Source organism: Protopterus annectens, chromosome 8.part0, assembly GCF_019279795.1.
Source record: "Protopterus annectens isolate FY-2018-M chromosome 8.part0, PAN1.0, whole genome shotgun sequence".
Taxonomy (NCBI): Eukaryota; Metazoa; Chordata; order Ceratodontiformes; family Protopteridae; genus Protopterus; species Protopterus annectens.
The window spans coordinates 505,248,427-505,320,515 of record NC_056741.1 but is presented as its reverse complement, the minus strand read 5'-3'; positions in this window follow the sequence as shown (position 1 = coordinate 505,320,515).

Below are 72,089 nucleotides of genomic sequence, written 5' to 3'. Positions count from 1 at the left end.
AAATAGCTGGGTAACTACAGCAGAGCTAGTAAGGGAGACGGCTAGAAAGGTGCTTGGTATGACATCTGGACAGAGGAAGGACGACAAGGAGACATGGTGGTAGAATGAGGAAGTACAGGAGAGTATACAGAGAAAGGTTTGCAAAGAAGAAGTGGGATTGTCAGAGAGATGAAGAAAGTAGATAGGAGTATAAGGAGATGAGGTGCATGGCAAAGAGAGAGGTGGCGAAGGCTAAGGATAAGGCATACGAAGAGTTGCATGAAAGGTTAGATACTAAGGAGGGAGAAAAGGACCTGTACAGATTGTCTAGACAGAGGGACTGAGCTGGGAAAGATGTGCAGCAGGTAAAGGTGATAATGGATAATGAGGGAAATATACTCACAAGTGAGGAGAGTATGTTGAGCAGATGGAAAGAGTACTTTGAAGGACTGATGAATGAAGAGAATGAGAGGGAGAGAAGGCTGGATGATGTGGGGTTAGTGAATAATGAAGTACAATGGATTAGCAAGGAGGAAGTAAGGATAGCTATGAAGAGGATGAAGAATGGAAAGGCTGTTGGTCCAGATGACATACCTGTGGAAGCATGCAGGTGTTTAGGTGAAATGGCAGTGGAGTTTTTAACCAGATTGTTTAATGAAATCTTGGAAAATGAGAGAATGCCTGAGGAATGGAGAAAAAGTGTTTTGGTACAGATTTTTAAGAATAAGGGTGATGTGCAGAGCTGTAGTAACTGCAGAGGAATTAAATTGATCAGTCATAGCATGAAGTTATGGGAAAGAGTAGTGGAAGCTAGGTTAAGAAGGGACGTGATGATTAGTGATCAGCAGTATGGTTTCATGCCAGGAAAGAGCACTACAGATGCGATGTTTGCTCTGAGAGTGTTGATGGAGAAGTACAGAGAAGGTCAGAAGGAGTTGCATTGTGTTTTTGTAGATTTAGAGAAAGCATATGACAGAGTGCCTAGAGAGGAGTTGTGGTATTGTATGAGGAAGTCGGGAGTATCAGAGAAGTATGTAAGACTGGTACAGGATATGTATGAGGGTAGTGTTACAGCGGTGTGGTTTGTGGTGGGAGTGATGGATGCATTTAAGGTGGAGGTGGGATTACATCAAGGATCAGCTCTGAGCCCTTTCCTATTTGCAGTGGTGATGGACAGGTTGACAGACGAGATCAGACAGGAGTCCCCGTGGACTATGATGTTTGCAGATGGCATTGTGATCTGTAGTGAGAGTAGAGAACAGGTGGAGACGACCCTGGAGAGATGGAGATATGCCCTAGAGAGAAGAGGAATGAAGGTCAGCAGGACTAAGACAGAATATATGTGTATGAATGAGAGGGAGGATAGAGGAATGGTGAAGATGCAAGGAGTAGAGGTGGCGAAGGTGGATGAGTTTAAATACTTGGGATCAATAGTTCAGAGTAATGGTGAGTGTTGAAGAGAGATGAAGAAGCGAGTACAGGCAGGATGGAGTGGGTGGAGAAGAGTGTCTGGAGTGATTTGTCACAGACGAGTACCAGTAAGAGTGAAAGGGAAGGTCTACAAGAGGGTAGTGAGACCAGCTATGTTATATGGGTTGGAGGCAGTGGCATTGACAAAAAGGCAGGAGTCTGAGCTGCATGTAGCAGAGTTAAAGATGTTAAGATTTGCACTGGGTGTGACAAGGGTGGACAAGATTATGAATAAGTATATTAGAGGGTCAGCCCAGGTTGGAAGGTTTGGAGACAAAGCCAGAGAAGCAAGATTACGTTGGTTTGGACATGTGCTGAGGAGGGATGCTGAGTATATTGGGAAAAAGATGCTAAGGGTGAAGCTATCAGGTAACAGGAAAAGAGGAAGGCCTAAGATAAGGTTTATGGATGTGGTGGGAGAGGATATGCAGGTGGTTGGTGTGACAGAGCAAGATGCAGAGGACAGGAAGAAATGGAAACAGATGATCTGCTGTGGTGACCCCTAACGGGAACAGCCGAAAGAAGATGATGACTTGGGCCTATGGCAGTACCATGTACATAGATAGCTGGTGTTTGGGGTGCCATTATGTGCACAACTATAACTCCCCCGAGCATTTGGCAAGGTTTATGGCAGTTTGACACAAGGCTGAAGACATATAACTGTCAGATGCTAAAAGATGGACACCTCAGTGACATTTAGTTAGTGACAGAACTGTATCAAAGGAAAGCATCTTTTGTTTTCAAAAAAGATGATTTATGAGACTTAAGTTGATTTAATACTAATATATAAATGCAGAAAAAATATTTTCTTGCTGCTATGCTAGGTGTTGAGTCTAGGTTCAACTCCTTAGGAACAATGGACTACAGTTTATTCATGCAAACTTTTGCTTTTATCACTTTTTAGGAAGTACATCATTACATGACTGATCATGTAAAATATAGAATACACTTTGTCTAGATATTAGGTGGGCTTCAGATGTAGAAATATTTAAAGGGGTTGTGACTGAATGGTTTTGAAAATGGGTAAGTGATTATTCTTTGTTATTGGGTAAATGCTCTTGGAGTCTTGGAGTTTAAAATTTACTAACATTAAAATGCTAAAACATTGAAATGCACATATTGCTTCTTGGTCAAGGAAAGTTGAACACATTTTCTAACATATAAAAAGACAAGGATTAAAACTAATAATGAGCTCATATACCATTTACTGAAGAGAATTCAGCCAGGCAAGGAAGCAGAAGATGTGTTTATACTTAATAAGAGTGATTGCTATATCCTCAACCCAGAAGGATAATGCAGAGAATCCATTGTTTCTTACACTTAAACAGAAAAGATGAGGTGCTATGTCAAATATTTACTCAGAAATAAAAGGCTGAATCATAAGGAGCATTAGAGGTCTTAACAGATAATCCATGAAGCTTAATCAGACTTTTATTCTATGCCTTTTGAGGCATTCGGAGATTGGGCAAACTCAGTCAAGGGAGTTTTAGAGAGCCTTCCTGATTTTTTCTAAGCATGGATGAATGTGCAGACATTAGGATTTAGTAGAGATGGGTGTCTAGGGATAGAATAGGTACACCGAAGGGGAAAGCTTCTTGTCTCGGTGAGGTGAATGTAGAGCTGTGCCATTTCATTATGCAGCAAATGACGTTCATTCCATTCTTTTTTAAGATGATTCAGTTAGAAAGAATGATCAAGCCAATCTTCCTTGCACCTACTATTGCAGTTATTCCTAGACCACATACGAACCAGTCCAAAGCAGCCAACTGAAATCCCACCTCACTTTTAATATAAATCTAATGATCCGTGCAAGGTTATTACAGATACAATCCAGGAATTAATTCCCAGTTAGATACTCCCCACAGAGATAAAGTTTGTTAAGGGCACAGCCAGGGTGAACCATCTTTGATCTTTGTGAAATAACATTAATGCTTGTTAAGGTACTGGAATCTATAATTCAGCATTTCTGGACATTACTAAATAATTTAATACAATTAGGAGGAATCATATATGGGAAGTTTTTGCATTCAGAAGGTTTCTTCTCTCATAGATAAAGTACTCTAGTAATCCTGTGGCCCATTTTCTTATAAATGGTTTAATGTTCCACAATTCTAACACTACAGAAGTTCCACAGAGAGCTGACCTTGTCCTCTACCATTTTTCTTATGAAAAGGCAGTGTTAGTCCTTCACTGGGTATCTGCATATAATAGTTTTGATGATAATTTTGTATGTGCAGGGTGTGGAAGTCATAATATTGAACTTGGTCATAAGGTCTGGACATGAAAAACAATCATGGATAATTGTGAATATTTGATCAAACTCTGTGATCTGATGCCTGTGGTCTTTTACATTTTTTCTGCCTCCTAACAAATGGAGTGGTGAAAAACAAAAAGAGTATGGGTGCTGCAAGTGATGGAAGTGACAAGGTCCTGTTTGGCCTCAAAGTTGAACACTCCAGAGCAACTTCCTGCAGAAGGATCTTCCCTCTGAGCTACACAGTGCAGTAGATTACTGTCTTAGTTAAGACTAAAACTGACCTTTATGAAGAGGACATGAAGCAGCTGGCTGCAAAACATCTCTCCAGCACAGGTATGCCTATGTTCAAACACCTTCCTTATGCAGTGGGATTCACATAGTCATATATTATGTTATGCATGCTAAATTAATGATGTGCTAGCTTTCTATTTAGGAATGATGGGGTGGGGGCTGAGTAAAAATAATAACAGAATCATTATAACAATAGCACTTAAATAACTCAGTTGTAAAGATGTGTGTGTTTATTAGGTTTGTTTTGCTGTTCATTATATCTGCCCATGATGTATTCACGAATGGACAGATAGCTGCTTTATTGCATATTAAGACTGGACATAAATATTACAATTAGTAAATAATTTCATGCAATGGTTATTAGTGTGTCAACATGAATTGACGATACAAAGTTCCAGCTTGAAAGATACACACCGTGGAATAATTTGGAAATACTCAGCAGTGTTAATTGTATTAATAGAATAGCATCCCATTCATAAGCTTGATCATGTAAGATCAATGCAGCCATCCCCCTATTTAAAGCTGCGGTTACAGTTAAAGACTGCTGTGGCACATCAGAAGTATTCAGCCAAAGGAAGTTAGTGACATGTGACAGTCTGGCAGCCAGAATAATGCATATTAAAAATGTGATCTTCCACAGGGTTTCACTCTGGAATCAAAATAGCACTGTAGAATGATTGAAAGATAAGATGTACTTTGCTATGTCATAGAGAAACAATGGGAATGAACACAGACCTTTTTAGTAATTTGCTGGAGCTGAGCTGTTATTGTAGCTGCAACTAAGTATTGTTAGGTCATATGCGTGTGTGTGTGTGTGTGTGTGTGTGTGTGTGTGTGTGTGTGTGTGTGTGTGTGTGTGTGTGTGTGTGTGCACCTGCACATGTGTGCGCCTGTGTGTGTGTGTATAGGTGCCTGTTCAGCAGTGTTTCATGAGTTGCTAGGAAGAACACTTGTGTTTTTGTTCTAACTGAACTACATGTTCATTTCAGAGTTATATTCAGCTGAAGGGATCATCTCCATTTGGTGCCATGCCATCCAGGCCTCTGTGGATGGACTGGACCTACAGTGTCACAGTGTGGTCATGTTTGTAAGGACAGGTGAAATGCAGGGGTTGAGCAGTAACATGCTATTTTGGTGTATTGCAGGGGCTTATTCTTATCTAATCATCCTGGGATACACCGCCAGATTACTTAGATGTTAGTTGGGCAAAGCTTGGCATAAATCACTAAGACATATTTTAGCTGCATTAAAAAGGATTGTTACTGGACTAGTTATAGACTGGATAGACACTTTTCCTACCAGCCTGAGTACAGTAATTAAATCATAAGCGGTTATTCTCAGTGCCAGGCTTGGCGGGATGTCCACTTGTCTATATTTTTTGTACAGTGTTCTGAATGATTTTTTTTTTGCAAGAAGCTCTAACAGGCAGGATTTGAAGGGATATATGTTTTGTGGCTATTAGTATTCTTCAGTAATGACAGAATATCACAACTGCATACTACTGTAATTATTTTATATATACTTATCAAATTAACATAAGCAGTCTGCAGAGAAAAGGACTGTGATCTTTAGATTCAGTAGTGACTACATCCCTTACACCTGTGTACATGAGTTTTAAAAATCCAAGCCAGTATTTCTTATCTATTTATGCTTCTAAGCATAAATGTACATGGTGACCATGGTATTCTTTTGTACTCTTGATGAAAGTTCTGGTTAAAAACTTCATAAACCATACCATTAAGCAGCTGTTGAAACAAGCAGTAAAGTATTCTACAAGAAACAGCCAGTCCAGAAATTTAGATGACTCTCCTGGTGGACTAAAACCCTGAATCAATGTTGGAATGCAGAATGGGCCATAACAAACTTCAAAAGAACAAAGAGCTGTTGAGGTGTGGGTGACAAACTTTGCTTTCAAACATTTATGGTCCTTAAAGGCTTTAGACAAGCAGTAAAGTATCCTACGACAATCATCCAGTCTGGAAATTTAGGTGACTTTCCTGGTGGACTAAAACCATGAATCAATGCTGGAATTCTGAATGGGCCCCAACAAACTGAAAAAAGAATAAATAGCTGTTGTGGTGTGGGTGATAATATTAGTTTTCAAACATTTATGGCCCTTAAAGAATTCTGCAATTTGCAAAAGTGTGGTTGCACTTCTCAATACTTTCTACACAAAATGAAAAGAGGAGATATATAACAATTCTTTCCATTAAAATATTTATACACTTTTGTCAGGCACTAAAGGTTTCTGAACATCCCCAGTACCATGACAGGTGAGGTGATTTAATTTTGTTTAATTTCCATTCTTTTCAAATGTATGCTGTGGTTGTGCCATTTGTCAAATGTTTTATTTTGCTAATGTTGTGCTTGTCAAAATGTGAATTTGTTGAAGGGAGTAGCGTTGTGTCCAAGTAAGGAGAGTTTTTTTTTTAATGCCAAAACTTAAGTATATATGCACAATTGGCTCCTACTGAAATGCAGCAATCGAAATGCAGAGTGCCGACATGCTGAAAAAAGACCAAAAGTGCAAGAGAACATCAAATCTTGAACATCACTCTTCTCCTGTAAACTTCTTTTTACAGTGGAGAACACCCCTCTACATCCCCATATATGAGGTACAAGCCCCACAAACATATCTACAGATAGATAGAAAGATATTCTAATTCTGAGATCATCATACCTTGGAGAAAAGGGAATATTCTCAGACATGGTCATCTCAGACTTGGTCCATTTTTTTTGGCCATTCAGTCTCCATTTTTCAGGACTCACCCCGGGATTCATGAAACTCAGCGCAAGGATGGCGTTAGCCTTGCACCGACCGAGCAGCATAGAGATGGTGCAGCAGCACCACATACATATTAATGAAGGTACACTGCCGTAATGGCCACGTGCATAGTAAACGTGTACGAGTGCAGGGGGCGTGTTCAAGTGCTGTATGGAGGCGTGAACATGTCAGCTGCATACTCGCAACCTAAAATGCTGACTAGTACAGCCTGCCTCTAAGAGTAATCACTCCTGTCAGTGTCCGTGGATACTGAAATGTATGCAAAGCATATAAGACATCATTGCGAACACCACAATAAGAAGTAAACACAAAGGCACGTAGCTGAATATTGAGTCCCCATCCCTCGAACAAAGATATTTAAAACCCCGTGCCCATATTCCATTGTAGTGTCACTAGTTATACCAAGTGGAAGTGAAACGCATCATGTTAGCGTACCACCAATTGCCAAGCCTAGCCCAATGGTTTGGGTTACCACCTGTCCTACATTGTGAGGGACAGTCCCCCTCTAGGCAGGTGTGTCCATAGCAAAACCATAATAAATGTGAAATGTCCTGCGATAGTAGGACATAATTATGTCCCATATGTTATGTGATAGTCCCATACAGTACGTATGTCCGTATATAAAATACCTATATGTTACAAGAAACAGAATAAGCAAGTAAATGAAACAGAATAAGCAATTACACCGCTACAACAATAAAAGCTTATATGTAGGTATAAAACTAAAGTACTATCCTTTGTAATGACCGTGGGTATGTGTTGGCCTGTAAACTCAGATGTATGCCACGAAAATGTCCCATCCAGTTCATATGAAAAGGTGGCAACCCTATCAATGGTCAGAGCATTCACCCAATATCTGCCCATTCGCAGTCCAAGTCGTCCTTGTCAGGACGGCCCATAGATGAACGGGTATTACCCGGGTCTACCTACCATGTCATGAAAGATAAGTATTTGCATGTACCTATGTGCGTGAAGCACAGCATGTGGATGATCTGAAATGTTAGTGTAGACCTCACAACCATATTGGTTCCAGAGATATGTAGTGTATGCAATGTGTTCTGTTGACTGTGCCATGGGTCATCAACTACAGAAGGGATGAATGGTGTCTGTGGAATATGGGGGTGGGGAGTAACGGGTAATGTAATAATTCACCAAGGGGAGACTGGGTTAGATGCACAATAGGTGAACTGGAGGTCTACAAGGGAGCGGTGGGTGAATCAGGAAGATAACCAAAGAACAAATATACACATCCGCAATACAATCCAACAAACATGTGAACATTAAAATGTGCAATACACATGCATAGAAACGTTACCGGCACATGCCCACATAATGGTCTGGCCTGAACTGAGCCATCTAACCCCAACACACCTGGATACATAATTGAATACCCATCATCCCCTTCACAGCACACCACCCCCCCTTCCTGAATGTCCACCAAAACCAGCCATACTCGGGCTGCTAGATAGGTGTGGCCATATCTGCACATAGTGACCCCTATCCATATCTAGTAGGCAGTCTCACCCTAGGCAGTCTCAGGATTGCAAACTATGTATCCCTTGCATGTATAACCCTACCTTTCAGCCGTAAAGCAAAGAAGGTCATCAGTCCCCACAATTTTTGGATATCCCTCATGGGATATGTATCTATTCTAAACATTAGACTTGGTGTCACGACACAAAGTCCAGTTCTATATAAATCTGGACACAAGTTATATGAGCAGTAGTTGTCCACAAGACTGCTCAGCCTCCAGCTGGTCCTGCAGAACCTATGACCCGGGATTAAACACCTGATCATGATGCATGTCTCCCCACGTGCATTATCAGGAATATATACCTTACACATTTGCATAGTGGCAGTCGGATATAGGGTGCTTAAGGCACTTTAAAGCAGACATAAGTAGGGTTACCACCTGCCCCACCTTGCGAAGGATTAAACACCTGACCATGATGCATGTCTCCCCATGTGCATTATCGGGAATATATACCTTACACATTCGCATAGTGGCAGTCAGATATAGGGTGCTTAAGGTGCTTTAAAGCAGATGTAAGTGGGGTTACCACCTGCCCCACCTTGCGAGGGACAGTCCCTTTTTGGGCAGTTGTGTCCAAACCAAATATAATACAATGGCAAATGTCCTGTGATTGTAGGAAATATATCCCATATTTCATGTAGCAGTTGCATAAAACAGTTATTTATGTAAAATACTTAAAGTTACAAGAAACAGATTAAGCAATTAAACCGCTACAAGAATAAGCTTTCATTTAGGCAAATATGTAAAGTTCTAACCTTTGTACTGACCGTGGGTAAGTGTCGGCCTGTAAAATCTGATGTGTGTCCCGAAAATGCCCCGCTTTGGCCATATAAAAAGGTGACAACCCAAGACGTAAGTGGGTATGCAAATGTGTATGCGTGATGGTAAGTGGAGGTGATTCAATGATATGGGAAATGTAAATGAGCATGTAGGTATATATGCATTTGTATGTACAGACCGATATATGCACACAAATACATATATATGAACATGGTCACAATATAGAAAATGCCTGCAATAGTTAGTGCTGTTATTTATCAGGATAGCCATAGGTGAGCACTCCTCTGCATCCTCAACCACAGGTAGGATGCTAAAAGTGGAACAACCGATCTCCCCTTGATAAGTCTGACTTTCAACTAGGTACAGGGAAATCCCAGTCCCCAGTCGGACAAGCCTAAACCCAAAAGACCATATGAACACCCTGACAATCAAATACATGTATGTGCCAGGAATATAGGCTTTGGAGGTCTGAATATCCTCGGAGTGAGTCAACATGCAGCACGAGTCCAGAGCAGTAGGGAAAAGGGAATGGCGCATTTGTAGTAGTGCATTTTTCACAAAAGGTAAATGGATGCCTGCTGTGTAAGTGAAGTGATGAGGCGTGTGTTCGGGTAACTATGCACCATGGGTATACATATAAATGAGGCAGAACATCGATAGTGTAGTGGTTAGAGCATCCGCTTAAAGAAAAGGCATTCACGGTTCAAGGTCGACAATAGCACATATAATTTTCCTTGTGGAATGAATGTTGCTTTGCTGTAAAGCCGACATTTAAACATGTAAAGGTGAACATGTGTATCGCATGGGAATATTAACCAGATTCTTTCAATCAAAGTGGTATTGTCATAATGTATAAGGCACAAATAAGCGGCAGTAAACATATGTAATGCACAGTAAGCATAGGTGAGTGCGCCTGCATGGGTGTAAGCAGCTCCCAGCATAGGAAATGTATGTACAGATGTAATAGATATATATACACACACATATATATGTATATATGTATGTATATATATTTATATATATATATATCTACACACACACACACACACACACACATCCACACATATATGTGTATAGATATATATCTACATAAATGAGAAATATATATATATATATATATATATATATATATATATATATATATATATATATATATTTAAAGAATGGACATTGTAACAGTAAAGCATACACAAGGGATGTGAACAGAATCAAAAGCAATGTTGGTATTATAAAGTGCTTTCAGCGTATGTCATAAAAAGCTGCCCAGGAGCGAGCAGACTACTGCTACTCACACCACAGGCAGGGTTTTACCAGTGGGAGTAACATTGTTGAAATGCTAGGTCTACTTTACACACAAACAGAATGTAGTCCCATGCTGGGACCTCCAAAAATTGGAAAGCGCAAATGGCCTTATTCCATAACCCCAGGAAAGGCACATATGTGCAAATATACATGGCGTGAGACCCTGTGAATACACGAGGTGGGACAGAATGTGTGTAGGGCCCCAAAAGCTCTGGAGAGGGAAATGTGTAAAGGTGTGTCATGGCTGCGATAAGAAGTGGATAATGGATGTTAATTTAACACAGGTGGGGTGGAGGAACTATGCGTATGCAATTATGGATCCAGGCGTGTCAGGGTTGGATGGGCCATTTCTAATGGACTGCCTTGTGGAGGTCAGCTAGGTCGTAGTAGGTATATATGCATACTCACATGCAGACAACAATATATGTTGAAGTACAAATTCTGTAACACATGCATTCCATTTGTTGACATAAATAATAGGAATGTGTCCCTACAAACATCGACAGTAGATGGAATAATAGGCTGTGCAGAAGAGGGACGGGTCGAATCACACTATCACATTCCAATTACCATCGGTAATCAGTACATGAACATATAGCAACATCTGCCTGTTGTATAACGTGCTACATACCGATTACAAGATAACTGGAGTGTGTCGGTGTTATAATGAATAAGGCACTAGTATGCTGGTGAAGCTTATAAACACCATTACGCATATGTAAGTGCATATGTGCAGGGAATGTATTGACATACTGATGTACATAACTATATATATATATATATATATATATATATATATATATATATATATATATATATATATATGGGTCTACTTCTAAACACCGACACGATTCCCGACACAAAACTCACCGACGCCAAATAACCGAAAACACACAAACCCGACACAAACCTGACAACCCAAAACACCGAACACCAAATCACCGACACACGGAACGTAAACAACACGCGACACTACATACCATACACACTAGCCCTGACCCAAACCCTAACCCTAAGGTCCGACACTATCGCACACTTCACCTACCTGCACCCTAACCCTAACTCACTTACCCACCCCTAGCCCAAGCTCCGACACTATCGCACACTTCACCTACCTGCACCCTAACCCTAACTCACTTACCCACCCCTAGCCCAAGCTCCGACACTATCGCACACTTCACCTACCTGCACCCTAACCCTAACTCACTTACCCACCCCTAGCCCAAGCTCCGACACTATCGCACACTTCACCTACCTGCACCCTAACCCTAACTCACTTACCCACCCCTAGCCCAAGCTCCGACACTATCGCACACTTCACCTACCTGCACCCTAACCCTAACTCACTTACCCACCCCTAGCCCAAGCTCCGACACTATCGCACACTTCACCTACCTGCACCCTAACCCTAACTCACTTACCCACCCCTAGCCCAAGCTCCGACACTATCGCACACTTCACCTACCTGCACCCTAACCCTAACTCACTTACCTGACCACTCCTACCTCCGTCACTATCGCACACTTACCGGTCGCGATCGCAGGTTACCCTTGTCGGTCTTTCCACTGTCGGCGAATCACCCTGTCGGTATAACGCACCTGTCGGTCATCTGGTGTCGGTGATTTCAGCGTCGGGCAATCGGCGTTTCGGTCTTCTGAATGGGACCCATATATATATATATATATATATATATATATATATATATATATATATATATACATACACACACAAATAAATATATATATATATATATATATATATATATATATATATATATATATATATATATATATATATGACAACAAGATATGAATATACATGTATGAATACATATGCAGATATGTCTGTATATATTAATGTAAATATATATATATATATATATATATATATATATATATATATATATATATATATATATATATATATATATATATATATATATATATATATATATATGTTACAGTAAATATACACATGCATATACCTAGATTATGTTACAGCAGTTACGCGTAACATGTTTAGACCGGGCATATGCTGGTGGGAGGTCCACTCAACAAACGTCTACCTACCACCCCCCACAGCTAGGCCGGTGAGACATACAGACATGCAATAAAGGTAAATACAACACTGCTTCCCAGACCACCGGCAGAAAACTACCAGTGGGAGAGATATACAAGGTCTACACTTTAAACATGGACAACGACGTCCCTTGCGGGACACCAAAAATTTGGTACTTCCAATCAATGGGGGAACACAATAAGGACCAGGATGTAGCTGTACATGGAACAGTAGATTGTGCAAGCCTGATAACACATGGGTTGACACAACGTACGACATGTGTCCCAACACAGGGAGAGTGGGCAGTGTGTAGGGGTGTGTTCATATCCCAGCTGTGTCCACCTGCTCCCACAGTAAGGATGAGTGCTGTAGAGTAGTGGCAGGTGGAGGAACTATTGGTATGCGATTATGGGGCTAGGCGTGCAGGTGTTGGCTGGCAGACATGTATTAGGACCACCTCGTGAGTGTATGTAATATTCCGATGTGGGTAAAGCAGATGACCATACCTCCCAAACTGTAAGAGCACATCTACTGGACAGTCTGTAAACCATTGTGGGAACACATAGGGACCATATCATTAAACTGTCCCCAATTACCAGGGACGTCTGTGATTATGAATCAGAATCTTAACACAGTCCCAACTAAACCATCCTAGAACTAGTGATATTAAGAGGAAAGGAGGCGGAATACTCGTAATGAATAATGACAACATGTAAGAGTCATAAACAGCATGCACCTCAGACATTGTGTATGAATACATATGTGCTCTGTGTCCATCAATGTGTCAGGTTAATAGCACCACCCTTCTAAATGTGTCCCTGAGGTCGTTATGCAGTGTCCCTGATTCAGTATTTATTCTTCCCCCATTTGTATGAGAGGTCCGATAGTGAGAAAAAGTGCATGTTCCGCCGACTACCTTAGAAAGTTGATAGAATAATAGGTTTGGGGTTACAACCTGTCCACCTTTGCGAGGGACACTCCCCTTTGGGCAGTTGTGTCCTGCATAATATCTGTAATTAAGGCAAATGTCCTGTGATTTAGGGCAAAGACTACCTATATTGTCTGTAGTAGTAGTATAAAACAATTATGTTCCTCTGAAACACCTAAATGTTATAGGTAACAGTATAAGCTACTATAATGCTACAAGAGAAACCTTTTATTTAGGCAAAACAGTGAAGTACTCTCCTTTCTATTGGCTGTGGGTGTGTTGCCCTGCAAAGTCTGACGTCTCTACATACAGGTCCTATAGTATTGCCAACTTTCCAAATGGCCAGAGTGGGACATGTTCTGTAGAAATGTCAGACATTCCAGCACTAAACACACCTACAGCCATGCATAGTACAGGATTACACTTATTTGCACAAATAAAAGCTTAATCTAGTTGCATTTGAATTGCTTACACTACTTCACATAACATATAGAAGTGTCATATATAATATAACTGTTGTATGCAATTATTAATGCAACGTAGAATATAATAATGTCCTGTAATCTGGACATGTGCTATGTCTTGATTATTTTCGCAGTGTCCCTCACAAAGTGGGACAGGTGGTAACCCAAAAGTCCTACCTTGGCCAATTGAGAAGGTGGCAAACCTATAATAGGTATGCGGTAGCATGACCCATCCGACGGATGTGGCTACCACAACCCAACTACTTGTTTGTAATGCAGGGTCTCGGTTCCCATGTATCAGCCAGATGGGAGCAGAGTGTATGCGGAACACACAAATATGATTAATTCACTGGACAGGCCACTGATTCCGTACAGTCGAATTCCATGCCACCGCCTAATGGGCAGCCATTCCCGATACTGTAGTCATGTAGTCCAATGTGATAGGCATTACAAGGTGGGAGCAGATTGTAAGAGGAACACACAATTATGAATGATTCACCGGACAGGCCACTGATTCCGTACAGTCGAACGCCATGCAGTCACCTGTAGATGGCTGACATCATCGGCCTTGCTAACGGTGGGTATAAGAAATGTATGGAGTGTGAGCAGTATAAAAGCATTACTCAGTCCTCAGGCAAATGGGGACACACATACACACACACGGCAAGTGTGGGACTAGAAGACTGACCTAACTACTTTATTACACTACAGCATTACGCAGTTACAGAACGTGCTACAGAGGTTACAGAATGCGCTACCGAGAACGTGGGTATAAGAAATGTATGGAGTGTGAGCAGTATAAAAGCATTACTCAGTCCTCAGGCAAACGGGGATACACACACACACGCACACACATGGCAAGTGTGGGACTAGAACACCGACCTAACTACTTTATTACACTACAGCATTACGCAGTTACAGAACGTGCTACCTTGATTACTGGGACACAGCCCTGCCAGAGGTGTTTTTGTAGATGGGTGACATCGGCCTTGCTAACAGTGGGTATAAGAAATGTATGGAATGTGGGCAGTCAAAAAGCAATTTAGAGCCCACTGGCAAACAGGGACAGACATACACACACACACCAGTGGCAGGTACGGAACACCTGCCTATTTGCAGATTACTATTACAATACTATATACTTATGAATCTCGCCACACAGACTACACATGTCAAGCCTGTCATTATGACTATCTGGGAATGTGGACAGCAACAGGGATGATGGCAGTTAAGACATACATACCTATGAACATGTGTGTTTAAAGTAGGAATCCATCCTGACCTGGATTATGCCCATCTGTGGAATGGACGACTACTACCCCTATACAGGATTACAATGGCCATGCCCATACACAGAGGCACATAACTGACACAAGGTGTCACTGGGCATGTTCACACAATTAGTAGCACAGGGCTGTTCAGAATGCATTATGTGTCCATCTACACAAGGATATACTGGACATGCTCATACACTTAGCAGCACAGGGGGCATGCTCACACATTTAGTAGCATAGGACTGGTCGGAATGCACTACTATGTGTCCATCTACACAAGGATATACTGGGCATGCTCATACTCCTAGTAGCACAGGGCCGACTGGAATGCACTCTGATGCTAAACACGGAGGGCCACAGTGGCCATGCTATTACAGGTAGATGTAAAGAACACATTGTAATAGGCTCTGGTGATAGTAGTTGTCATTGTTAGTGGGAACGCTGCTCTACATATATTTGACACCGGTCTTTTACACAACATCAGCTGTCATTCTGGGATGACATGGCTGACAGTAGGCAGGCCTTTGTCACATATCACATGCATCCATGATACAAGGGAGTGTGGATATTACCCAAGTCGCATCTGCCCACACAGTGCCATTCCAAGGCAAATGTCCTAAACAAAGGTTAACTCCCATACACTTACAGGACAACTGCATTGTTTTCTTATGCTAACCAGTGCTAGATGTGTAGCGTCCATATTCACAGCTTGTCACTGTAGATCCAACAATGGGGAGTACTGACATCTGTGCAGTGAGGAACACCTGGCTGATGTCTCTGTAGTGCACAATAGCACTACCACCATATACCTCAGAACCTAGAACTACCACCATATACCTCAGAACCAGACATGTGGGCCATAACACAGGTACGTACCGCTCCAGGTGGTGTACCCACATACATAAAGGCCACTCACATGTATTGACCGGTCCCCCCATGAAAGGCATCACAGATGAGCCATGTGCAGGACACAGTGTCACATGCTGCATTCTAGGATATAAACGGCAGACACCACCATGCCCTCGGACCACCAACACGCAACCATACATGTTGTATGACATAGAAGAGTGCACCACCATGTGACCCTTGACCTGTGTACTGTACTATGCTCTACATCAACTGTAGAGAGTACACATGTACTGACACAGTTGCATCATGTGTTATGCAATGCAATGATACCACTGTCTGTGACCAGGTCAGCTGTATACTTACCAGGGGCCCTCAGTACTTTCCACCATTAGCAGATGACTGTTGCTGTACACCAGTACATACCCTCATGTATGGATATGACATACATGTACCTGCCCTGGGTATGTACATGCCACACACACAACATACCTGTAAATAGCATAGCTGTTGTAGTCCTTTGTGCAAACAGGTGGCTACAGCCATTACACACATGCACATGGAATGTAGGTCCATGGCTGCTGAATGCTAACAGTACATGAGGTGTGATTTCAATGTTGACAGAGGTAACACCCCTCTGTACTGGTCACCCATCATATCATACAACAGTCCATGTGTCATGTATGTCATTATACATATCCACCAAATGCAATGCCTACAAACATGACCAAATGTCAGGATTGTAGGACCTACACACCTGTACATGTAGTGTTGTGCATTCAGATAACATGTGTGTGCAGTTGCTGATGTATGCAGGTGGCATGTATCCTAGTACATCATGCAGCTGCAATGCAGCCTCAACATTGCCAACTGTATATGGTGATATGCTGAATGTACAGAAAGATGTACCACAGGTATGGACAGATGTGTTGAAATATTGGTGATACCAATATAAATTGGTCTTCCGTTCACTCCTCTCCACATCACATAAACATTAACCTTTATCAATACTCTCAGCTCATCAACCAGACTACCAGACCCTCTGAATACCTCACTAGTGGCAGTATCCTAGATTGGATTCTAGTATCTCATCCCCATAATTACACCATCAGTGGAACTCTACCTGACTCCCTCAGTGACCATCTTCCCATCTACACTAAACGTCTTCCATGTCCACTACAAACAACACATAACTACATCTGCACTCACAACCTAAAAAACTTTAACCCTGTAACCTTCTCAGACTCCCTAAAATCAATAAATTGGAACCCACTAAAAACTCTACCCCTGGATAATGCTGTTGCATATTTCAACACAACTTTCCTAAATCTCCTGGATAGTTTGGCCCCCATAAAAACCAAAAGAACACGAAACAAAACCACCCCCTGGCTAACAAAAGATACACTAACTGCCATGCGACTGAGAGATAAAACCTGGGCACGATACCAAAGAAACAAAACACTCTCTACCCTTAATGAATTCAAAACTCTTCGCAACAAAGTTAAAAAGTTTATCACAATAGATCGACAAAACTACTACTCCATACTTCAAAACAACAATAAAACCAATCTTCAGAAATTCTGGAAAGGCATCAATAAACTCATAAAACCTGGCACAGCAGAAAACCCAGAAAGAAAGCCCAGACCCAAATGCTCCTGATATCAATCTCGCCACCCAATTTAACTCCTTCTTCTTAGACTCTATCTCTAAACTTACCACAACCTTTTCCAATAACATCTCACCCTCTACACCTACATCCCACCTACTATCTCCCCCCTCACCTCCTTCCTCTCAACTCCCACCTTTTTACCTAAAACCCATCCCTACCTCTACCATAAAAAAACTCCTGCAAAAGTTAAAACCTTGTTCTAATGCACCTGATAACATACCCTCATCCTTCCTTAACATTGCTGCCAAATCCATTGCCTTCCCCATCAACATCCTAATAAATCGCTCTATACAAGAAGGCCTTGTTCTCACACCCTGGAAAAGATCCTTCATCATACCCTTGCATAAAGGAGGCAAAAATAATGATATCACTAACTTCCATCCCATCGCCATCCTTTCTCCTATATCAAAACTGTTAGAAAAATGTATCTATCTCTAACTCCTTCCCTATCTTCTAGATAATAACTTATTAACCTCCACACAACATGGCTTCAGACCCAGCCACAGCACCATGACTGCCCTCCTTTTCTTCCTGGAAACAGTAAATACAGCTCGAGATTCTGGCTCTACTGTATCCACCCTCCTGCTCGACCTCTCTAAAGCCTTTGATACCATATCTCACAGTCTTCTCCTTACCAAGCTTTCTAACCTAAACCTATTACCTGCCTCTATCAATTGGTTCACCAGCTATCTCTCCCATAGACAACAAGCTGTCAAATGGAAAACAGCCACCTCCTCCTTCCAGAACACACCAACTTATGATATTTACCCCCTCAAAAAACACAACCATAGACAAAAATTTACTCTCTATTATCAGCCAAAACAACACACCTCTTGAACTAGTATCTGAAAGCAAGCTACTAGGGGTCCACATAAATGACCAGCTCAAATTCAATAGCCATCTACTACTAAACATAAAAAAAACCCACTACAAACTTGGCATGCTTTATCGACAAAATCAATTCCTCTCTACATCTACTAAGCTCACTCTTGCCACAACATTCCTTATTCCTTCCCTTCTATACGGCGCCCCTCTTCTAACAAACTGCCAATCATCCCTTAAAAGAAAACTGTCCTCATGTTATAATAAAATTGCCAAATTTGCAACTAACCACAAAGCATCAACCCACCACTGTGTATCTCTCCACAAGCTAAACTGGCTCAAGCTTCCTAACTATCTCACCTTCACTCAGCTCACCTTTGTCCACAAACTCATTTTCCATCCATCCCTCTGTCCCTCACTCAGCTCCACCTTCAAAATGCATATGCCACAAAGACTCCTAAGATCCAATAACCAAAATCTGATAGAACTTTACAAACCTCTTCAGTCTTCTGGAAAAAGCCTGCTATCCTTTGCCCTGGCAAGGCAATGGAATTCCCTCCCCCCCCCCCTCCATCTGCACCACTACTAACCTCCCAGCTTTTAAAAAATCCCTGCACACATACTTAACATCCTCCCGGGAATGCTCCTGCTCTCATCCCTCCTAGTCTAGCCAGCCCACTATAGACAGCCATCAGATACAACCAAATACCATAAATAAACAAATGTAACAACACCTAGTAATTCTTAGATTCTTCTATTCCTTTCAAGATACTACATATTTTACTACAGCGATGCTATGCTTGTCACACATACTGTAACTAAAGTATTCTTCATGCAGCTGCTTAAACCTTAGATTCTTTGCCTTGTAACCACCTGCTCCTTTGTTTTTGTCATGAGCCCACAATCTACTACCTTTGTCAGCCACTGTTTTAGTATTTGTTACTACTGCTTCTGACAACCTGTTTAAACATGATTGTAAATGATTAAAGTGTAAACCTTGTTATAGTTTTGCTTACTGTTACTTTTGATAATATGTTTTATCATGATTGTAAGTGTTAAATGTGAACTTTTGTAATCTTTGTATCTTTATTATTGGAGCTTTTCTCCCCAAGACTCCATCGAAAACGGGTACTTCGGACCCAATGGACAATCCTGGTAAATCAACTATAAATAAATAAATAAAATAAAAATAAAATAACTAAGTGGTGGGGCATCTTTGCAGATGGATGTTTGCTGTGGACAGCTCACAGGTGTGTCACAAGTGGTCCTACAATACCCTGTGTAACCAGTAAGCAATGGTTTCATTAACTGAAGGACATAACACACAACATAGACAGCAATCAGGGTGACAGCGAAGGTAAATTACTTGACACCTGTTAATAGATATGACGTCGCTACTTCATATATCAGCACTGTTGCCACAGGAAGCATCAGTACAGTTTGTAACATGTGCAATACTGCTGTACATTTGACATACATAACATGAGCTAGGCAAGTCTGAGATTCACAGTATTGGCATGTGTGGTTGCGTGTGTGTCCATATATATCACGTATTGTGAGGAATACATCTCAATTGTTACTCACCCTCCTGTACACTAGTGTACACATCTGTAAAGACTGCAATGTAGAAATCAGGACATAGGCAGGGGCATGTATCTCACACATGTGAGGTATCTGTATGTGCATGACATAGGTGTATTAATTACTGAAGGCCACAGCGTGTGTATGTAGGGCTGACTGGTCCCTGGGGTGAGGATGTATGCTAACATACTGAACTGATAAGACCCCTCCCACCATCCAGGCGATGCATTCTACTATCCATGTTGATGTCCCCGATCTTAGGCTGTACTGACTACCTGTACATGTGTATTCTCTGTGGTGTGTCATGTAGACGTAATGATGATTTGCACATAGCCAGGGGTCCTCATCCCACCAGTAGCAACTGGGTGTGAGTGTGTGTTACTGTGTCAGTGAAGCCGTGAGTATGTGTGTGTGTTACTGAGTCACTGAATATATGTGTGTCAATACCTGAGTGTGTGGGTGCAGTTGTGTGTTGGCATCCTGTCCCACTGGCCTCTACCATTGTAATCAGGTAGACCACTGGCCTCTACCATTGTAATCAGGTAGACCACTCCCTTACCTCACCATTCCATATAACTGTACCTGTGATGTCACCCTTTATAGATGTCACGTCTGTGGCCACAGTAGCTTAATACACAGCTATCATGCTCTTGGAATGGTAGACATGTTTGTAACGTGGGACATTCTCTCTGGTATGTGGCAGCTACACGGTGCATGCTGGTATATTCATACATACCTGTGAGTAGTCCATATTGACATATGGGACACTAATTGCAAACACTGACATTCACCGGCACGTGCAATTAGACCTGAAGAAGGACAGCAGAACATCACGACCAACATGCAGTTACTGTTGTTACACAAGACACATACTTTTAACAGTATTGTACACCTGTACTACATGGTATATCTGCTGCCTGTCAACAGTCCTCAACATTTGTAAACTACACATATCATCCTAGTCTGTTCAGCCTGTGCATCAGACCATATGAGCATGTCCCTGCACTGATGGTGTGGATGTGAGGGATGCAGCACAGGCATCATCATATGCACAGGGTGTTAATGTTTGCCAGAGGCCTAGGCTGCACCATTGGATGACATCATGTGTGTGGGTTTGGGCATTTGATCTAATTTGGCGTGTGTGGATGTTATGCATGTGTGTGTTGCGGTGCCCTACATATGTGTCCAGTGTGTGCATGTATGCATGCACACAGTTCTCCCATGTGTCTGGCCTACACAGGAGTATTATTGACAGCTGCAGACTTTACAGGTGAGGTTTTACAGTTCACGGTGTCTGGCCACAGACATGTGACCTGTACCTGCCAGGGGTTGCACAGGCACTACCAGACAGAGGTGCAGATTGGGTACTGTCTGAGGTTACTTTTCCACTGGAACTTTGTCCCTGTTGGGATCGTCCTGGGCCACGTGCATGTGTCCTGCTGTGTCATGGTGTGGACAGCACAGCATCGGATGCACTGCTGCTGCTACTGCCACTATAAGGACGGGCATGTGAGGTAGCTTGTACATGTAGACCTGACACAGGTGATGTAGCAGGCCTATGTCCAAGTGCCTGATGCCTCACTCCTACCAGATGTTCCAACACAGACAGCTCACGCTCGTGGATTGTCATGCCACGGTCAAGGACTCCAACCATGTCACCCAGCCATCTATCCAAAGCATCAGCAATCTGCTGTTGAGCATTTACCATTGCCTGGATGTTGTTTAAAGAATGGACAGCAGCCCTCTGATCTTTTCTGTTGCATCATTCAGCATGTGCCTGTGCCTCCATTACAGCCTGAAACATGTGTCTGGTGACACCAGCTGCTGCGGTCTGTCATGCAGGAGCATGTTGGCCAGAGGTCCTCAAACAAGCAGTACTGGCCACATGCCTGTGTGGGGCACCACCAGTAGTTTGGCTGACACCATGGTGTGCAGGCATACCTTCCTTAGCCACCACACTTTCCTGTTCCAAGCTACCATGCACCAACTGTCCTTCCTCTATGGCCACTGGTGATGGGGTATGTGCAGGTATGGGATCTGTGTGCGGGGATGAGGTGGATATAGACAGAATGGCAACCAATGGCACCGTTTCAGCCCCTGACAACTCTGCCTGTGTCCCAATCATGCATTCATCATCACTACTAGAGTCTGTGGGGACACTAACATCAGATGTACCGCAGGAGGGCAATGCACCTACATCACCTGTGAGGGCAGACAAGAACTGTACATTACAATCTATACACTGGACACACACACAGACACACATGCATGTGATATGACAGAAGGTATGCAACATGCATGTGATACAGCAGACGGCATGCAGCTCAGACAATAATAGTGGTAGTTATCATACATCCCTGGGTTGCACACAATAGCATGCATGTGTCATAGCAGACAGCATTCAAATTACACAATCATAGTAGTAGTTAGCATACATCCCTGTGCTACACCATATGGACCAGCACAGGTTAACAGTACACCTGCCTGATGTGTGGCATATGACCTTGATAATCACATGTAGCATGACATGTGATCTGTTGATGTGTGCAATGACATGCATACATGTTTAACACAATGGTGTCCTGTCAAATATACAGTGGGGCAATGGTGTACCAATTCAGTGTTGTCTGTCCACCCTACAGATATACTGCACATTTAGCTGATGTGCATGGCCATTGCAGGGAATCATGAGGCATCTCTAGTGCTATACAGTGTGAGTTACAGACAGGGTTCATAGCCATGACTGTGTTCAGATACAATACATATATACTGTGGAATATGACCCACGTCACTGAGGTGTGTACACACTAAACCATGATGTGGAAGTTGTGACACAGGTCACTGATGGGTATACGGATGACACCCCAGCACATCTGCAACCATATTGCTGCAGCCTGGCAACTATGGCCAGACATGGTGAACACGTCGGTACACCATGTCCCACATGACATCTGTGTACCACACACACACACACACACACACACACACACACACACACACACACACACACACACATGAGGAGCTAGTATGACATTTATGTCCAGCACCAGCAATGGGAATGTACTGTATCTGTGACCTGATGTGGATACTGTGCAGGTGACTGCTGTCATGTCGTAACACCCTCAAGATGTTCAACACATCTTATGTGGTGGATTGATTTTACACCTACACAAGATGTGCACAGGCCTGTAGGATGTCTAGTGTTTCACATCTACAATATGACCATTATACAAAGGCCATGGTTGAACCATGTGTAGCCATTGTATGACAGGGTGTACATACAAGCACAACATGTCTACTGTGTGTGTTGCTCCATGTCTCTGGCCATCCTCCATGGCCATGTGTGTACATGTGTTGTCCAAATTATTGTGATGGGCATCTATTTAACATGTCTGTGTTGTCCCATATGACATATATGCTCCCCTGACAACAGGGTTATGCAGATAAAGGGTGGTATGTGGGGTATGTTTTCAGGTTAGATAGGCAGTATAGCAGCCAGGCCAATAGATGTCATGGACATGTCAAGATAGCACATCACATTGTGTGACATTCATAGCAGGGCTATGATCCACACCGGTGAAATCTGTGCGCTGGCCATATTCCAGCCCACTGTGTAGTACTGTTTGTATTCACCACATGTGTAGATCAGATCTGTAGTACATCCCTAAAGTGAACAGCACCTCCACCGTTGTATGCACAGCTGTCAACACATCCGGCAATAAAGTTTGTGAGGATTCATGTCTGTGAGATGATTCACATAGTTTGTAAGTGCTGCACATGGGTAGTCATTGTGATGCATTGCAGGTCCAACCTGTATATTGTGACAGGACTATACATTATGTGTACATGTTGTAAATGGCCACATGGCAGATAGATTTGTGCATTACGGTTCCTGATAAATAATAACACTCTCACCTGCAATGGGCTGCTCTCACAGCCGAACACCAGAGGTACCTAAATAGGAGTAAGACAGCAATATCAGCATAGTCCACCCCTGTATAAAGGCTACAGGGTGCAATGTGCATAACACATACACCAGTACATCAGACTATACTATATTGTATGCACATGTGTGTATACACAGAGTAGCATACTATAGTATGCGGCATGTGTGTATACATGCCTTGCATATGATGTTACATTACATATCATACAGTGACACATGCAACTATATGGAATATAGTTGTTATAGGTGCAGTACTGACTTACCAGGCAACTCCAGGCTCAGTGGTTGAGAGACACCCACCTCCACAATATCGGCTAAGGCTTGTGGATGTGGTTCTGCAGGTGTCCCCTGGTTGGCCAGTGGCTCCTCGGTAGGTGTGAGTGGGGGCTGGGTTGGTGGTCCACCACCTGTTGCACCTTGTTCCCTGGTGATTGCATTCACACGCTGTTTCACCCATCTAATGAGGTATGTACAGTGTCTGCGCACCTGCTGGTATGTGCGGTTGTGGTCACCCACATCATTAACCCTCCTGCAAAGTTCTATCCACATGGCATCCCACTGCTGTGCATCCTGTGGCACATGGCTGAACAGGATATTGTGATTGTCGAGTAGGTATGGGATGAGGGCCTCATCCTCCAAGCATGTAAAAGGGGGAAGCCTTGCACGCGGCATACCTGGAAGACATAATGATGGAGACAGGTCACAATAACTTACAGAGACATACAGAGCTACAGCTGAACATACATGTGTATCACATTAATTAAGTTTAAATAGTTGTATTTGCAAACCTACATGACACTGACGTGCTTGTGTCACACACATGTGACACTCAATGTCGAGTGGATATTATCACCATATATGTGTGTGTGTGTGTCACTTGATTACATTACTCATACTCCATGTGGTTGCTGTCTTGATGTGGGCATGTCTGTTTGCCTGTACTGGTGTTCCTACCTATCAGCACATGGCTGGATGAGTCCACATTAATGCAGTTGACCTCGATGCAGTGTATATGTCACATATAAGGACTTACACTGCCTTAACAGACATGACCTGTGACCTTGCAGACATGCTCACATAAGGTTTTACATGTATGTGTTCTGCCATATACATTTATATGGCACTGTACAGCGATTCAACATCCTGCCATGTATCACTTGTGTTGCACATGTGATACACATGAGACACTGGCTAGCCAGATGGCATTTGCACGGATGGATATCAACTATAGCATGTACAGTCAAAGTCAACTAGTGGGCTATATGCCATGGGCCATGTATGAATCTAGGATGAAAGGTTACCTGGCAGTAGCCGACAGGCGGGTCTGTGGGGCCAGGTGGAGCAGTGCCACATTACTGATCCACAGGGTTAATGATACATATACCGGGCATTACCATGCGGTCATCACACCATGTCTAAGAGGGAGCGATGTGCAGCTTTGATGGACAGGAATGCATAGTATGGCAGCACTATGTCAAGTGTATGGGACAATGATCTGTCCAGCATGTGGTATGTGGATGTCCATGAAGTATGTGTTTGAGATCAGGATGAGTACGTGTAGCATGTCCAACATCACTGGGTTGAACATGGATTTATTCAGGGTATGCATCATGCTACATAGTGGAGATGGGGAATGGGAAGGCTGGTGTAGGCCATCTGCACATGGCCAATACCCCTTAAAGGAAATATGTGATCTGATATGGGTCACTTGAGTGTTCTGTATGGCTGGACAATGATCTCTATAATCATGAATGGCACCCTATCATTATTAGGGTTGCCACATATGACTACCTGACAGGTGTGGTGGCGTAACAATCACAGGAAAGACAACTGCCCAGCTGCATCCCACACACACAAGTGTCCATTATGTTGACCGCTGCCTAGGTGGTAGTTCATGGGTACAGGGTTATTAACATAGGGGTGACAATGCGAGTCAGCTGTTGCTCCTAGGTCATAGTCATTTGCATACTTCAATAGGCAGATGCCTTCTGTTTGTCTGTGAGGTATGGACTACAATGAGGGGGGATAAAATTAATTAACCCTGACATAGTGTAGCTGCCACTGGTGTGATGATCATGTATTATTCAGACACCTTCTGTAGTGTTGGTTCTGCCAGCAGTCCTGTTGCAAAACACTCCTGTGACATAGGAATGTACATCTAGTATACCGAGTGTAGGTGGTACACAGTATGGGTGATGATGTCCTATGACCTGGCAAGTTTATGATATGCAGCATGACATCAACCATGCTGTCATCTACATCTGTACTGCTGACATCACTTAATTGATCAAGGTTCATGGCCTTCCAGATCAGACTCAGCAGGGTAGTAGTAAAGTACTTTCCATTATCAGTGGTGTCTCCCCCCTTTGTAGGTTGTGATACCTGTTGGTGTGCACCATTCAATGTGTACACAACCTGACATGGAGCTATGTTTTACATGATGTGTACATGGAGAGCATCTTGTTTATCCATATGTGTATGATACAACCTGTGATGTTGGCAGGTCCCATGCAGACTGAGTGCAGCTTGTACCTGCATATATGTGGGTACAGGGGCCCTGTGGTGTACATGGATATATGCTTGTGTGCCTGTTGGGGGGAGGGGGACATGTGTTTATGTTATCCAAGACCCTATCTGGATTGCTTATTCATGCTAAGCACTTGTTCAGGACTTGTAAGCACTATGTAAGCTAATAATTACTATAGCACTCAGTCTTCCTCATTACCTACAGGTAAGGGTGAACAGGTTTTGTACATACTTTTTGCACCTGCGTAGAGTAATGTAGCTCTTGTACTCACTTTCCTCACTTATCTAGGTGAATGTAGTTCTATATTCAGGCATGTCCAAGAGTCAACTGCCAGTGTTCTCACCTGTCTATCTGATGAATCTGGACATCTTGAGGCAATGTACACATTGCCTCATGTACACAGACAAGCATCTCCGCCTACCACCCAACACTACAATGTGTGAGAGATGCACTCATCTAGCCAAACTGGAGGTAAAGGTCTCTCCAACCAAGCCTTACCCTGACTGTTATGTGGAGAAGGTACACATTCACCCAACACCACACTCATCACATAAGTCTCACTGAATCTACCCCACCATTAACTGGGAAAACTAGTCGTGTACCAACACATTAGCTCAACTGTTTCTGGAATTCATAAACACTAATGCTCTGCCTCAACATATCCACACATCCACCAGGGGCAACAATATCCTAGACCTAGTCATTACCAACATGAGTGACTGGTGCTCTACACGTGAAGCCAACTCCTCGTTGGTCCGATCAGACCATGTGCTGAACACCGTTGATATCCACATCCCGCACCTACCCCCCATTATGGGGACCACATTATAATATGTCTACAAGGCCAACTACATGCTTCTTAAGACAGACGTGGTGGACGTCATGACACCAATGCAGATGGACAGTACTGTTACAACTGCTGAATCACTCTATAAGCACTTACAGGAGTGCATGGCTTGTGCTATCCCAAACAGAAACAGGATGCTATACTCCTAATTAACTAAACCAATCTGGTGGTCCCCTGCCATAAACATATTGTACTACAGGAGGAAGACACTGTTGCAAACGTGAGTACAATACCATGCATGGAGGAGCTCCCTGGCCAGCCTCAGTAAGAAGGTGAAATCCCTTATAAGATCCTCCAAAGCTAGCTATGAAAACTATAACACAACTAATACCAACAACAACCACAAAGCATTCTATAGCTATGTCACATATCTCAATGTCAACAACCAGATCTGCTCTGAGTTACAGCACAAAGGCATGAACATTACAGAAAAAAATGATATTGGCAACATCCTGGCAGATCCCTCTCAAAGCTGCACACTCTAAAGGCAATATCACAGCATCCATGGCACCGGACAACACCCCATGCTGCGTTTTACATGAACTGCAGACTGTACTGTCTCCCCACCTACACAACATGTTCAATAATAGCCTCACATTGGGCATAGTGCCCCCTGAATGGTGCAGAGCAACAGTTATCCCACTCCACAAAGGTGGCACCACAATGGACCACGGGACCTATTTCCCTATAGGCCTGACTAGCCTGGTCTGAAAGGCTATGGTGCACATCATGGATCACTGTCACAGAGATATTGGGTACCTCCAAACTTTTGACCCCTCCCTGTTTGGCATTGTTAAGGAGGGACCATGCCTCCTAAACCTGGTGGACTTCTTAGAGACAGTTACCAAGGCATTAGATGAGGGTAAGGAGGTCCACACAGCCTACCTAGATCTATCATAGGCTTTCAACACCATTCCTCCTTCTGGTATTATCAACATACTCATCTGCCTGAACATTAACCCCTATGTCATGTGATGGTTTGCAAAGTGGCTCACGGACAGAACCCACACAGTGGGAGTTGCATACCCTAGGTCCGACTGTATATCAGTTACAACTGGCGTCAACCAGGGCTCAGTCCTAGGACCCCTCATGTTTGGTATATACTTCTCTGACATACAGACAAGAACAGGAGGGCTTTGGCTGAAAAGGCTTGTAGACAACTGCAAACCTAGGGGACATAATTGTTTCCACAGCTGTTACAGACACCCTCTGGAAGGGTTGCACTGAGACAGATACCTGGTGTTAATATCATGGCATCAAGCTGAATGCCTAAAAGTGAATAGTCATCCCCTTTGGATATAACTAATTACCCATGGAGTACCACATAGGTGCTAGTCCCCTACATACAGAAAAGGTAATACAGGATCTGGGAACCCCAGTAGATAGCAATCTCTCCTTTTATACCCATAATGACAAGATGGTTAGATTATCCTTCTCCATGGCCCCCCTAATCTCTAATGGGTTAACATCCAGATCAGAGGGGCCATTGTGACTCTACACATGTCATATTAGACCCATTAAAGGATACAACACCCCATTTGGGATATACCTTACAAGACAACTGCAACAGCTTGGAAGACCACACCAGTACCACACCGAGTGGATTACTGACCTCAAACAGATGACGTATGCAGCCCAACCTACGAAACTCCAGCTGTACTCAGTTGCATACCGCATACTCACAGGTGATCTCTGCTTGACATACAAGGCCCATGTCCAACCCTGTATTGCTGGATATGCTCCACCTAAGCAGAAGCCCCTGAGAGCCACATGCTCTAGGGATATACACCTAACCACAACAATGAGTAGGATGTGCTGGATGGATAGATTCCTGACCCAGGCACTCCCCATGCTTTGGAACATGATTCAAATGTACACCAGGCAGGACCCCTCATGAGCACTCTTCAAGGGAAACCTTGACTTGTGGACGGGAGACAGACATGTACCCCGGGGATCACTGCAGTGGCTCTGCTGGACAGAGGCACAGGGAACTATTGGCTCTGCCATTCAGAGGCACAGGGAACCAACCTATGGGGGTGGTGAAAGCCAACACATGCTAGCTTTATCTTACAGATACCCTAGGTAAGACAGCCTAGTGCCTACCTTTGCACATATTACATGTCTTATGTGCATGGATAGTTAAATAGCTTTTCCATTTTACTTTGCTATCATGCTGATAAACTGTCGGCTCACTAAAAGACATATGTATCCTGTTATTGTGTATTGTAAATGACAATTAACATAACTAATGTTTGCCTAACATTACAGTAATGCTATTTAGCTTGTAATACATATCTGCCTACAATACAGTACATTACACAGTTACTGGCACTCTGTAATACACCCATACATATGGCTACAGTTACAATATATCAACATATACTATCCCCTGTTATAGCACATACTTGTTGGACCAGCCCTGCCACTGACATCGGCTGGTGAGGAGTAGTTCTGTTCATAGCCCTTATATAGCATCCCTTATGGTGTATGCAGTGTTTGCCTTGTGACCTACAGCAGTACACACAATTACTACAAGCGTTACTATGCTCAACAATACATCACTACAAGATAACTGTTTCCACTATATGGATTGCGTGCACTTTAAATACTACAGAAAAGTACTACATACACAGACATACTGACTGTTCTACATACCTTATTAGTAACCTGAGGTGTCGTTAACTGTTGATTCAATCCTTTTCATTTTGTGTTTCAATGTTCTTTGTAATGTTCTGTTGGTATATACGGATGGTTTGAATGTGTGATAACACATCCTTTTCTAGTTACATATCGGTAACGTGGTATCCTGTCCACCAATTGCTGTTCCAAAGTAGTTAATTAGATGCACATCAGCTGTGCAGCTACTCCATTAGCCGATACCATGGCAACAGTGGTGTATAACTGAGTACTCCTTTTGGGCATTGTCTGTTTGCCTTACTTTCGAGGGAGATGGCTTAGATGTGTTTTTGTGATATATTTCAACAGCTATATGGAGACACACAGAGATATATTAGCTTCATGACTCCCGTGGACTGTGTGTAATGGCTAGATGATTTAGTTCTACATGTGAGTACAGCTGTTATATTTTGGAACAGTGCTACTTATGCAGGGTTTGTTTGTACCTGATACTTCTGCAGATGTTTAAGTCTGGCAAGGATGTTTGGCCAGCTCAAGGCCGTATGGCTATGCATGAACTGTTATGTGGTGTACAGTGTGCTCACCAGACATCCTTGATTTGGTGTACAAGTGTAGCATACTGTGCTGCTATTCACTAATTGCTAACACATCCCGGTGTATGCACAATCCTCTGAAATGGGATTAGTGCAAACAATCCCAGTTACATCAGCAGCTGTTCCATTGTATAACAGCAGCTATTTCACATAGGGCCATGTTAGTGTGTCTCTGACAAGGTATGTTAAGACTTCTGCAGATGTCGTACAGTGTGTGAATGATTTGTGATGTTATTACAGTTTATATTGTAATATGTTTGGGTGTGGGGTGATGTTGGTGGGTGTGCTTATCAGATGCAGGTGTGTAGGAACTGCTTTTATACATAATCGCTATGTGCGTGAGGGTTCCTTCCCTATTTGAACACCTATCCTTTTGTGGACTTATACAATGGTAATTGATTGCAGGCTGATTCATTAAGGCACTGTTATGTGGTTCCTGTATAGCATGCAGGTGATGTTAGTCCTTGGATCCCTACAGTAATACATCTGAATGTAATAACATGTTGCTACATGATAGCTGTGTATTTCTGTCATCGGTATTTGCAGTCATCGCAGTTGTGTTGGTGACTGACCCTCTTTGGCTAGGGTTGCCACCTTTTCATATGGCCATAGTGGTACCTTTTCAGGACACACATCTGATTTTACAGGCCGACACAAACCCACGGTCAGTACAAGGGATAGAACTTTCCTTTCTTGCCTAAATATAAGCTTATTCTTGTAGCAGTTTAGTTGCTTATCCTGTTTCCTGTAACATGTAGGTATTTTAAATACAGAAATAACTATTGTATGCAACTATTACAGTACATATGGGACATAATTATGTCCTGCAATCCCAGGACATTTGCCACGTTTAGTATATCTGGTCAGGACATAACCATCCAAAGAGGGAGTGTCCCTCGCAAAGTGGGACAGGTGGTAACACTATCATTGGCTCATGTCCATAGCACATATTTGTAATAGTGTATAGGCATATACTCGCTTTATCCTTTGTTAATAAAGGTTGGTAGTGGCGGAATGTGTGATTGCTATGGTCCATGTTATACACATATATGAACACTTCAACCGCTATATACGGAAGACCTATGGAATCCCGAAACCACAGTGTTCCGACGCACACAGTACCGAGACCAGACTCCCATACCCCACATTACCGACATTGACAGTAACTCGCGAAGGTAGCACAAACATGGAACACACACATGCACACACAGACACACTGCTACCCAACACATCCAAACAAACCATTCTACACTACATATGAGCAGGTGGCCAAGCCCCCCTACACCCCTCATGTAGGTGTCTGCACCCCCCACACCACCCCCTACTTTAATATGCTACATCCTAGGTCGCCAAACAGATGCACAAAGCTTACTCACAACCACACATTACAGTCCCCCAAGAACACACACCACACACAGAACACACACTTACACACACTACAGCCTTAAGAAATACACTTACAGACAGTAACCTACCCAGACCGCAACACCAGAAGCATTGACTAAATGTCCATTAACATCGTGAGATTACACCTTGGGATTACGTGAATCGGTATGTAAAGCAGTCGGTATGTGGTAGGTATCCCATTTATATGTACCTCCATGGTTATGTAGATGTTGTTAACCTATCTATATAACAACATATATATGAATATCCCCATATATTGACATATCTCTCTCTCTCTCTATATATATATATATGATGATGTATATGTATCTATATATATATATATATATATATATATATATATATATATATATATATATATACATATATATATATATATATATATATATATATATATATATATATATATATATATATATATATATAAATTATACACCGTTCATTGGGTACATGACATTTTGTCCTATTTCAACACATTCCTACCTTTTGCATTTCATCCTGTCAGCATACACGACTGCCATTGCTACATCTCAGGCAGCTTAGTGGTATGTTATTGTGATGAATATGTACATGGTTGCATGTTCTAATCCTGGCAGTGATATCTTACCTCTCAGAGCAGGTACTGGTAGTGCAAGGGTGATTAACGCACATTTCAGCTGTTGTGTGTTCCACATGTTTATTATTCTGTGGAGAACTACTTATATATGCAAGCTGTGTTTAAGGTATATTATGTAACATGTACACATCTGTGAAGATTCCTGTCAGGGACACTCCCCATTATTTGGAACTACATCCCAGATTACATTATACAAAACCACTCTCTGACACTCCGGGGAATCCTTGCAGAGTGGGTGGTGAACAGTAGCTACACCCCAGGGATCCTGCAAGTGGCACTGCTCCACAGAGGGACAGTTAGTTAATCGATGGGGTGGTGACAGCAGACATGTTTTTCCTATGCTTATGAGTGGTCTCGGCGGTTGGGCATGCACCTACCTATGTATCTATGAACCTCTACATACAGTATGGACACATGCTGATAGCTTAATTTACTGTTCAGGTATTGACTTACCTTGTGCCAATGGCGGTTTTGTGTTCAATAGTTGAGGGCTACCTATGTAGAATGCACACAGTAGACCACCCATACATGACAATTTACAGGTGGTCGTGTGTGTGTGCCATCTGTGTTTGCTCTGTGTGCAGGTGGAGAAGGGTGTCAGTCCATGAGTGCCTACACTGTCAGTGTGTGTGCTATACGTTCCTTCTTTGCCAAGGCATGGGCATACTGGGCACGCCTCCGTCTGCCTACTGGGGCTAGCACAGGGTGTTCGTGGTCTGAGTCCTCCTGTGCCTGTGGGCCCCTTGACAATGGTGGTCGACTGCAAGGGCCTTCACCATTCTGTCCCTGCTGCAGCTGTTTCCGCAGGATCATATTGTGTAACATGGCACATACTATGAAGATGTGGGAGCACTTTCCTGGAGAGTACTGCAAGGCTCCACCAGATATGTCCAAGCGATGGAACCGTGATTTCAGCATCTCAAACAATCACTCTATGATGATTCTGGTTTCTGTGTGTGCCTTATTATGGCATTCTTGCGTGGCTGTGTGTGCATTTCTGATGGGAGTCATCATCCACGGTTCCAGTGCATAGCCAGCATCCCCCACCAGGTGGCCATATGGGATGTCCCCCCTGGCAAATACCTGATACAGCTGTGTGGCATGCCAGATGTGGGAGTCATGATAGCTTCCAGGGCTGCCAGCACACACATCCATGATAATGCCCTGGGCATTGCACACAACCTGGCAGTTGATGATGGGGAATCCCCTGTGGTTTATGTAGCGCCTACCCTGCTCACCGGGTGGTGACTTGATGTGTATGTGCGTGCAGTCTATTGCACCCAGTACCTCCGGGTAGTCTGCCACATGGTGGAAGAGACACATATTGCTGGCCAGCTCCTTCTGCATTCGGGGGAAGTATATGTGCTCATTGGCATGTGATAACATGGCATCCAGGAACTGGTGGAGTAACCTGGATGCTGATGCCTGTGAGATCCCCATGATATCCCCAGTTGGCCTTTGGAAGGTACCTGTGGCTAGTATTCTCAAGCTTACACATATCTTCGTGTCCACTGGGATGGGTTCCCCTCTGTTACTTCTGGCTCTGAGGCATGGCCCACACAGCTCAACAAGTTGCTGTATGATGTCCCTGTCCACCCTGTAATGCTCTACTATCTCCAGATCATGTAGCCCCTGGTAGGTTACCCTGGGTCTGAACACTCTTCTCCTCCTCCGGTGCCTGAGATGGTTGTCAGCATCATCCTCCACACCACCGTCAGTCTCCAACACATGCTGGTGAATCAAAGCTATGGCGGCCCCTAACATATACATATTAAAAGTTCCCCGTCTGTATACACCAATGGTGCAGATTGTCTGGGAATACACAAGTGTGTGTGTGGGGCTTTCACACCTTATACTTTTGTGCAATGGATGATGCTGGTGTAATTGGGTGTGTTTGTGCTATTCCAGCTGCAGGGTATCTTAATTATTGGTTTTTCAGCAGGTACTGCTATTGTGGGGCCTTTGGTGTTGACTTACGCTTGTCTGCCATGATTCATCTATTGCCCTTTACTTCTATTTTCAACCCGATTCCCCTCCCATTGTCAGGCATGCATCCAGCTGCCGCCTTTCTTGTTTTGTGCTTCCACAACCCAGGATTGTGTTGGGAAATGTGTTGTGTAGCTGATCTACTGCAAGTTTGCTATGTTCTGCTGTCACAGTTCTCTTTTCTTTGCTGTACGGCACCTCCCCTTTCCTGTTCTGCAGGTAGCTGCTAGCAGCCTTGTTAGCTGTTGTCTATGGCCCACTGTGAGTTTCTAGGTGTTAATTACTCATTTGTACTCCAATTACCATGCTGCAGCATTTCTTTATTGTCTTCCCCTATCCTTCCTGTTTCAGCTATGGTGCGTGCCATGCCCAGCCATTTACCGGGTTTTTGTGCGCATTTTCATCCATGTTCACATGAACTTTCATTTACCTTGTGTGCTCTCAGCTAAGCAAAGCTATGGCTACTTCCACACCTCCATCCTGCGGCTTTGCTTAGCAACACACAACATGGATTAGCAATGATCCAATATGCTTACAGCTATGGTGGCGCGCCCCTCTCTTGATGTCATGTTTACCTCCAGGCCACTCCTCGGTGTTGTAATGCTACGCCATGTGGTACATCCTAACGCCAGTGGGGCATTTGCAATTCAGTATTACTTGACTCATTTGCATGGCATTGACTGCTAATTCCTAGTTACCGCATGGAACATTGTCACAGACCCTTAGCAACCCTTGCGCCATGGTTGTGGTGTAGCATGCGTGCCATTGACTATTATGGGGATATCATGAATTGCATTACATTACAGTTTTATGACATCTAAATATATTTTCCTTGTGATCCTGTTTGCGCACCGATGCACTGCAGTTTTAGTTTGCATTGGTGTGGCCATGACATTAAATGTTATTTTTTGTATGTTGTGCATGTTGTTTTATGCCATTGGCTATATATTTAGCCATTGGCATATATTAACATTATAATACGTAAGTTTGGTCTGCTTTCATGGCTGTGGTTTTATGCTTGACAAAATGTAAACCGTTTTTTTTTGGTTTACATTTCTACATGCTTACACTATGCCTGCACCACTTCATGAATTGCTATATACCTTCATTTGCATGCTACACTGCTGCACATGGGATTATTAGCATACATGCACCGGGAGCTGCGCAGCTCTGGCGTATGCTGGTAGTTCACGTGGAAACAGCTCTTACCTGAATTGCTCGGTGACCATATTTGGCGCTAGATCACCGATGCTACTCCGGCGCATGGCGCAAGCTTCATGAATCCCGGGGTCAGTCATATGGGTCCCATCATTTCAAAAGTTTAAATGTGCAATCATATGCATGTTAAGGTTAGAGTAAGGGTTATGCAATGGAATGGACTTGTGTTGCTTCTGTCCTGGTGCATATGGTATTTGTCTGTGCCTTTCTTTTGTAGTAATAGCATTATAGAAAGGGTTTTTTCTAAGGTAAGGTGCAGGGTTATGTTAAGAAAGTATAATTACATCTTAGTGGGGTAACAGACTTTGAGTTGAGAGGTGGTACCAGTCTGTGGAACTGCACAGAGCACTGAATCACCTAGTTACAGTTTCATGATACAAATCTCTTCACTTCAAACACTAAATCTTAGGTGACACCATGAAGAATATTGTTTCCAAAGAAAGCCCAAGATAAAGAAATCACCTTCAGCTGATAGTGTCCTGCAAAATTGTTCCATGAGGTAAAACCAATGCTGCTGTAGCACACATGAAGTTGCTACATTTGATGTTGATTGGAGATGCAAACAGGTTACACTAAGGATTTGTCCAGTGATGGAAGATAATTCATGCTGTTATCATAGTAAATAAACAGTCATATAGCATGAGAAAGCTTCTGCTGAGCCTGGCTATTTAATATGGCACTTTCAGTGGAGATGTGCATTACTCATAGATTGTGATGTGAGTTGATCACATTCACAAAGTCTCATGGCCTCTTGAAACAGGGTATAGGATGTTGTCTCATTTGTTGATGCATCACACTACTAACATTTTGGCTGATTGTATTAACAGTTGTTCACTGATGATATTGGTCCAGAAAATCTTACAACAAAAATTGGACCACCTACACATCCTGAATGTTTATGTGGAAATAGGCCTTTTTTGGGTCATCTGCCCTAAACAATGCCCTCAATCACAGGGCAGACTTGCTTGTGGTAAGTATGACTGTGTGGAAGGTTGGTGCAAAAGGGCATAAAACCACCATCTGGAAATATTTGTTATACATCTTGGCTAATCAAGTGCCTGTATCAATGAGATCTGTTGCCTGACAACTTTGTATTTGCAGTGTCAACTATAGGATGCTCATGTGGAACCTCGTAAGAGTTGCCAAAAGAATGAATAATTACTTCTATAATTACTATTAGCTTAAGTATTAGGGCTCCTGATGTTGTAGGGTGTTACAGGAGTAATCTTACTCCTCTAATACCTTATAGGATTAATCCTACTGTTGACTGGATAGACATTACTCTGTCTTGTGGAAACCGGGCCAACTTCTGCACTATGTCCAGGTAGCAGCCTATAATTATCAGCATGATAGTTCCATCTAGGACTTTACTGTGTTTACTTTTATTGCCAAGGACAGAAAAAGCCAAAGGAAGTAATCTGTTGTGTGAGCCAAGAACTATTTTGTGGAGGCTACCAGGCACAAGTTGTCTATATCTATCTATCTATCTATATATATATATATATATATATATATATATATATATATATATACGGGAATACTATAATCCTGCAAGTCTCAGATGAGCTGCAACTGCTAGCTTATCATTATTAACACCTCAAAGAGACAGTAGTGAGGTCAAATTGGAGGGCCCCAAATTAGCAATGAGTGGATCCCAGCTGGAAGTGCAGGAACTTTGGCTGTTTTTATATCTAGGTAGGTGCCCTGGAGGTCCAAAGAGCACATCCAATCTCCTTCCAGAAATCATGGGAGGACTGACTCTACTGCGATCATCTTAATCTTCATTTCCCTCACAAAAAGTTGAAGCCACTAAGACTGAGTATCAAGCTGAGGTAGTTCATCTTTTTTTAGGGACCGAAAAAAATTTGGAATAAGCCCTAGGTCATTTCATGTCTGGTGGGGCATCTTTGATAACTTTTTAGTGAGGATTTCTACCTGCTTTTATGCTGCTTCCTTCTGATAGGGTGAAATAGGGAATGAGTTTGAGCCAGGAATAATTGTAAAATGACTGATATAGCCTCTTGAAATTATTTCTAAGCTCAGTCTGCCCTGTGTCACCACCAGCCACACAGTTATATTGAGGGATATATGACCTCTGTCTCTAAGGTGGGCAGTTGATCAAGTTCTTATTGGGATGCTGTGGCTGACTCCTGTCAGGAACGCTATGGAAAACCAGGTTTTCAGTTGCACCTCTGCCTCTTGTGTGACATGTGTTAAAGCAATGTAATGGAGTCTGTAAGAAAAGCATTGTTTAAAACCTGCCTGTGTTTTGAAACTCAGATGATCTTATCTGCTATCCTGATGATAGACACAGCCATATTGGGCTCTTGCTAAGTCTATCTATGACTAGATTCATTTGGTTGGATGAATCACTCAAGAAATAGGAAGGGTAAACCAAAAAACACTTACTGCAGGAATTGTTAATCATTGTAGATGAAATCTATGTGACAGGATCCCCTCTGCCTCATTAATCCAGGGTATCCTCAAATTTGGGCTGTTTCTTAGGAGATTGTGTGAATGCTCGGCTTCCCTATTGTCAAAAGCCATTTCTGGGTTGGGACAGTCTTGTGGAAAGTAAAAGTGCCATCTTTTGCACCCGCTCTTTCTTATAACACTTGGATTGGACTCATCTAAGTGTTGAGAGAGTAATCTTTAATAAATAATTGGGAACTGAAGGAGCTTTAGTGCTGCTTTTGTTGGGACATGAATGATATGCTCATAGCCCCCAGTTGAAAGGCATCGCATAGGTAGACTGGAAATTAACAATTCCTCACAATATTCGGACAGCTAAATTGTACGCCTTGGAAATTTGGCCATAACCTTAGTTGCTTGAGTCGATACTATCAACACAGAAGATATTGGCCTCACTTCAGTTATCAACCATCATAAAGCTCACACCAAGTCAAATTAAAGTTTTATGCTGATGTCTTGGCTAGTGATGAGAATGGCTTCAGCACTGAGGGTATGAATGCTAAAGATACCAAGAAGAGAAAAATAGCACCATAGGCTTCAGATCTCCTTCTGGTACTGACTCATCAGCTAATGAATTCATGTTTAGCTGACTTTGGTAATAAAGGTGTTAATGTCAACATTAGGGCTGATTTGTGAAGAGTCATGAGTGATGATGTGGGCGACAAAAGAATAACGTTCAGCTCTTAAGCTCCCTAGTGTACAAACAGGGCCTTGGGGGAAAAACATAAGCTGCCCTAGAAATATAGAGGAAAGAGAGAACATTTGCTTAATATGGACCTTGAACAAGTCTTTAATCATCTTGTACCAATCCAGTGCATCGAAGGGCTTCACACCAATCTAGTCGTCCACAGACAGAATCAGTGCTGCCTGTAGTGACCCATTTTAGTTTTTGAAGATAATGGACTGGATCATGTAACAATAAATGGTTAGAAACTCTTCTTGGCTAATTATAGACAGTGTTCCATGCCTAGATAGCCTAAAATTGAAATAATAAAATGCCAAAGCATGCTGTCTGGGTATAACATTCACTGCAGACTCAATAGGAGCTTTCAGATTTGTGTGTGTGTGTGTGGGGGAGGGGTAAGTTGCAAATAATTTACTATTAAACTGTATTGGGCATGGCTCAGCTGGCATATATTGTTCTGTTTATTAAAGTTCTCTTTTATCCCTTTCAAGCTTCAGCTGCATATAGTTTTCAGTTCTACAGCCCCTGGAATGAGTTAGATTCCAAAACAATTATTTCACGTAAAATGATTTGGACCTTATGCTTTAAATCTGATTCTTCATTTCAGTTTATGAGTTTCTATTTCAACCAGCACCACTTGGAATACTCATATTAGAGGGTATATAACCATGTAATAGCCTCAGATAAAAAGAAAGAAAACGCAGATTCATTTCAATTCATTTTACAGGTTTATGACTTCAGGGTCCTAAGCAGAATCAAAAATTTATGCAAGATGAAAAAAAAGGCTATTCATGACTGAATTATACTAACCCGCACAAAACATTTTTCTTATGTTAAAACTCCCAGGAGGATTGACCTTTTTATGGCAACACTTTATATAATGCTAATCCCATGCTTCATATTATTATCGGACACCTTAATAAGTGCTGTTAATGTTGTGTTTTACCCAACTACCACTCTGCTAGATCAATGACCTGTTCTGGTATTTTTTGCCCATGGGGTGTATTGTTGAACTCTTCATGGCAGTTGAACCTGGCCATGACAAGAGATAAAAAGTTGTGAACAATGGTGAAGAAATGTTAGAGAAAGATTACAGGACAGATGTAGTCTGTGGTCTTCAATGAATATTTTATAGGTTGTCCTGATCCGCTTCAATAAACACACATCAAACCAAAATGACATTTGACGACCTTTATTAAATTTCATAAAATAGCTTTGTTCACCCAATTCATTAATTACAACTATTCATAATTAGAACATCATAAGATCCTTGTAATGTTAACCAGGGCAGCTTACCAACTCACCCTGCCCAACAAGCAAGGTCCATACCTCTGCTCACTTACTTTACTTATGAAGCAGCATCCCATCTCATTTCATACACCATTCATTGAATTACCTTCCACCATATAAGCCGCATCCTTACCTCAGCTTGCTTATCTATTCAACAAGCTTCCTCAAAATACTAATTTTCCTTTCCCGCAGATCCTTGAAATGAACATCCAGACACCAGAGGGGGAACAGAAGAGGGCAAGCCTATCCCTCTTCTCCCCTAACCAGCCTGACCAGGCTGTTCCCCCTCCCTTCTACCCCAAATTGTTCAAAGCACTACTTCCCATAAAGGGAAGGGTCAAGCCAAACATCAGTTGGTGTACCCATCATCTGTAAATTACCTTAGAATCCCATCATAAACTCACCTTGCCGTACCATCGCTGAAACACACCCTAATGGAACCCAAGTAGGATTACTGTGACCCCACTGTACAACCAACATCCACCCCAAGAGAACACATAGCCTTTTCCGCTTCTTTCAAAGCTGAAATAATGGCTCAACCTAAACGAACTGACAACCTATAACACAAATTATAACCCTTTGAACACAATCAAAACAACTAGTATCAAGTCTCACACCCAGGACCCTGTCAACTGTAGCCTATCACATTAGCCCACCAACTACCCCATTCTGGATGTACAACAACTCAATTACCATAGGGAATAATCCAACTCCAAAACTTTAATGTCCTAACCTTAGGTGGCAGAAATCCAGCACCCCTTGACCTCGTTCCTCACCTTGGTTCATCAATGAAATATTCTACGTGCTCAGACATAAACAATAAACATCCCCAATTCACTCATTACCAAACCAGTTTGTCCTTAGCTCTTTCCCTCAAATCTCTTTCCTTATGTTACCCATCACTAGTAGACCTATCCTAGACTAGTTAAGACCTATCCTATAGCTGCCTTATCCTGCAACCAGGCTTCCTTTACCTTCTAACTCCCCTGTAACAACACACCCAGTTTCTAAGACTACCCCAACACAGCCATCCACCTACTATGCTTCCTAGAACCCCATCTTAAAATTTCACCCAAACCCCAAGTGAAATGATCCCTGTGCTATTCTGTAAAACCTTAACCTAGTATGTAACATTAACACTACCTACTCAAGGCACAAATATGTTACCCCAAGATACCACCCATTAGGAACAAACTGCATCCTGTCAAACACCTCATTGGTCCTTCCGCCACAAATGGTTCAAACAACTGGATGAGTGAATACGACCACCCAAGGTTCCAAGAAAGCAAGGAGTGAACTTCTTGGCTTACAGGATCTGTAGGGCTCTACTCATCCCATGGGATCCCCACACTCCCCATAAACCATCTCTGACAGTTTTCCCCTTAACCCCCTTACCTCTTCTTTACTTTCCCCCTATACCAATGCTATAAATCAGCTCCCCCTAATTAAACACAGCACTCTAACATGCCTTACTAAGGTGATTACTCAGACCCTCCTTATGCCCCATTCAAGAGGCAAGAACGTCCATCCTATCAAAACTTCACCTTTCAAATCCCCTTTTCAAGCCACTGCATGATGCATTCTGCACTTCAGCAATCTGCAAGGAAAAGAGAACAATGATAGATTCTACATACCATTTTACTTAACATGGAGGCATTAACCAGGACCCCTGCCACCCCCATCAAACCCTTACCTATGATCAATAGCCATCCTCCCTTTTACTAGTGAATGCAAAAGCTCAAAAGCAGGGACAACTTTCAACGTTAGTCTAACATACTAAACGGTTAATAGAACAAATTGTACAACCAATTAACGCTAATATCACAGACTCAAATGCCTGACCTTCTCTGATTAGCAGTGTAAAATCCTGTACCAAAATTCAACAACTTTGAAATCCACTTACTTCCGTCATTAACTGTTGCCCATTTGTGCTCCCCATGTGTAACCTCCTCACTCGCCACTGCTTCCATCATCTGCGAATTCACTGTATTGCCACCACTGGTACTTGGCACACCACCATCTACAAGTAAAGGACAAAATTAAACCCTCCAATAGTAATGAGAAGGCTCCACTTTATACCCACCTATTCCAAATTACAGCCGCAGTGTTCCAAGACCCCATCTGCAAGAAAGAAAAAAAAAATACGTAAAACATCCAAAATACATTCCAAGACATCAAGGATAACTTAATCTGCCAACCCAGGAAGGAATGTACCACCACCACTCCCACCTATGACAAGCAAAAGGGAAAAAAAAAACGTGCAGCAAAATCTGAACATCCGGCATAAATCTGTACAGAGGACTTTCAGGAAAATTAACTCATCTTATATTGCCTTTTGAAGTTGATCTGAACCTAAAGATTTGTTAACATTTACCAATCACCACACAACAACTGCATTATTCTTGATGGTATGCACCCCAACATCCCTTTCTACTAATTACCCAACTTAAATGAAAATTAACAACTTCTTGAGATTAATTTCATAATCAATACCCAATTACTAAAGTTTTTGCTCTCCTGATGTGCAACTTCACAACAAAAAAACTACAAACTGATTTACTCTACCAACTACCTCTAATCACTTTTCACCTGAAACCCTGTATCAATACTTAACTGGGACATCCTAAATTTAAATATCCAAAAGCAGAATTCAGCTGTAAAATAACTAAAGGATGACTGCATTACCCTGAATGTTCTGAAGGTTACAAAGTCCAAAAAATCAACTACTGTCACCATTTTCCCCATCCACAACTCCATGATAAAAACAGACCAAACATGAGGCAAAATCCATACACCCTGCTGAAAACTGATCCACATACACTTCTGACTGGCTGGTACCCCACTGCACATGCACGGAGCACAGTCATGATGCCAAACCAGCCAACAGCCCATGAAAGTCCACCACTGGCCAAACTACTCCTCCCACAACTGCCAGAGTATAAAAGGATAAAGCCGCTTCCACCACCATCAGCAGTACTTCTTTGCAGAAACTCAGTTTAGATGTCTATTAATTAGACGAACATCCAACACATTCCTAGTCACAAGAAATGTACTGTAGCAACCAGTAACCCTACACCGTTCTGTCCATTTGTTCCCGTTTGCACAAATTTTGAAGATCTATACATGCCATAAAGTTTTCGGGTCTATATTAGAACACCAAACATTTGAAATGTTGAGTGTTCTAATACTGATGCATTTTCAGTGAATGCTGAAAATATCGAAGTAACAGGAAACCAAATTCTTTCCCTAGGGAAAGAATTTGGTTGTCTGTTTCTGTTGCTTTGGTATTTTCAGCCCTCTGGTGGAAAGTTACGGTCGGGTTCAGGTAAGTGTGCGATTGTGTGGACGTGTGGGTTAGGGCGGGTTAGGTGAGTTAGGGTTAGGGCACAGGTCAGGTAAGTGTGTGATTGTGTGGACATGTGGGTTAGGGTGGGTTAGGTGAGTTAGGGTTAGGACGTGGGTGAGGTGACTGTGTGATAGTGATGGACCATAGGGTTAGGGTTAAGGTAAGTGGATAGTTAGTGGTGTATATATAGTTTAGTGCAGGGTTAGGTGTAAGAGTTTAGGTATATGCGCATGGATTGCTATTTGTTTGGTGTGCTTGTGTTGTGTGTATGTGTTTTGGGGAACAGCAAATCTTTTCCCTAGGAAGAAATTTGCTGTTCCGAATGTTCAATGTTTTTTTTTTTTTTCGATTGCTAGGGTTCAATATTAGAACACTCAACATTTTGAATGTTCAGTGTTCTAATATAGACCCAAGTTTTCTTTCATCTGTATTTCCTTCTTTATAGTAAGTCTTCATTGTGTTCATAATAAAGATAAGTGGGTATGAAGAAAGGGGTATGCACTGCACCCTCATCTGTGAGAACAAGACCCCAACAATAACACCATCAACCAGGGACAACAAAAAAAAAAAAACACCTCTCAGCACCAACCTCCCACACCTAACAAGTAACGAATGTGAATGCAACAGTAGTAATTCTTATACTGAGGGACAGACAATCCTGGCAAAATCGTGTACCCATCTGTTGAAGTGAAATGTATGCATTTTATAGCAACCGTATTGCAAATGAACTACCTTTAACTGCTCATTACAAATAATACATATATAATTTCTCTATGATAAGATTTGCAACTGTGAAGAATGATTACATTTTTATCCACTACCATTAACATTTGTAAACTTCATCTGAAATAACTAGGTACCTTTCAAGGAGATGCAGTAGATTATACTCATAAGTATACCATCCAACTTCTTTGCTCAGAAATTCTGGACAAAGTCAACAGAAGTGGGAAATAAAGGCTCAAAGTCAGAACAATTTTAAAATACTAATCTAATTCACTTAAAAGTGAATGGAACAACATATGGTACTTAAAAATATGTTTACTTAGTAATAAGGAGTATGCAATACTAATGTCTGCCATTCCAGACTGAATATTACCTATGTGCTTTACTAGAAAATCAAAATGCTATGATATATAGCAAAATCTGAGATGTGTGCAAAATCATGGCCAGTTGAAAACTATGTTCAAAAGATTTCATTCAGTCAAAGCTAGCAAGACTACCTCTGCTAGTGAACTTCTAGAAAGTATTAAAGTATAATGAAAGGGAAGCCTTTTCAACTGGATAAACACATGACCATATTAACCACCAGCAGAATAGTGTTGTCATAGAGAAAGGTTTACTTTGCGAACTGTGTCTTTCTTATGTTTAAATTGCTTATTTAAAGCAGACATAGTAAGTGTGTATAACAGGGCTCTACTCAGTTAAACAGCCCAGCCCCCCTTTCCTCAACAAGTAGTCATTCAATGAGCATGCGTGACCACTCGCATGCACCACAAAGACTGCAGAAAGGGAAGGAAGAAATGTAAACACAGTGTGTACCCTGAATGGCAGGAAGGATCACTCCCAATTGCCATCAGGAAGCTTCCCATTCCTCCCGCTCCACAACTGCAAAAGAAGAATCTCCAGCAAAATTCCGACCCTGAATGCGCCCAAGTTGACACCAGACAAACCCAGAACCAACCTCCCACACTGGAGCCTGGGAAGCTGCCCCCAACAACAAGCACTCCACGAGACTTCCCATGAAGACAGAGTAGTGCCACCTCCAGTCAATCTGACCCACTCTCTTCCCCTCTACCACTGAAGTCAAGCTCATGAGCCTCCTCATGACCTGCTAAAAAGCAAAACACCATTGACTTTCCTTTTTTTTTTTTTTATACAAGCGCACCACAACAGTGAACAAGCCTCACCATCAAATCAGTCAAGTGAGACACGTACAACCAGAGAATCATCCATGACCCAGAACCCTCATCCCCCATCTCTGCCCCACCAAGAATCAAATGAGCAAAGAAGCCTAGGGCACGCCCTCTCTCTCAAGACCAGCCAGCAGGGCATGGGCACCCCATCACCTGTGAAAACAAACCAATCACACTCACAGCCTGGCCAGAAGCAACTCAGCTGTAGAAATCAGCGAAACAACTCGGCACCTCCAGCAATGACCCAACTGTGGGAAAATTCGGCCCTAGCTGACCACAACAACCACCGGACCTGCAACAGCAGCTCAGCATAACCAATGGCTGCTCAAGGAGGGAAGGTCACTCAATACCGATCCAGTCAAGGATGCAACTGCCCAAAGCAACCGTGGGGGGAGTGGGGGTAGCACCATGACCACACTGGACAACTGATCAGCGGACCCTGATTGTATTACAATATCCCTACTGAAGGAAATTTCCAATAAGTCCTCACTACCTTGCCAAAAACACTGTGCCATCTAAAAGGACCACCCTCCAAGAGGCAAAATGCTGACTACCAGCCACAACTGGGCTCCCCATGACTCGGATCAACCCTGCTCATCCCCAACTCAGTATTCCACCACACAAAAAAAAAAAAACATTTGCTAGTTCACCCACTTGTTCCGCAGACAACCACTCCAAGGCCTGCCTGACCATACCACCACCTACAGGTCATCTTGGATGTAGAACCTACCGTAGAGCAAGTTCATGCCAAAATGTGACTGCTTAACTCAGCTACACTATACTAAACCCCTTAAGCCCCTCCTCATCCTTACATCATTTCATCCCAACCATCCCTGCCTCCACTTAACCCTTTCACCTCCCCAACCCACTTAACCCCCTTAATATCCACCTACCCCCATGAAGATGTCCCGGGACAACTTAGTTTGTTGCTAAACTTCATTTATGAAGATGTTAAAACTAAGATGAGACTTGATTTATTAAGGAGGTAGAAAGGGAGGAGATTAGTGAATAAAGAACTGGGAAATATGGAATCTGTTGAGGAAAAGAGGTCAATGAGCATGGGGGAGAATTTAAGGAAAGTGAGGGCAAAGTTGCAAAAAATTCCATGCTGATCTTCACACTGGCCAGACGTTGTGGTTTAGGTTGTTATCCCATATAGGGAACACTTCTTACTAGTACAGTATTGACAGGTGAGTTTAGTAAGCTTCTTATTCAGTCAATGTTATTTTAGTTCTCTGTCAGGCCAAATTTTTGTGTATGTTTTCTTGTTCAGGTGTTATTGAAGGACTGCTAGAGATCCTGGCTTGTTTATGACTGTACTTTCCAATCTAAGAATCAAGCTGTGTGTTTGTCAGCTTCTGTCTGTAAGGAAATGGTAAGAATGTGCCTCAGAAATACATGGTGTTGGAATCCTTCTGGGTGCAATAGGTAGTCTTTAGAATTAGATCATATTTTTCAAGTGGGTGTGGTTGACTAGTCCAGGTATCATGATCAGAAATATTGTACAAGATTCTGTGATGTCATCTTGCAAACTGCCTGCATTAAACATTTTAAATAAAAGGGAAAAAGATGTATATTGAAACATCTAAGCTCATCTTTTCTACCTTTCAATTCATCTAATCCATTTAAGCTAAAATAAATAAAACATTGAAAAAAAAACATAAAAAGAGAAATATATATCAGGACCTCTGCTAATTTAATGGGAAAAATAGCAAATTCCTATAACCCACTTTGTGCAGTCTTGCAATGACCACCTAACCTGCTGCATATTTATAGATGTGAAATTGAATCTAACTCAAGAATCATTTACACTACTGTGACAAAACTAAATGCATATTGTCAAAAATGCAGTACTCAATGAAATAAGTATAAACATAATCTTTAAAATCTAAAATTAGACACAGGCATTAAGACGAAATGAATGGCACCTGAAAGGAGATACCTCTTGCATAAAGTTGTAATATCCAATCCAGTCTATTACTTAACGGTTACCATAATATTTTGATTACCCTACATCAGAAAGACTTTGAGAAAGTAAAACAGCAGAAAGACTAGTGTCTGTGAAGCCTTATTGGGTTAGAGCTGATGAGAAGAGGTTTATAAAAGGATAAAAGAGGCTTTCTTTGCAACTTGCCTAGCATTTGAGGGGTCTGCACAGCTTCTTAATGTAAATTCTAGGTGGCAGTTACACTCGTATTAGAAGGTGGATTTTGAGCGTTGCATTGTGATATTGGACCCTTTTCATTTTTCCCACTGCATAGTGATCCAAAGGAGTAATTTCCTTTCTCTCTCTCTCTCTCTCTCTCTCCTTACTTGCTCCACTTTATACACATGACTCCTTGATAAGGACTGCAGCTACTGTACTGAGGCATGGGGCTCTGTTATTCATTAATTTTGAGATCCAAGGATGCAAGTCAGAAACATTTGGTCAGTTTTATTTAGTATGTGGAACATTATGTCCTGAATGTTTCTAAGACTGAAATTATGATGTGGATATATGTATTATGTTTTTGTAAGGAGATGGAATAGTAAATCAATATAAATATTTTATAGACTTTAGTTTGAAACGTATGGCTATCATGAGATGGTGACAGGAGAAACAGTGCAAGATGAATTATAGACTTTGTATAAATACATTTCTCTGGTAAGGCATTTTAGCTAGTGGAGCAAGGGGGGGGGCAGTAATGTCATAAGCTTCACTAAGTTGTACTGTGTTGTTCTCCATTTATGTTCATATTTTATGTTGTGACTGTCATGACTGTGGATGTGGTACAGCAACGGATACTTCATTGACCACCTGCCTTGTCGTCATCTGTTGTGCTCCCTGCTGTTTTTAGGCCAGCCTCTATGTAAGGTGATGTAGGGAATCCAGCAGGAGATGATTTGTAATTTTCTGTTTTGAACTCTAGTCTCTTTCTGTCTCTAGAGGAGGATATGCGCACCCCATTAGGGGGATTCCACCAGTCAGTTGCAGTATGTCTACTGGGAGGAGTTATAAAGCCTGGTGAGGGTGTTGGTGGTTGGGCAGTTGGACAACTAACATTGGCTGCCTGGAGTATCTCATCATATGACTCATAGAGCTGCATGACAGCCTGGCAGAGCCAGCAGACCACAAGTGTTTGGAATCTGCTGTGAGGATAATCATGGAGTGGACTGACCTATGGCCTTACTGCACTAGGCGGCATGGTAGTTAGTTGCCACTCCACCCTATTCTCACTCATAGTGTTGTTTCCTTGTATTTCATATCAATACCCACTTTGTGTTCCAAGCCTTCCCATTGTCAATTGCCCTCCCTCTACACGTCTGTCTGTGTATCTACATTGTGTCTCCCCAATTTCTGTCAGCACCTACTCTGTTGGTTTTTGGTGGTCTGTTATGTTTGTTCTTTTGCCCATGTTAGAACCCCTATACCCTGTTTTCTGCCCATATCATCTATTTGATACCTTCCATTTGGCAACAAAAAAAGAAAAATGGGCATTTGTCTCACAAATACATACATATATATATATATATATATATATATATATATATATATATATGTATGTTGTACAACAAAAGAAATAAAATCATGTCTATGATTAAGAGATAATGTGTGTAACAGAGCAAAATCTCCCTCATCAGTCTAAATAAGCAAATCAGGGGACTAGTCAATTATTCAAATGTCCACAGTTTAAAGATAAAGAGCAACACTGAACAATGTGCAAAATCAGTTGTAGATGGCATTGTTTATGCTCAGTCTGAAGATATAGCAAATCTGCTGGTCGATAAATTCTGCTCAAATATTACCTCCCCATCATATCTTGTTAACCCTCAAAAAATAACCTCCAGCATTCCACTACCAGCTATCACCACAGAACAGATCACAACTGCACACCCTAAAGCTAAAAACACAGCTGTGATGGATCCTGACAATATCCCAAGATGTCTCTTAAATTGCTTGAAACAGGACCTGAGATTAACTAGGATCTCTGTTTAATCACAGCCTCCAGACTGGCTTTTTATGTGGAGTGGAAGTCAGCAACAGTCAACCTTGTGCATAAAGGAGGACCATCAATAGACTCAGGAAATTACATATCTTATATGCAAGGCCATGGAAATAATTTATTTATTTATTTAATTATTTGTTTAGTTAGTTAGTTAGTTAGTTAGTTAGTTAGTTAGTTAGTTAGTTAGTTAGTTAGTTAGTTAGTTAGTTAGTTAGTTAACATTTATTGACCGGGAAAGGCCAACTAGGACAGAGCCTATTTTCAGTGGAAGCCCAGGGAGAAATGATCCAGATGCATGTTGCTGGAATAATCCTGGTCTTACTTAATAACAACATAAGAAACCTGCAACAATGGACCCAGTCCAGTTCAGTTTATCAAGGGCTGGTCATGCCTGCTCAATCTGATGGACTTCTTTGAGAAAGTCACTAGGGCCAAGAAAGAGGGAAAACAGTGCATACTGCCTACCTTGACTTGGTTAAGACATTTGAAACAATTCCCTACTCAGTTATTTTAGATAAACTCACAAAACTTGGCATGAATCCCAACATCACCAGATGGATAACCAAATGGCTCATGGACTGGACACATGTTGTTAGAGTGGGTGAATCCAGATCCATCAAGAGGCTAGTGTTGTATCACAGGGCTCACTACTAGGACCTCTGCTGTTTGTAATATACTTTTCTGAAGTCAAGACTAATGTAGAAGGACTTTGGCTAACTAAGTGTACTGACAACTGTAAGTTGAGGGCAATCATTGAATTCCCCAGTGATGTAGAGATCCTTCAGAAGGGTCTGAATCAGACATATCATTGGTGCCAGAGCCATGGCCTACAACTAAATGCAAAATATGCTTAATCATACCATTTGGGAAGTCAGATACCTCTACAAATTATAGCATTATTAGCACAACCCTAAGAGTGGACCCAGAGGTGAGAGATCTCAGTACATTGATAGACAGTAGCCTGAACTTTGGCCACATTGAGTCCTCAGTGGTGAGGAAGTCCTTCTATCTGGTACAACTTATAAGTAAAGGCATGACACCAAGATCCAAAAAAGTTATACTCTCACTGTACTTGGACCTCATCTGACCAATGACCCAGTAGAATGCACCTTTTGCCATGTACTTGACCAAGCACTTGCAACAGCTGGAGTGGCTTCAGAGGTTCCTTACAAAAAAAAAAATACAAGGGTTAAACAACATGTCCTGTGTTGATAGACTAAAAAGCCTTATTCCTTTACTCTGTCAACTGACAACTATTAAGGGGTGATCTATGCCTAACCTACAAGGCACTCACAAATCCAAACCTGATTGGACTGCTACACATTCACTTGACAAACTGCATGAGGATCATCTCATCTAGGCATCTAAACCTGGTCGACAACATGAACAAGACATGTTGGAGAGATAGATATGTGTCACAGAGATTGATCCCTATCTGGAAGAGAGCCCTTCTATGACTCTCTTCAAACGCAGTTTGGATCAATGGATGGGGAATCACAAATTCACTCCTGGGGTGGCACCCATGTCATTCATGTATAGGAGCAGCATGTAAACTAATCAAAGGCATAGGCACAAATCTAAGCCATCCTCTAACCCCTAGGAATTGAAAATTGGGTAAAATGTGAGTAACAATGGGTAGGCTTGTAAGGGCTTTTAAACTTTTAGCCTAGTAATCTCATGATAATCTATGAACCTATAAGGTTTGTGCTACTGCCTATTTCCCTTTGACGAGAGACAGTTCAAGATGCTTCTCTTTCACTGATTCAAATGTAGAACCAACGAGAAAAAGAGAGAGAGAGATTTCCTGAAATGTGTCAAATTCAAAATTCAAAATTGACAAGTAGTGGACAAGTTGTACTAATACAGTCTTTTAAAGAAAAAAATAACAACATGCAGTTCTGAGGACATTGTCGGATGCCAGATATTTTTTGTGTGCATGTTGCGTGTGTGTGTGTGTGTGTGTGTGTGTGTGTGTGTGCTTAGACAGAGGACAAAGCTCTGCTTCTCAACTGTTATTGATTTTGCAGTTTTTCAGAATGTTTCTGATTTTGCCTAATATGTTTTGACATCCCTCATAGAATGTTTGAATTTCTGGTAAATCAGTTAAGATTGCAGTCAGTCAATAATTCAAATAATTAGAGATTTGTAGTTCTTATTGCTCAGAAAAATACATGCAGAGGAAGCATCTGTTGTTCTGTTATCTTTTAAAGTAAATCAGAGTTTTCTACCACTTAATTGCTCTGGTTTTGTAAACTTTCGCAGATTTTTTTTCCTCATATTTTTCCTATCCCTCATAAAATGTTTGATATTCAAGTAAATTAGTGAAGTTTATAGTCAGTCAATAATGCAAGTTATTAGAGTTGCATAGTTCTTATTATTCAGAAAAATGTATGGCAGTTGATCACCGGTTGTTCTGTTAACTTTATAACCAAGCTAGTGTTGTCTGGTACTTAAAGGATAAGGCTCAGAACTGTTAACAATGTGATAGCTGTAGACAAAAATAAAGGGTTTGATTCATTCTACTCCATTTACTAAGTGTGTTAACTTGAATGAATCATTTAACTGGACAGTGCTTCTCGGTCTCCCCTGAAAAGTGCATTTTGTCCAGTGGTTAATGGATAGATAAAAATTATACATAAAACCTGTCCTTTTTTGGTATTTTGTCCCTCGATAATGTTTGGCTTTGTCTAGAATTCTTAAGCAAGGAAAGTGAGAGTCATTTTGTGCTGTTCCTTGCAAAATATGTAGGTTTTTTGCTACAGTGTTATAGGCTGTAGTCATGCCATATTTGCAGGCAAATACATTTCAGACTTTGTATAGTACAAAAAAAAAATTGGCAATGCAAAACTTGTTCTAGCAACTTTGTAAGTATGCAAGAGAAATATTTTAAATTTCTTCCTGATTTTGGGACTTCATCTCTGATTCTTGAGCAAAGAGTTTTGTTGCTCATATGGATATTACATCACTGAGCTGAAATTCTTTTCTAGATCATTATTTATGTATGTATGTATGTATTTATTTATTTATCTGGAAGCAATCACTTGAAAGGTACACAGTAATGTAAGCGGTATCACTGATGGTCACATCTTTATTTGTGAGACAGAGAGAGAGAAGTGTGTGTGTGTGTGTGTGTGTGTGTGTGTGTGTGTGTGTGTGTGTGTGTGTGTGTGTGTGTGTGTGTGTGTGTGTGTGTGTGTGTGTGTGTGTGTGTGTGTGTGTGTGTGTGTGTGTGTGTGTGTGTGTGTGTGTAAATACTTGGTTCCTGCATCCCAGAGTAGTTATCGTATAAAAGAAGGAATCAATGTAGGAAACATAAACATAATCAAATGAGACATGTAAGTTTGGAACAATTCTAAGTTTCTTTGTTTTGTTAACTGTTCGTTATTTTGTTGTGAATAAACTGGGCAATATGAACCTACAATTTTAATGTTAATATCCTACACTGAATACATTTTAACTTAGTTTGTTTTTGTTTTCAGCCAAATATGTGTGAAATGCACTGTTTTTGACTGCAATAGCGTTGTCTGGTAATTAATGCATATGAGTAAGGCTATGAGTTGTTAATTAGCTGCTTCATGTTATGCAGGTTTTGATTCCCTCAGTCTTCATTTGTCTGTGCTGTGATTCTCACCAAGTTACTACAACAGACAGTGATCCTGGTCTTTCCATGAATGAGGACACTTGTGTCCATTGGGCTGTCCCAGACTGTTAGCAAAAGTGTTACTCATTACAGTTGAAGTGCTGTATCCTTCACATACCCACTAACTAGTAATGCAGTATATGCTATTTGACTATGAATACCAGCATGCCTATTGTAGTTTTATGGTTTTCCAGATGCACTTTCAAAAATGTGAATTTTAATGCAAGAGAAGTTTTATTTCTGTCCATGCTAAGATTGTTTTCACTGTGAGAGTTTTTTTTTTTTTTGCTTTGTTTAGCAAAACTATGTCAGTAGTTTTCATGTTAAATTTTAAAGAAAAGTTTTAAATTAAATCCACATATCTGATCATTATAAAATAAAGAAGAAAACAGTATACATACTGACAGGTTTGAGCAATGTTTTATGATAACTGGGGAGAGACAACCATGCAATGGGATATTGGTATGACTAGAGATTGAGAATGCTCCATTACCCTGGCTTAGTGCCCATTTAACCATTATCCAGCTTGGCTGAGATTTCCACATATCCACATATGTTTCTGGAAGATGGACATTCTCACAGCACCATCTATATCTCAGGGAAATGTCTAGCATGGAAGCATTGCTGCAGTCAAAAATACTGCGGGAACATTGTTGAATTAATCTACTAGAGATTTCAGTTCTCCACATACCTTAAGAGGACAACTTGCAAAATTCACAACCGTGCATTCATGCACTGCTCACCAAAATCATACACTGCATACCTTAGTACAGTTCCACCTGAATATTAAAACTTGCACTGCAAGCATTTGGGATGTGCACTGCATAATGATTGCTGCACCTGTTCCTAGCTATGCTAATAGCCATTTTGACTTTAAGGGGAAACTTTGCCTTTTAGAAGTTTTCTACTGGCCTTCAATGTCAATATAATCTTTCTAAGAATTATAAAATAGCTAACCGAATTTCCATTCTGGAATGAAGTTTAGAGCTCAATGACTCAAAATTAATCTACGCAACTTGAGAAATCCTGTAGTCCTTACTTCAACATCAGGTGGGAAGTTACTGATTGAGGTTGCCAATGCATTACCATAACTGTAACATTTTGTTTAATTTCCCCAAATTCTTTTGCGTTTCTAATATCATGACAGGACTGGACCCCATTCCTAAGTCAAAATATGATTAAAGTTCATGAAATTAGTATTGCTTCAATCTTTGATGTTAGCCAGAAGTGCTCTTCACAGCACCTGCAGTGTCCCCAGTAATGACCCCTTCTGCAAATGATATGGAATTACATGTACTAGTAACATATCCAAGTACAATTGTAAATTCTTTTTTATAAGACCCATTGCTCCCACTACTATCGGATCTGTCTGGGTATCCTTCTTCTGCATTAGCCTCATTTCTGCCTGCAAATCCTGGTATATTATGACTTTGTGTTTCTCTGTATGTAAAACACTATAGTCACTACTTTTAGTAATTTCAGTGATTAATTCTACTTTTATCTTCTTTTCATGGACTACTTATCTGGCTTTTTCACATCTTTTTTTTTAACTGTTTGTAATGTGTGATCCCATGTGATATAGACTTTATCATTTTCTATGATGCTTCGTGGCTCATGTTTCCAGTATTTTTCAACTACTTCGGTATTATAATGTTTGCACAATCCCCAGTCCAGCAGACTTGCCACATTATTATGTCTTTCAGTATTCAGTCCTTCTGCCATTAGTATATCACAGCCAGCAGCACGATGTGAGACTGTTTCCAGTTCTGTTTTGCAAAACCTACATTTGTCTGTTTCTCCCACATGATCAATGGACTTTGTAAACCAATGTGTACGTAGTCCACTGTCTTGGGCCACCAGTATTAACCTTTCATTGTTTGGTTTAAATTCACCTCTCCTTAATTCCTGCATTTGATCCACATTGACGTTTCTATACTTGAAACTATATTTATGCTTTTTCCACACATCTTGCCTTCTCATCTGATCCTTCACCTTATATTCTTTCTTTTGTTTTTGACACATTCAGTTGCTGCCTGATTTTTATCTACTTCTGGTTTGATTTCCATTCCTACTTGATGCTGATATGCTTCTGCTAAACTAATCAGGGAAGTCATCTTATAATTATTCTCCTCATGTTTCAAAACTTTCACTATGTTTGGGTCTTCTTGTGAGGTCAGCAGATATGTATGCAGTCCCACAATTGAAGATCTATACATGTAATCAGTTTCAAGGAGGCCCATTCCTCCTTCAGAATGTGGGAATATATAACAACGTCTTTTAGAATGCCATTGTGTTTATGAAAACTCTCTGTAGATATGTAATGTATATATACCACATATAAAGTCAGCAGTAAGGAATAAATGTACTACCTCATTGCAGATCACTTATCATTACTTGTACTCACAACTGGCAACAATTATCAAAAAATTGCTTTTGCAGGGGGGACAGTTACCCCCTGCACCAATCAATGTATGGGATTTGTCCCCTCATTCAAGATTAGAAAATATACTGCTACCAAGATTACACCAACTTAAATTATATTTATGTATTAAGTTTGTGTATTCTGTCTCTCACACTTAAATGCCCTGATGAATGTTCAGCTGTCAGCATAAACATGAGCAACTGTAACATGAGTATATGAAAGACAATCACTTTACATTTATGTCTGTTCTATTTATGCCACAAGTTGGATGGTACAGTTGTGCAGCAGTAGCATCATCACCTCACAGCAAGACTTTCTCTCTTAGTGTGCTGTCTTCAGGATGATATGTTACATTTAGATCTTATCTGTTTAAGTTGGTAGTATGTAAGGTGAATGTTAAAGATCCCATAGTACCTATCAAATAGAGAACAGGAAGTTCCCTGATGCCCGGGCTGAATTTCCCATAATAGTATAAATACCACCTTTTGTCTCCTCTGAAAAGAGGCTACTAGACTAGTGGGACTAACCTAGTCAGCAAACGATAAATAATGCTGTCTTTTGTACATACACATATGTTATAGTAATCTGAGTAAAGGAGATGTTGCATATGTTGAAGTACATCAACAAATAAATAATTTCCAGTATATGGTGATTTTTATTACAATGCAACTACAGCATTGTGTCATATTGGAGAGGTTAAGGCTTATAACTATAAGAGCACTCAAGGCATGTTCAGTCTATAGTAATACATTATGGTGACATAGAGGGATAAAGCCCTGACTACAGCCTATCCAGCCATTTTTGATTAGTGTCTTAGGCAACTAACAGTGTGACAAGGAAAGATTGTTGTCACCATACCTGGGAGGCATGCTGGTCCTGTGGGCATCTCCTGTCATGATCCTTAATGAAGGCTGGCGACACTGCTGCTGGGATGCAAGATCCAAAGAGAATAAATGGGTGAAGAAATGCATGAGCTGCCATGGAGACAGGCTGATATGCCATACATCTCCACTGTATCCCCATGGCTCCATGTGGGAGGGGGGGCAGGGAGAAACAGGGCACATCAAAAATGGGGAAAAAAAACAGCTTGCAGAAAGAACAGCGATGCCTCCAGAAATGTACAAAAGATTCCTCACTGGGCCATCTGAAATTTGGGCATTGGACTGGGGGTTGACTGGAGTGCCAGTAGACCCAGGATTTAAGGCACTGGGGCAGTTATCAGACTAACCAAATGGGAAAACAAAAATTAAAAAAAAAAATAATGACACAGCTATAATAACTGTAAATAATATGCTGCAGCAAGATGAAAACTAATTGTAAATGCACATCTAAAACTAAGCAAATAGTAACAAGTTCAACAATTATAGACAACAAAGATAAATGCAATGCTTCCCCTAAAGGCCTTTAAAAAACTGCACAAAACAAACCATAATGTCAGATTCCTACTAATGTCCAAGTTACTTTATTCAAAGAGCAATAAATAAATACATACATACATACATACATACATACATAAATAAATAAATAACCTTAAATGTTATGTTATTGCAAGGTGCAAACAAATATAATTAAGGCGTGTCTGAAAGTAAGCAGCTAGGAACATGTCTATAAGTAAAAGACATCAAACATAAATTATAAACACCCATCTTAGACATTTATAATTTTTTACAATAATCGTAATCAAGAGCATAGTCTTGGTGACCTTACATCATGAATCAAATAATTAATCGTACAAATTACAGATACGAGAGTATAATCAACCAGCTTAATGTCATATGACACAATAATACATTAGATACCAGCAGTTATATAATTGCAGAAAATAAGCTATTCAGTAGATATGTATATTAACAAAATTATGACCTGGCTTATGCATCAGGGAGTAATGGTCATTACAATAGAAAGAGCAGTATAAGAGGGAGTGATTATATTATACTAGTATCAGATCAGGGTTACAAAGGACCTTATATCAAAAACAGGGTGTGTCATCACCAACTCCAATTCTAGAATGGGAGCATGACCAAGTAAAGACATATTTGTTTATAAAATATACATATTATCTTGATATAATATTAATTGAATGGAGCCTGAGACCATTGTAAGACTCCTCAAGTAAATAGAGTTGAACATGTAGAGATTAGTAAAATAGCTAATTTCATATTAAAGGCAGACAGTTTATAAAGTTATTTATTTATTTATTTATTTATTTATGTTTTGTGCAAATTCTAACCGGTCAGTACTAGCTAAATTTCTTTCCAATGCATTCTTCATGCTAAGCTGTTGCTTTATAAGCAGGGTAACCAGTAAGTGTATTTTTATTGCAACAGATGCGACAGGGTCAGAAGTTAATGTATGGCAAATAAACTTGTTTACATTATCTATAAGAGTTGAAGTACATGAATGAGGAGCAAACTGCTTACTATCAGCTATACTATTAGTAACTTTATTGTTTCCATCTCAATGAAACTGCATAAAAAAAGAGAAAGAAACATCTTATTAACCAGATGTATTGACTACTCATTATCAGGTTGGCACATGCTTCAGTATTCTAACTTCACTTAATAAGTCATGCAGTTTTTTACTATGGCTGGCACCCCCTCTACAAATAATAGTCTGTGAAGACAGGTATGTGGAAGATGTCTTGTTTGATGTAGGACTAACAATGATATTAAAATATGGCTCATACCTCACTTCATGGCAACTAAACACATAAATAAAAGTAGTTAATAACCCAGTTTAACATTTAATGAAGGACAACTCATCTACAATAATATTGATATGGTATATTAAATTTATGGGAAAATGAATTGGATTGGACACTAAATTGGCCCTAGGTGTGAGTGTGTATGAGTGTGTGCCTTCTGTGGAAGGTTGGGTGCTGGTTTGGCAACTCGACACTGTAAACCTCCACTACCAATCATGAGTGGACAGGTGATCCGCTGTGGCGACCCCTAACCTGGAAAAGCCGAAAGAAGAAGATTTTCTAACCTTAAAAGGCACTCTGCTATAAGTTTGTGATTTTTAGACCATAATTAAAATATCTTACTTAGTTCTCAGTGAACATATGAATGACCAACAGAATGAACACATAACCAGTAGATATTTTAGCATTTCAAGTATATTTCCAAGTGAATTTTCTACCTTCCATAAAGCACATATATAACAAAATTTAACAAAAAGATGACAATTTATGTTTTCAATATGTGGGAAATTTAACATTAGTAGTTTTGCAATTGTTCCTTTTCCATAAATAAGTAAATAAGTAAATAAGTATGGAAGAATAAAGCATTTTGACTTTAATACCACTGTGTATTTGATTCAAACAGTCTGACTCCTTACTTTCTTGGCTAAATCACCCACATTTTTATACCATAACAATGCCAGGAAAAGCATCTCTGCTCTTAGCTGCTAAGGATACTGGAAATGAGTCATGTATTAATGTATATAAGCCTTGGAAAATTCCTTATACAGCCCCACTGAGTTACTTGTTAAGGTAGTCCACTACTAAACCCCTGATAGTGCATTGTCCTATGTCTTCCTCCATGGCAATATGAGTTTCTTTAAATAAGTCATTTTTCTTAACAGGTTAGTCTAGGAACTATTGGGCTATAGCAATTTATAAATTAGAGAGAAATCTTGCTTCTAAATTATGTAGTGAATTATTTAATGTTTGTAATTTCTGTTAACAAATTAAAAATAGAAGTGCTAAAGGGCACCCGCTCTTTTTTTCTAATGCTGCATCAATTAAAGAAGCTAGCTTCTGTAAGTTGTTTGAAAAATTTCATGCATTACTATGGCTAGCCTAAGCATGTCAATGGCCTTTTATTTTAATAAATTTCATTCCCCTCCTATATATATTTATATCCAACATTTTTCCGGTAGTCAAAATGGATATTTTTTTCGGCTTTTCGATGGGAGAGAAGAGATGCACACTCTTTTGTCTGAACTAAGCACTGAGATAAAAATTCTCTAGTCAAAAAAATCTTTAGTTTTCAATTCCACTAAAAGAGAAATTTATAATGATCACTTTTATAGTTTTATTTCTAATCTTTATGTATTACAATGCAGCATTCATTGTCTAGAGCAATAAGGCACTGATACCAGTGGAGAGAACAGCTCCATCTTCTGGTGCAGGGCTGGATGGGGGTGCCACATGTGGGTATCTAACAGTACTTGCTGGAGAAATTAATGCAAGTCTAAATGCTGCTGCATATAATTATAAAATATATTGTGAAAAATAGCTCTTGCCTCCCCTATAGTGCCTTTTTTAGGCAAGGTTCAAATGACAAATTCACCACTGTAACAGGAACAGGCAAGCAAAAACTGAGGGTAATGCTACTCAATGCTAGAAGTCTAAATCTAAAATGCACTCACTCGAGGCACTCCTTAAAATGGAGAACATCGATATCTGTGCAGTGATTGAGACCTGGTTCAAGGCTCTAGAAAGCACCCCTGCATTACCAGGTTATAACTCATACCACACTTTTTGGCCATCTAACCTGGACCAGAACACCAAAGGCAGAGGTGTGTTCATATTCATTAAGGATATCCACACCTCCAGGCTAGTTACTCAACATAATTCATCCAAGGTTATCCAAGTGCAACTAACTCTGAGCAAAACTGCAATCCAAATTATAGCTTGCTACAGATTCCCCACCATGCCCCAGGATTCCCACTCCTCTTTTCTTGATATACTGGAAAATATTAGGGTTCAACCAAACACCCTAATAATGGGTGATTTCAACTACCCCACCATTAACTGGAAAAATTACTCATGTACCAACTCCTTCACTCAATGTGTTCTGGAATTCATAAATTCCAATGCCCTGGATCAACTTATCCACACCCCCACGAGGGGCAACAATATCCTACACCTAGTTATTACCAACATGAGTGACTGATGTTCCACACCTGAAGTCAACTCCTCGTTGGTCAGATCTGACCATAAGCTAATCACCCTAGATATCCACATCCCGTCCCCACCAAGCATTAATGAAACCACAGTAAAAAATTTCTCCAAAGCCAACTTCATGCTTCTTAAGTCAGAAGTGGCAAACTTAATGACACCCATGCAGAAGGACAATAAAGTTACGACTACTAAATCCTACACAAATGCACTCTATAAGCACTTACACGAATGCATGGATCGTACTATCCCAAACAGAATCAAGACGCTATCCTCCAAAAAAAGGAAGCCAATCTGGTGGTCCACTGCTATAAATAAAATGTACAACAGAAGGAAGAAACTGTTGCAAAAGAGAGTGAAATCCTATGAGTGGAGGAGCTCCCTGGTCAACCTCAGTAAGAAGCTGAGATCCCTTATAGAAAGACCACAAAAGTACCTCACCAAGAGGATCACTGACCTCAAGCAGATGCACTATGCAACTCGACTGAAGAAACTCCAGCTGTACTCGGTTGCATACTGCCTACTCAGAGGAGATCTCTGCCTGACATACAATGCCATGTCCAACCCAGAATTGATGGACATGCTCCACCTAAAAAAAAACATATCCCTTCGAGCCACACACTCCAGGGATCTAAACCTCACCACAACAATAAATAAGACATGCTGGAGGGATAGATTCCTGTCCCAGAGACTTCCCATGCTCTGGAACAAGATTCCAATCTACATTAGGCAGAGCTCCTCGCTAACTCTCTTCAGGAGAAACCTTGACGAGTGGATGGGAAACAGAAAGTTTACCCCAGGGATCACTTCAATGGCTCTGCTGGACAGAGGCACAGGGAACTAATCTAAGGGAGCATTGAAAGCGAACATATTCCAGCTAGGCTTATAAATGCCTTCAGGCAGATAGCCTAGTACCTACCTATGAACCTATGAACCTATAAGATCCTCCAAAGCTAGCTATGAAAACCAATTCCCCACTGATTCTAAGGGTAACCACAAAGCATTCTATAGCTATGTCAAGAATCTCAATGGCAGCACCCAGATCTGCTCTGAGTTACAGAACAACGGCATGAAAATTACAGAACCAACTGATATTGCCAACATCCTGGCAGATAGGTTCAGTGCTAACTTTACCCGCCCTCTCACCCCCTGAAGGGCCCATATCAATACAGAAAGAATGCAGAGTCCTTGTAATCACATCTATGCAGGTAAAAGCTGCACTCTCTAATGAACTTCAGAATGAACTGGCTCCCCACCTAAGCACCATGTTCAATCATAGTCTCACGTCAGGCTTTGTGCTCACTGAAGGGTGCAGAGCAACAGTTATCCCACTACAGAAAGGGGGAGCTACCACTGATTCTGGGAACTATCGCCCTATTAGCCTGATGAACCTGGTCTGCAAGGCCATGGAACGTATCATCATGGAACTCATAAACAAAGATATTGGTAACCTCCAAACTCTTGACCCCACCCAGTTTGGGTTTGTGAAAGGCAGATCATGCCTTCTGAACCTGATCAACTTCTTTGAGGCAGTCACCAAAGCTGTAGACAAGAGTAAGGTAGTTCACACAGCTTATCTTGACCTCACCAGGGCTTTCGACACCATGCCCCATTCTGGAATTATAGCTAAACTCACTAAACTAGGTATAAATCCCTACATCACAAGATGGGTTGCCAACTGGCTCACTGACAGAAACCACACTGTAAAATTTGCAGACTCCAAATCTGACTTCAAACCAGTGACAAATGGAGTACCCCAGGGTTCAGTCCTGGGACATCTCCTGTTTGGTATCTACTTCTCTGAAGTACAGGCTAACACAGAAAGCCTCTGGCTAGTGAAGTTTGCAGATGACTGCAAACTAGGAGCCATAGTAGAGTCCCCAAACAATGTGGACATCCTACAGAAGGGCCTCACTGAGACAGATGCCTGGTGTCAGAGGCATGGCCTCAAGCTCAATGCCAAAAAGTGCATTGTCATCCCTTTTGGTAAAAATTATGTACCCATGAACTACCACATAAACGGCAGTCTACTTAACACCAAATGTGTGATAAGAGACCTTTGGAGCCAGGTAGACAGTAGTCTCTCCTTTGATAATAATATCACCACACTAGTCAGGAAATCCTTCTATGTGGCACATCTCATCAGAAAAGGGTTCTCATCCAGGAAAAAAAGGGTCATTGTTCACATCTACTCAGCACTCATTAGATCCATTATAGAGTACAATGCCCCTTTTGGAATGTACCTCACAAGACATCTGCAGCAGCTTGAAAGGCCACAGAAGTACCTCACAAAGAGGATTACTGGCCTCAAACAGATGCCCCACACTGACCATCTCAAAAAACTCCATCTTTACTCTGTAGCATATTGCCTACTCTAAGGAGATATCTGCCTAACATATAAAGCTATGTTAAACCCAGAGCTGTTGGACAATGCTACACCTAAAGAAATCCCAATCCCTCCGAGCTACACACTCTAGGGACCTAAACCTTGTTACCACAATAAAAAGGACATGCTGGAGGGGTAGATTCCTGTTCCAGAGACTTCCTATACTCTGAAACAAGCTACCCATATATGTCAAGCAAAGTTCCTCATTAGCACTCTTCAAGAAAAATCTTGATGAGTGGATGGGAAATAGTAAATACACCCCGAGGATCACTTATGCGGCTCTGCTCAACAGGGGCACAGGAAATTAACTTTCTTGGGTGGCATAAGCCAGGGAACCTTGTTGGCTAGGCTTACTTAGGCCCTTAGGCCAATAGCCTTGTGCCTACCTATGAACCTATGAACATAACTGTATGTAATACAATGATAATGGTAAAGTAGTTGCAGGAGAAAGAAGTACAGATACAATGAAAAATGGAGCTTAGATTTTTTCTCTCACTTCATTACAGGTACTATACTCTAAAGATAAACAAACATCCATACCAAATGCCCAATATGCAAATGAAGGGGGAGTCAAACCCACAGTGTCAACACATTTCTGAAAGATAATGCCTGAATGGATACCTTAATGTTTTGGGCTACTTCTACAAATCTTCCAGGTCCTGCATGCACACAGAGGTATAGCATACAACACTTATACTGATACCTTTGTGCTATGGAATGTTAGAAGAAAATTAGCAGAACTGGACAAAACCTATACTCTGAAAGACTACAATTAGAGAAGGACAAACAGATTTACATGTTGTACTGCAACATGATTACTTGTTCACATTACAGCTAACATTCAAACATATACTGAATGAAGCAGATATACTCACCCTGGGGCCTTTTAAGGTGCTCTATTCTCCTCCTGTGCAGCTGTATATTCTCTGAAAACAGGTACACAATTACATTTATAATGCACACACAGGGTGGCTGTGAAATTATGTATGAATGTACGCATCCATCATTCACACAAGTGAAAAGGTAATATTCCCTATGACTACACACAATTTAAAGGCATCTTGACAAACTGGGTAACCAACAAAGAAAGAAACAAGCTGGAAGAAATTCCAATGGGGTGTAGAGAGAACTCAGTTTATTGATTTGAGTCCCTTTCATCAGGGTATATCACAGACTTCTTCAGAAACAAATCTATAATATCATTCCCCTGTTTAAATATCCCTCCAAAAACAACATTCACATGACCAAAGCAGCCAATAAGCAGGCAGCCTAAATTAACAAATTTACACATCTAACCTTTATAAAAACTTTAACCATCAATACATTCCTACACACAAATTCTAAATTACAAATCCCCTCAATAATGATAAATAAATTGCAGTGAATAAGAATGTAACTTTAAAACACTTCAAATGGAGACACTCTCATTTATTTATGGATATCAAGGAAGGGAGACTGTGAAGTATTGAATATATATATATATTTATATATATATATATATATATATATATATATATATATATATATATATATATATATGATATACAGGCTTTTTATTACAGCTGTAATTACCATGCTTAAACGGAAGTTCCCTTGTGGCAATGAGAATTAATAAGCTAATTTTCACTGTTTGCATTCTTTATACCATGGGTTCGAATCTGAACTGGTAAAACACAATTTTAACAGTTTTAAGTCCCAACATGAAAATATGACACAAACCATCCTATTTAGCCTTCAAAACATAAAGGATTACAAGATTAGCCATTAAACATTTCATTGTTGAATACTGTAACATGTGTCAATAGCTTGAGCATCACAAATGGCAAATTTCACTGTCATGTTTCAGACTTTTGGTGTTGTTTGATGTAATTACTGCCAATGTGAATACAAAGGAATCCATATACATACAGTTGTGCAAATGTAGCTGGCAAGGCTGTGCATCCTTAAGTACACTCTGTTACATGTAAGATCTGAATGTGGCACCAACTCAGACATATATATTTGTACTGTACTGCTGCAGAGGAATAACAGCAAACTGTGAGGTGCACCAGGAGAGACTAACTTCCACAGAGAAGCATGTGGTAAGTATGTCTCAGGACCAAATGCAAGCCAGATAAATATTTTCAGTCCCTCACTCCCTAGAATCTTGAGCAGGCATACCTCAACCTTGATATCAAGCATGCACTCCTTCTCCAATAGCTCTTGTTGCTTGCATTAGTCAATGAGAACACCAGCTTAATTTTGTGTGGGCTGAATACCCAGAAGCAACAATTAAGCTTTATTACAGGATAGTATTTCTGAAATTCTAACAGCAATAATGAATGTCAGGAACAATTCAGTTATGGTAAGTGCAATTGTTACATGTATATGCATTGATCTTATATGGCATGGGGAAATAAAGCCTGTTATTTCTTATATCCTAGCAGTGAACTTTATTTATTTTATGACACATTAATACTTACCCATGATACCTTGATGTGGCAAAGGTGTACATCATATTTCTTTATGCATTGGAAAAAAGGATATTGAAAAACAAAATAAAATAATCCCCGGGATTCATGAAGCTCGGCGCAAGTCCGGCGTAAGGGCTGCGCCGGCGGTGCAGTGAATAGCCGGCGTAGTAGCGCCATATGCATATTAATGAGAGTGCGCCACAACCACAGACACGTGCGTAGTGTACGTGGCGAGCCCAAGTAGGATCGTCCGGGCGTGTCTAAGCCGGCATGCGGTGAGCAACCTAATGTGCTGACTGCCACGGTCCGCCCATAATAGTAATGGCAGCAGCCAGGGCCCGTGCAGAATGAAACGCACGTAGAGTATGCAACATAGTACCCGTCCCAACTAAACGGAGAAGCAAATACAACCCACGAAGGCTTAAGTGTACCCGTCCAAGGAGCAAAGGATACGCATAAGACCGCGTTTGTCCCGCAATGCACCGTCAGTGGTTATACTCAGAGAAGGTGTACCGCAGCATGTCAGCGCGCCGCACCGACATAGGAGTAGCGACTAAGGTTACCACCTGTCCCACTTTGCGAGGGGCAGTCCCTCTATGGGCAGTTGTGTCCCGAAAAAAATATTAAAAATGGCAAATGTGCTAAGATTGTAGGACATAATGATATCCCGTATTTAATGTAATGGTTGCATGAATTGGTTATTTCTGTAACTGAAATACCTAAATGTCACAAGAAACAGAATAAGCAACCAAACTGCCACAACAATAAGCTTTTATTTAGGCAAACAAGTGAAGTTCTATGCTATATAGTGACCGTGTGTATGTGTCGGCCTGTAAAATCAGATGTGAGTCCCGGAAATATCCCACCTTGGCAACTGGAAAGGTGGCAACCCCAGTAGCGACATGGGCATGGTCACCAGGGTTACCAGCTGTCCCAATGTGCCATGGACAGTCCCTCATTGGACAGTTGTGTCCCTGCAAAAATCGAAAAAATGGAAAATGACCTGAGATTCCCTGCCAAAAATATTCCCACAATATACATGTAATAGTAGCATAAAACATATAATTTGTATATGAAACACATACATGGCATAAGAAACTGAATAAGGAACCCAAATGCTAACAGAATAAGCGTATAGTATGGCAAACAAGTGAAGTTCTGTCAACTCCACTTGCCGTGGGTATGTGTTGTCCTGCAAAATCCGAAGTTTCCACAAAACATGTCCCACTATGGGCATTGGAAAAGGTGCCAACCATAATGGTCACAAGCAGTAGTGAGAGTACATAGCCGGGTAGCTGTGTTGACATAACAACAGGAAGGAACCAAGATACCTTAAACACAGGCAAACATGTGCATAGCAACATATCCCACACCCAACAACGTCTCTGTCGCATACACTGGATGGCGTATGTTGAAGTGTAATATCCAGAAGCAGAACCCATGCATTCAGATGTAATACACAATAGCCTCATTGTAGCATGTAAGTCCCACCCATGTACACCTGTGCACCCAAACCTGCTAGCATCCGTGTGCAGCTATACACCTACACACAATGTGCATACCTGAAATGTGGTAAGATGTTTGTGTTAGGCAGTGCCACGCGGGCAAATCATTACCCACATGTCACCAACCCACCTCAGGTACTGATATGGAAATGGCTGCATGTGAATGTGTCTGCAGAATGCGGGATGCATGTGGTATGTACCCGTCCAAACCATATAGGTTTGCATACGACACGGTGCACATAACTGTACACATGTGGACAAGTCGGGTTGTTGAACCACCGCATCGATGATTAGCTATGCAGAGAAGTCGAACACATATAGCGGAACACGTGCCTACCAAACAGGGCGTCCTAACAGGGTGCTACAGGCAAAGAAGGGGAAGGTGGGACATCAGATGAGGAGAGTAGGATAGCGGACGGCCAAATACAGAGGGTCAAGGTAGAGGGCGGAACAACATGCATAGCCGCGGATGGATGTTGTTCGAAAAATATATATAGAAACACATATGAAGTGCCAGTTTAGACTCGAAATACTATATAATGCATTGAATTGTACCGTACAATATGGCAGTAGAACTGATCATGCATGTAATTGGTGAAGCTAAGCTGTAGTGTGATGGAATTCTGACCCTGGCAGTAACCAGTACAGCAGGCTTATGTCTCTCAGCATTAATTATCTGCTGGGTTACAGAAAAATAAATGTATGTACATGCATAACATCACCCCTTCCCTGAGGAGGATGGCCTTGTGAGCTCTATCGAAGATAAGAGTACAACTCCTTACCAGAGAGACAAAGCAGCGTATTAAGAAATGAACTGACTACTGTATCGGAACAGTCCAGGGTCCTTGAAACAGCTACAATCACAGAAGGACACTGTAATTGACCAGGTGCCTTGCAAGGCTGTGTTATTCTCATGGGAAAACATTTTAAAAGCACGACCTCAGCACCCACGTATGTATAGACTATTGCGGACCATAGTGATGGAAATGCCCTGTGACCGACCACGTCAGTAAGGTGGGCAAAAGCTGATTGTAAACACTATATAAAGAAATTGCTTACTGTATAGAGTCAGACAAAACTCTCATACTTGGACTGTATATTATTTTGCCTGCCTGTGTACACTACTAAAGCGTTGTGAACCCGAGCCTCCTGTGTTATTGACTGTCACTTAGAAAAGCCTACTGATAACTACAGTCTGGTTTTAACAACTTATTTGACATTGTGATCCTTCTTAGCGAATTCCCTTGGTAAGCTACAGGTCAGAGTGCATGGGTGGTTAGACATCTGCGCAGGAGAATTTGCCTAAATGGTTCTTCTTGAATGAAAAGACCTCCGACTGAATTGTTGTGTGTAAAGAGGCTGTCTACTGTCTGATCTGTGGCTGAAAAGCGGAAAACTGGATCCCAAGAAGAAAGCGTGCACTCATAAACAGGAGGCTCAGGTAAGGAGGGTTTGCCTCTTTGTGTCTATTGTAGATCAGGGACCAGACTACATTGTATTTCTGTTAACAGTTGTGATAGCAGGTCGAAGACCAATCCAAATAGTGTTAAATCTGGACATAGATCAGGGGAACACAGAGTAGAGTAAATAGTCATTGTAGACACTACAGTGGATACAGGGAAGGAGATACCACGTGAGTGCGAGAGAAGTGCGTAACAGTCGTGTAGAGGATATGGGAGATTAGTGAACAAACACATCATGTGATCCAGCGTTTGACGGGTGGCGTGAAGTATATGCAATCGCAGAGAGCACATAATGTGAGATATTCTGCAAAATGGGGTAATAAATATGACATTGATGGTATATTAGACAAAATATAGTTACTGAAACATTGTAATCTCTGAAAATGTGATGCACATGTTCTAGGGTAACCACCTGTCCCACCCTGTGAGGACAGTCCCTCTTTGGCCAGTTGTGTCCTGCAAACAAACCGAACAAATGGCAAATGTCCTGATATCTCAGGACAAAGATTTCCCAGATATCTTTTCAAATGGTAGCATAAAACAGTAATTTTGTATCTGGAACAACAAAATATCATAATAAACAGAATAAGCAACTGAAATGCTACAAGAATTGGTAGCTCTCCTGGCAAAAGTGAAATCCTGTCCTATGTACTGGCCGTGGGTATGTTTTTCCTGGCAAATTACACGTTCGAACACTAATGTCCCACATTGTGCATTTGAAAAGGTGGCAGCCCTAAGATGTGCAGGCGACAAAACAGCGACAATTGGGTATCCGTCAAGCACATAGGTGGATTGAGGTAGTGAACCGAAGGGAACAGAACACTACAAATCACGAAAGCATCATGCGTACACAGAGAAGATCATAATACAGTAGTAGCGACAGCCCCCACCCCTACCACCTCCGATACCACATCCAGGATATGAAGCGGGAGGGCAGGCTGAGTCCCCACGTTATCCTGTGGCAACAGAGGTATCACAACGACCAAATGTAACAGAAGCTATTGAAACCACATCCCGAACTCGTAACATACCTAGGGACACTCGAGTAAGAAGACAGTCACTAGAACAGAGTGAGGATATCTGTCAATTAATTGAAGTACCGAACCGTCATGCAGGACAGGAAGGCCAGGACCCAACCCCGTAGTGTATAGACCGTGGACACCAGAAGATATCTGTAAAGTCACAGAGAATTCCCCATCTACAAAGTAATCGCTATTCACCATGCAATACCCTGTATCTTCTGATCGGAAAACAAAGGGGAATGGCGGATGGTACAGGATTTACAAGCTGTAAATCATGTAATAATACCTAGGGTACCGATGGTGCCAGACCCACACACAATATTGAATGCTATGAACACGCCACAGAAGTATCTTACCGTGGTACATATAAGCTATGCTTCCTTTGCAATACCTATACATCCAGATAGTCCGTATTGCTTTGCATTTACATTCAGGGTAACAGATACAGCCATACCCGGCTATCGCAGGGATACTGTGAAAGTACAGCGATATTCCCACAGGAGATGGCTAGCTACATTCGGTGTTTACTCCACCGGGGCCAGTCAAGTTCTACTTTATGTGGATGATATTCTGCTTGCGGCCCCTACCCAGCAGCAATGTATGGAAGATACAATAGCATTATTGAGATATTCAGCAGAACAGGGACATAAAGTAAGCAAGCATAAATTGCAACTACAGAGAATACAGGTCAAGTACCTGGGATATGTGGTATCCAAGTAGGGTAGAACATTACATGGCGATAGGAAGGTAGCAATTTCACAAGCACCCAAGCCAACTACCAAGAAGGGAATGAAGTCCTTTCTGGGCCGACTAACATTTGTCAAAGCTGGTTACCAAACAATGCTTTGGAATCCGCTGTATTGTCTGCCTTAATCTTTAATACACCTATGGCAGCACAACACATACTACACTGGATTACAGTAGCAGAAACAACTTTCTGCAGACTAAAACGATTGATAGCTTCAACATCTGTATTAGGTCTCCCGAATAATCATAACACATGTTGTCAGACTGTAGATTGTAAGCGGAGATATATTTCGTCAGTCTTGGTGCTACAACCTGGCAGTAAGCAACGCTCCCTAGCTTACTACTCATTGCAGTTGGACACTGTGGCATGGTCAGTGCCACATTGTGTACAGAGCAGTTGTTGTAGCACCCATGGCAGTACAGGCCCGGCCTTAATGTTATTATACCACCCTCTCACTGTGAGAATGTCTCATGCAGTTGCGATCATTCTGCTGCAAGAGAAGATAGCATTCCTGACCCGTGCTAGACATTTGTCTTGTTTGACCATACCACTGAGTCAACCTCATATGGTGATTGAGCGTTGTACAACATTAAACCTATCAGCGTCACGTCCGACACCTGTGTATGGCACACCACACAGTTGCCTATACGAAATGGATGAAATAACTACACACAGACATGATATCACTGATATACCCTTAGATGATGCAGAGGTGACAGTTAATGTGTACGGATCATGTAGACAGAGTCCTACAGGAACGAATCAAGTAGGTTATGCAGTAGTTATTGATAATGAGATTGTAGACGCCCAACCCCTGCAGCATAACGTGTCTGCTCAAGCAGCAGAATAGATAGCTTTAACACGTGCTTGTACTGTAGCGAAAAACTGATGTGTGTACATTGTCTGTACAGTGCATGTTTATGAGCAGCAGTGGAAGAATAGGGGAATGATAACATCCACCGGTAAACCGATTAATCATGCGCAATTGATCTTGAATGCATTAGATTCCATTCAGTTACCCACTAAAGTAGCTAATTGTAAATGTGCAGGTCATAGAAAGCAACAGGATAACAGTAGGAAAGGTAAGGCATGAGCTCATGCAGCTGCAAAACAAGCAGCCTCACAGTTGGAAAGTGTTTGTTTGAATGAGGAATGACAATCCTCAGACATTCTAGATGTAGAAATGTTACAAACAATGCAAACATCAACTACGAAAGCAGAAAAGCCGGCGTGGGTATGGCGAGGAGCAATCCTTGAAGACGGACTGCACATATCCACAGTGAGAAAGCCAATATTAACGTCTAATGTAGTCAGATATGCGGCTTTGTGGAGCCATGGGTAGAGCCATGTCTCAACAGGGGGGATGGTACATTTGGTTAACAGAATACCCTAACATACGGAATTAGGAACCACATACAAACATCATGAGCAGCGTGTCACATTTGCAGTAGATATCATGCACAGGGAGCATTTAAACCGAAGGGAGTGAGTTTACCTACACCACCATAACCGTTCCGTACTATTTGTATGGAGTTCATACATCTGAATAAATGTGAAGGGAAGAAATACTGTTTAGTGATTACACATATATATAATCAAAATGGGTAGAAGCATTCCCAACCATGAATCCGGATGCAGCAGCAGTGGCAAAGGTGCCAGTAAAATAAAGTATCCCTAGATCTGGCATACTGTAAAGAAGCTACAGTGACAATAGAACACATTTAGTGAACCAGACAATCACGCAACCTGGGGATTATTTTGTATTTCCATGAATGTAAATTGCATGTACAACCCACAGTCAGCATGACTGCTGGCCTTGATACAATGGGATCGAGAAATAAGTAGAGGAGGTTGGTGGGTGACACCCAGGCGAGTTACATTTGCTGTCTACCTCTAGCATTGCTGAGCATGACAACAGTTCCAAATGTAAAGTGTTGCACCCACTTGAAGTAGTATGTGGAATGGCATATCATGTGCCAGAGTGGAAAGCTGTCATGCCTGCAGAGCGGTCGATGGCTCATTAGCAGGTGACATG